Source organism: Nelumbo lutea, chromosome 8 (genome assembly GCF_056320005.1).
Source record: "Nelumbo lutea isolate HS-2025 chromosome 8, American lotus-T2T, whole genome shotgun sequence".
Lineage (NCBI taxonomy): Eukaryota > Viridiplantae > Streptophyta > Magnoliopsida > Proteales > Nelumbonaceae > Nelumbo > Nelumbo lutea.
The window spans coordinates 8786358-8847773 of NC_142691.1; the positions used below are offsets into that span (position 1 = coordinate 8786358).

Below are 61416 nucleotides of genomic sequence, written 5' to 3' on the forward strand. Positions count from 1 at the left end.
CCGAACTAAGCACATTGAAGTAGATAGACATTTTATCAGAGAAAGGGTAACTTCTGGAGAAGTTTGTCTTCCATACATTTCTTTGGATCTGTAGCTTGCTGATGTCCTCACAAAAGGCGTTGCAAAGAATAAGCTGGAGCATGATCTACGCAAGTTGGGGATGTATGACATCTACTCCCAACTTGAGGGGGAGTGTTGAGTGGGCCGACTTGTGTTTAGTTTATTTTCTTTTAAATTAAGATGTTGTTGGGCCTTGGGCCCATTAGTTTTTATTTTTTAAAGAGCTGTAATTACTTAGTTTGAGTTGCCGCCCTACTAAGGGCATCCTTGTAATATCTCATACTTAAGTTAATTATAAATAGAATGAGGGGCTGGCGGCTAGAGTTATGTTAATCTATCATAGTCGACCTTCTTCTCTTTTCTCCCCTTTCCTCTCTTGCTGAAATCCCCAACTTTCTACTCTTCCTTTCACAAGAAGATTGGCTGAAATCAGCACATAAGGTTTTCTACAGCAACCTTTCTCTCCTCCTCCCTCCCATAGGAAATCTCTTTGGATTTTCTGCAATCTATTCCTAATATTAGCTGGTACTTTCAAAAGTGAGAGAAAGCAGATAGGGAAGCTTGAGAGTGTAGCCTTGATGAGAGTTGGTCTACCACCTTTGGAGAGATAGTTCCGCTTCCAGGTACCCATCCGCCTCTCACATTTATCAATGCAGTGTCCCAAAAAACTTGCAGATCGCGGATTCCCCCAAAGGGAAGGCCCAGGTATGAGAGAATAAGAGATTACACCCTACATCCCAAAGCATCCTTCAAATCTGCCATCAATTGTTGGGGGGTATTGATGCCTATGATGCTACTTTTCTCTAAATTTGTCTTCAGCCCTGTTACTCCTTCAAAACACTTCAAGATCCTCTCCAAATTTAAGAGAAAATCTTTCTTTGCTTCAATAAAGAAAATGGTACCATCTGCATATTGAAGATGAGAAATTTGGATGTTCTTATGCCCCACTGAAAAGCCTTTTATATGCTCAAAATCTATATAGCCTTTTATTCATGAAAACATCCAGAATGTCTGCTACCAAAGTAAAAAGGAGAGGGGAGAGCAGGCAGCCTTGCCTTAAACATGTAGAGACCTTGAAGTAATCAACTAAAGAATCATTAACCAGGATTGAGAACCAAGCTGAACTGATGCAAGCTCTCATCCACTTGATCCAAACTTCCCCAAAACCTTTAAGCTCCAAAATTCTCCAAAGGCAATTCCAGTCTACCTTGTCATAGGCTTTCTAAAGATCTATTTTGCAAATTACCCCACATAACCTTCTCTTTCTTCTATCTTCCATCACTGCATTCTCAACCAGAACCCCATCCCCAATTTGTCTCCCTTAAACAAAGGCACTCTAAGTAGGAGCTACCACTTCATTCAAAACTTTCTTGAGTCTGTTTGCCTAAGGGGGTTGGGAGAGCTGAAGCCTGTAGGGGAGAAGAAGGGGGACTGGGGGTTGTCCCACCTCGAGAAGGGATGCCAAGAAGGACCTCCAGCCTTGCCCCTTAACACCCTCTGGAATGCAGATGCCCCTAATTTTGTTCGATCCTTTACAAGAGGCCACTCGGACATATCTCCCCCAACCATTACCCTTCGATTGGAGGATTGTATGTTGGTTGTTCATGGATATCTTCCTATCATAGGTAACTTTTGACCAGTGATAATAGTAGAGAGAAAGGAGGTCAGTTCTGAGCATTCACAGGCACCTTACCTAAGGTTAATCTAGTCCAGTAGCCTCTTCCTCTTCCCCTTTCTGTGATAGCACAACAACCGTTAGTTTACTGACATTGAGAGATGGGGGCTCTCCTAGCAAAGGAGGCATGTCTGGAGAGAGAAAGCAAACTGAGTAGAAGAAGCAGAGGAGGGGCCTCACTGGAGACTCAGGGTGGTCGTGGCACAACAGTGGCATGAGTGGCAAAGACCTCATTTTTTATTTTATTATTATTAAAAGATAACGGGCCTCTGCTTCCCAGGCTCCTGAATCACCAAATAATAAAATTATGGTATATGACCAATGTCCACAGACTTATATAGCCATATTCAGCATTAAGTTGATTATCACAGAACAGAAACATTCTAATTAACAACAAAATAATTAATTTACTTGCTTAACTTTGAAAGTTAGGCTCTCATTATTTAGGCCCACTATTAACAGTTTACACAATCTTCAAGAAGACAAATCATTCTAATGGATATTTAAGAGTTCACTTGCAAAAAAGAGTCACTTTAGATGCATCACTACCATCAAGTAACACAATGTCAATATGGGGATCCACATGATTAATTATAGTGGCAGGGATACTGATAACATGATTTGGAGAGGTTTCAAATAGTTTTAACTAGAGGTTCCAACACAAACAAGAATACTTAGACTTGGAGTTGGGTCATTCCAATCTGCTCAACCATAGTTAAAAAGGAATTTCAATGATACCCGACTTAGAATAGATGGTAGAGATGAATAGGCAAGAAGATCACATAAGTTAAACATGCATCACGGCTTATAAGAAAATAAATGTGGAACTAACATGGTGATGCAACTCTTTATCAGCAAAAACCAAGCCTCCACTATAATTCAAGTATTTCTCCATGTCTTTCTTGTCAAATGCATGGATTTCCTTCAAAGAAGTTAGTGGAGTACAGGAGTTACAGATATACCCATCATATGTTAAGTTGCATAGGATTCAAACTGCTAAAAGAAGTGCCGGATTATAAGAGTTTGTCAAAATATCAAAATTAGATAAATTAATTGCATAGCCAAAGTTTGACCATACCTAGTCCCTGATAAGCTGGTTGTTGAGTTGAAATAAATATCACTGAAAGAAATGACACCAGATCGAATCTTCAGAACATGTGAATACAACCCAAAACAATGTATTAAAAGAAGCATCATTGCATCGTGTACTTAATGCTGAGCTCAATACTATGTGCAAACCTAACCAACCTCGTATTTGTTGATGAATAACTATATGAATGAAAGAATGAAAAGGAAGCATTGAGTGAAGAACTATATATGGGACATCTTTCTTAAACCTTTTTCTGGTCAACAAATTTCTAAAATTATATAGTTTAAGTCTAGACTGAATACTTATAATGAGTTAATAGACCTGAAAAATTAGTTATCGGTATCTAGGTAGCAGTATGAGAAGAGATCTATGATAAATTAGGCTTTTCCTAAATGATAATGACATGATGTCATGCATGCCAAGCTTCAGAAAGAGAGTGTCTTGTTATAGAGAAACAATCAATAAGAAAGGAATGCATAGCTTTCACACAAAATACTGAGATATTGATTCATCCTGAGTACCTAACCTTTCCTGAATTTTGTGTTTTTCCTTGTTTTTGACTATATGCTAAAATACAGCAATAAAGCTTGCCTAAGAATCCAACAATGTAATAAAAAGCTAATTAACAAGTCATGATTAAAATGACAGTGAGAAGGATAATCCATTATATAAAAGCAAGATTTTTGTGCATACTACATAATGCTCAGATATTGATGCATTTTAAGCTTTTCATTTGACCTTTTTCTGAATCAAATGGGCTTTCTCCTAGCTTTTGACTTACAAAAATATGGCAGTGAAACCTACCTAAGAATCCCACCAAATAACATAGAGCTAAGTGATAATCCATTATTAAAGCAACCATGAGAAGAAAAACCTGGAAAAAAAAACACAAAGCTCATGTTGAGGAAAAAGTACTAAAAAGTGGGGAAATAAAGTAAAAAAATAAAACATAAAGGAAAATGTCTTTCATCCTATGAAGCCTAATGTGATGGATACATCATTAGAATGAATGGAAAGGCACTAAAGTCAAAGGGTATTTATGCTTCAAAATCTTGCAGAAACAGCAGATGAAGTGCCCATACCTTTGCAAATAACAGTGTATCAGCAATGAAAGCCTCCCAAGTTTCCTCTTTGACCATCTGCTGAAATCCAAAACTATGGTAAATGTGTTTTCGAAATTTCGTATACCTTTGGTGGAGTGGAAATGTTAACTTGGATATGATTTGTTATAATAAGTCCTCAAACAAGTTGACGCGTTTGAAGTTTAGAATTTTTTTCCTGTCATTCATGGTATGAGCTGTTAATGCCCGTCTGTTTTTGACCTTTAGTCTTTTAGAGATTATATTCATTTCAAAAATGTTTACCTTACAACTTTTCCATTGTTATTTGTCCATTATATAATAGATGGAAGATAAATGTTTTATAAGTTCCATCTTGATATTACACTTATCAGGCAAGTCGAGATATCTCAATTTCGTCATAGTTTAATTAACCACAATTGAATCGGCACCTTCCAGTTGTAGCTTAAAGCTAACAAAGCATGAAGTTATGTAATGCAGGAAAAGCTTTAAAAGTGATTTCTCATTTCTTCTTTTTAGGAAAAGAAAAAGGGAATTTAGTAATGATAATGGTCCAAGACTTTCAAGCGGTACTTGAAAAGAAAAAATTAATTGCGTAGCCATAAAAGAATCCGAATTCATTTAACCTGACAAATGCAAATTCTGTAAATGTATCACCAATTAACGCATTAGTATTAAAATTTCCCAAAAAAAAAGTTCAGTTAGAAACAGCACCTTGATGGCAATCAACACTGAAAATGCCAGAATTACTTGAATTTCCTACACAAGTAAACATTTCTACGCGTCATGAGAGGAGCAAAGGCTAAAATAAAGATTAAGAAAGCAAATTAACATAAGAAGATAAAGGAAATGTTCCTCCAGTTACTATAAAATAGATGAAAAGATAATAGGATCAAGGGTGCAAAACAGTTACTCGACGAAAGAGACGATCGGTAATGTCTGGTGAGAGCATTTGAGAGGCAGAGGCGCGAACAACAAAATAGGAGAAGAAAAGGAGGAAATGAGAGAGGTAGAACGTCTCTGAGACCAACATATTGAGCCATGGAAGCGGATGCTTCTTCTCCATTTCTTCTCGTTTACCCTAGTTTTCGCTTTTAGGGTTTTCTTTTCAGGGTTTAACAATAATGATGCAAGGCCGCTGCTCCTCCATTTTCTTTTTCCACCTCTAACTCTCTGTCTCTGAAGTCCGAGCAGTCATCGTTTTTCTTTTCTTTTTTTTTTCCCTTCTTTTTCCGTTTTCCCATTTCCAAATACACAGGTGAAAATTGAAAATATGTTCTAGCTTCGCGGCGCGCCGGCGCGAGTCCCTTTGGTCAGCTATAAGTAATAAACTGGTGAATGACCCGGGGTAAAAATGTGTGTATAATTTTAGTTTGAAGTTTATATTCAGTTATCAAAAATTAAATTAAAAAAAAAGTAATATGGGTCTTGTATCTTTGTAAATTGTAATTGTCAATTTATTTGACTTATTTTATTTGAAATCTACTATTAATTTATGTTTTTTAATTTGATTTAAGATATTAAATGAGATTTTATTAGTAAACAATAACTCACTTTATTTGATATTTACTATTTATCTAATAAATCTATTTTGAGTTTTTTTTTAAGTTAAATTAGGTTGCTTCCTAAAAGTTAAATCAAGTTTGTAATTAATAAAGTATTTTCTTTATTAATAACAATTGTAATTCTAACTATTAATGAGTATCGACAATGATTGTAAACTTTAAACTAAATTAAGTAATAATATATTCGTATCATGTATGTACTTAATTTGTGATATTAAGTAAATAATTTGTTATAATTAATTTTTTGGTTAATTAATGAAATAATAATTGCTTTTATAATAATAGCATTAATTATAATTACTTATAATAATAATGTAAATAATTAACACTAATTATATATTTATAAAATAATTAATATAAATATAAAATGATTATATCCAAATTAATAATTAACATTATTAAAATACTTATTAATTGCCATTAATTAATTAACACTCTGAAATAATAATTATCATTATTATAAATAAGGAATTAATTACCAGTAAGTAATTATAATCAGTAATTAATTTTTATCAAAAATCATTAGTATTAGTAATAATTAATTATAATTATTGATAATAATAATAATAATAATAATAATATAATTAATTATTTCATATAACTATATGATTTATAATTTCTAATAATAATTCTAATATAAATAATTAGCATTAAATATTTATTTTCAAAATAATTAATGTGAGTTAATATAAATATAAATGATTATTTCTGAATTATTAATTACCATTATGAAAATCGCTATTAATTATCGTTCCAAATTAATAATGAGTAATATTATCAGTAATAAATTATCAATAATTATTTAATATCTATAATTAAGTATTAGCAATAATTATTATAAAAATTATTATCAGTGAGTATTCTTGTGTTACACACGCTAAGATCATTTATTCTCTTGGCTATTAACTTAATTTCTATACTTTCCTCTTTGTCAACAAAAGCTCGAAAAATTTTGAAAATATAATAATTTTTTGTGATTTGTTGCTTTATTTTTTGTCCATTGACTAATGAACACATCACCGCTTATGAGCCCAGGGTCCACTGTCCCCGACATCACCTGATCGCCTGAGATAAAGCTCCCATTGATTTAGTGTTACAAGGATGCAAAACCTACTCTTCTTTTAGTGGCTGACATTTACCCACCATTCTCCTTTGACCTAGAGTTGGAATCGGAATCAAAATATTTTAAAATTGAAATCAGAATGGTCCATTCCCATAGTCTGTTTGGTTCAAATGAAAATCAAAATTGAAATTAAAATTATAATAACTGGAATGGAATCTCTTTCCCAAAAAAGTGAAAGAAAATGGACATTTCCTCAAATGGGGGAATGCCATTCCACCAGGAATAAAGATGGGATTTCAATTCCAATTCTACACAACCAAACAATTAAAGCCCGGTTCCAAACCCCTATTCCTGAATAAATTTAGAGTTTTCCTAAATAAAAATCAGCAACACTAGTTCTCTACATAGTTGTGAATCTAATACCATAGCTATATATGACAAGGAATCAGTGTACAAATTCTTCTGGCATGCTATGGATTTCTGGGCTATTTATCCTTTTAATTAAGGCATTAGAAAACCAGCTAAGACATTAGAAAAGAGTTGTTGATGTGATATTGTACTATCAACCTGGAAGTGTAAGCAGTGATTAATACCCAAAAGAAAAAGGTTTTGGACTGTGCTAGTGAGAGGTAGAATGAATAATATGGGTATTTGGTTCATATCAATATATCAAATGTTATTTTCAAACAAATTTTTCATGAAACACGTTTGAACAAGTTGATAGGAAGAAACCCTATTATCAATTTCTTCATACAGCGTCAATCATCTGGGACGTCTGAAATATCATTTTTCACACCTCAGAAGTGCAAACAAACGATACTAAAGTAAATTAGAGCTAAAGTCTTACGAGTTACAACTGGACTGGAAGTTCGAAACCTTAGGGAAGATATATAAGCAATTTACCGTTTTATTAATATGTAATCCCTCGTCTCTCTCTCTCTCTTAGATCTGGTGTATTTTCTTTTTTTTCCCCTCCCTACTTTATTTCATTTCCCATAAGGTTGTGCTAGGGATTGGTGTAAAACTCCACTCTTGGTTCGTATTTTCATATGTTTGTTTTCAGTATAAGTTTTAAGAAAATTGATGTAAACCTGATGCACGGTTGAGTTTTACATCGATGATCACATTTTAAAAAGTTCCAACGGTTCACTCATTTTAAACTCATCGGTGTTGAAATCCATCAATGACGGTGTACACCGAAAACAAACACAACCCAATAGTTTGGTCACTATATTTCTCATCTTGCTTATATAGTTAAAATGAATTTTAAAATTAAACATTAAATCTTTTTTTAGAATGGTAAATGAAAGAATTAGATCAATACTAAACACTAGTCTTGTGGATCACCTCCAAGATGATGTTTGGCACCACAAGACACATAACCCAAGGATAATTTGTTTATTGTTGTCTATTCCAGTTAGGCTCCACATCTATACTACTTTAAAAAGCACAAATAGCCACAAAAATATTTCTAAAATTTCCTCAAGACAAAATTTACACTTCCATATTTAAATTTATTGATAAAATAAGAGGGCAAATAGCGTAATCGATTATTGATACTAAATAAGTTGAAAAGAGATAATATTAAGATATTTAATGCCTTGAACTCCCTCTCGCTAAATTCAATATTTAAGTTGTTAACTTGCATTTACCTTCATTGAATCATATATTTAAGGCAGTTTTGTTTCTTCTCATCATTAAATTCTATTAATTAAATCCATACATAATAAATTAATAATTCCAATAATAATAAAAAGCTTATACTTTTATAATATACCTAAAAATAATGTTTTCATTTAGGTGGTGGTATGAAATTAAACCATTTTGAGTCAAATGGGTCAATCCATGTTGCCACAATTAAATAATAAAATTCAAAAATAGATAAAAAGCAAAAAGATATAGAAATCAAAAAAGGGAGACACCTTTAACATAATATATTCAACATATTAAACAACAATAAGTATGATAAATAATAAATGCTTTAATTACTGATAGAAATTGAATATAAAATTTAAAACCAATTAGAAATAAAACTAATTTTCCTATTCTCTCTAATTAAATATCATACTTAAGGTATATTCTTTCATTAAATCATATATTTAGGATATACTTTTCTCATCATTACTAAGGCTCAGTAGTACAAATACAAATATGTAGAGTACAAAACCTTATATTTTGTATTATTTTGCATGTATTTTTAGTGTACATATTTGTATTTATACTCCTTCCAAACTAAGCCTAATTAAATCCCCAACATTAATTTTAATAGCATAAAAATAAATATTTTGAAAAGTAATTTGAAAACAAAATCATTTTCTTCGCTCATGTTGGTGGATAAGCAATTTAACCATTTGTGTCAAATAGGCTAACCAATAATTCTATAATTAAATAATAAATTAAAAATAAATAAAATATGAAAATATAAAAAAGAAAAAAGAGTTGGGCATATGTCTAATATTATATATTCATTATACAAAAAAAAAACAAGTATTATGTGTAATAAGTAATTTTATTAATGATGAAAATGGAATGTCAAGTCTAAAATCAACGTAGAAACAAAATGATGTTATAATCAAATAAGAAAATTTTTAGAAATAAAAATACAAAGAATCACAAAAATAAAGAAAAAAATTAGCAAAAAAAAACTGGGGCACTTATTTGTTATTATATATTTATAAAAAGTAAAAATATTGTGTACATTTTTAATATTATACATTAATTATATTCTATTTTTCTTTTTAGGCAGTGAGTTAGTGGTTTGGGTCAAATGGATTAATTGATGTTATGATAGTTAAATAATAAATTTTTAAAAATAAAAAAAGTGCAAGTAATGAAAAGAATAGATAAAAAATAATATCTTAATTATGTCAAACAAAAATTAAGTGTGATAAGTAAAAATTATTTATATAATGTAGATAAAATGTATAATTTAAAATTGATTCAAAAGCCAAGCTATTTTCTTATCTAGATGGCGGGTCAATGATCTAACTTTTCAAAGATACTCATGATCATGATATCATAATTGAATAAAAATATTTAAAAAAGACAAAACACAAAGAATGAAAAAGTATAATTTTGCTAAAAACACTTAGGAACATTTCTAATGTTTTATATTCATCATCTTAAATAAAAATATTTGTTAAGATAAAAATTCATGTTTCCATAATTAAACAATAAAATGAAAAATATAGAAATTAAAAAAAATGGGAACATTTTGAACATCATTTATTTAACATATTATACAATAATAAATATTATAAATAAGAAATGTTTTTATTAATGATGGAAATTGAATGTAAAATTTAAAACCAATTGAAAATAAAACTATTTTCCTATTTTCTCACATTAAATTTCATATATAAGATATATTCTCTCATTAAATCATATATTTAAGATATACTTTGTATCATTAAATTCTACTAATTAAATTCATAACATTAATTTTAATAGTATAAAAATAAATAATTAAAAAAAAAACATTTTCTTTCTTTCGGGTGGTGGGTAAGCAATTTAACCATTTGGGGTCAAATGGACTAATAAATAATGTTATAATTAAATAATAAAATAAATAAAATATAGAATACAAAAAGTAACATGAACTGAACATATCTAATACTGTTTATTCATTATACTAAACGAAAAGTGGAATCCTAAATATAGAATATAAAAAGTAACAAGAAATGTAAGAAGTATTTTTATTAATGATAAAAGTGGAATCCTAAATTTACAATCAACCTAGAGATGAAATGATGTCATATTCAAATAATAAAATTTTTAAAAATAGAAAATACAAAGAATCACAAAACGTAGAGAAAAATTGGGCACATATCTAATGTTATATATTTATAAAAAATAAAATATTGGATACATCTTTAATATTATACATTCAGTATGCTTCTTTTGGTAAAATAACAAACATAATTATTAAACATAAGAAATAATTTTATCAATGATGGAAATGTAATACAAAATTTAATGTCAATCTAGAAATCAAACTATTTTCTTTTTTTGGTGGTGGGTTATTGTTTTTGGACCAGTCAATGATATGATAGTTAAATAATAAATCTCTAAAAGATAAAAAGTAAAAGTAATCAAAATAATATATAAAAATTATTTATTAATTATGTCAAACACAAATTGTGTGATAAGTAAAAATTGTTTATATAATGTAGATGAAATATATAATTTAAAATTGATCCGAAAGCAAACCTATTTTCTTATCTATATGGTGGGCAATGATCCAACATTTCAAAAAAAAAAAATCATGATGATATAATTGAATAATAAATATTTAAAAAAGGATTAAGCACAAAAAATGAAAAGTACAAAATTTTGTTGAAAACATTCGAGGATATTTCTAATGATATATAGTCATCATATTAAATAAAAATAATTGTTAAAATAAAAATTAGTTTTATTGATGAAAGAAATGGAATATAATAATAATAATAATAATAATAATAATAATAATAATAATAATAATAATAATAGTAATTGTTATTGTAATTTAAAATATCTACATGCCATGCACGTGCATATTACTACAAGCATTTAAATTTATTTTTAATAATATTGTTACTTTTATTAATTTTCAATTTCTACCAGTAAAGGTCAAATAACTTATATGAAAAAAAAATCTCACGTAAACACATATGCTTAATTACTAGTAATATAAAAAACTGAAAACACTTCCTTGTAGTAAAAATCACAAAAAAAAATTGTTTTCAGAATAACCAATACACAAGTACAAATTTTGCCTAAAATAATTCGACCACACAAAAAACAATATTAGGTAAGGTTAAAATGCCTATGCCAAGTGCAAGGTACAATAGTACATACAAATTGGTTGTAAGAAAACGGCCACGGATCACGGTACCAAATAATGCCTCATTCCTTTACAATGGTTTTCTTTTGATACAAGGCATCATGTGTAGGGCCTCTCTATGGTTAGTGGCCTAGTGGGGACGAGGTGACATAGACAATTCGCACAAGTACAGGTAGATATCCCAACCATCCACGTAAGTGAGGATTTGTAACGAGTCCGGATGAACGTGCCAATTAAAAGTGAATAAGCCTGTGTTCCATACGAGACCGGATCACACCTGGTGCCTCACACGCACTTCATATCATGCATCGGAAACATCTCCTGTACTTATTAGTTATTATTCATGGGAGATGTTTCCAATGCACGGTGGATGTGCCTGTGAGGCACCCATTTGTGAGGAGCAGATCTCGTCACGTTCCATACACATTATGTTTTGGTCCCATGTGAATGGAACACTGGCGTGTTCTCTTTTTCACTCAATGACTTTTGATTGGCTTTGTAATCTGTTGTACATGGACTGTTCATGGCCGGTTGGGCCACGCTGGGCTTTCACTCTTTATTAACAGATTTTTTAAGGCTTGAGCCTGAGCTTGGTTTGACCATCGGGCCTACAACTTAGGCCCGAGCCTGGTCCTCATAAAAAGCCATAAGCCTAAAGCTCAACTTGCTGTCGTTATTATCGTTGAACAGAGAGAGAGAGAGAGGAAAGGGGAACACTGGGCTTGAATAAGGTTTTGAAACTTGGGAGTTTGGGGTTTAGAAATTATAAAGAAAAAAATAAAAAAATGTATATATATAATATAAATTAGTCGGCTTGGGCCGGTCTTTTTTGACAAATCCCAAGTCCGACCCAAAACACAATCGGGCTTGGTGTTTTGGGCCTAAGGTCAGGCCAGTGGGCTCAACTACATGTCCAAGCCCGATCGGGGTGTGGGTCGGGCTGTCGAGCTACCTGGCCCATGAACAGGTCTAGTTGTACATGCTTTTGTTTGAAGTTTTCTCATTTCATTTGCTTCTATAAAGGCATTCTCACCCTTATCAGCTCAAGATTTAGCAATACAATTTAGTGTCTTGGAACCGTTGTTGATCCATACAGTTAGACTGTTTGGTTAGAGACCCATTAACCCGAAGGGTTGAATTGTTGATCCATTCAATATGAACAACGATTTTTTTGTCTTTTATTTTAATTATTATTATTATTTTTTAATTTGAAATAGGTCATCTCATTAGAATCGAACAGTCAAACATTGACCCAAAAACCAGTGACCAAAGTGGTTCTAGTTTCAGGTCTGTTTTTAAAACATTGTTACATTATTATTTTTTTTCCTCTTCATGCATTATAATTAAATCTTTGGCCACATGAATATACATAAAACCATCTTTACAGAGAAATATGTTTCTTCTCGATAATGTGCAAGCCACCCATTTCGAAAAGACACAAAGAAGAGGATGGCATAACATTTAATCTTTGTTTAAAAAGAATATGGTGTGATGCGCATATATACCAACATCCACATCCATCACGACTTGGCCTGGCCCGGGCCGCATATGTGAACCCCCCCACACAACACCCACCCACACACACCGTAACAAAGTAATAAAGACAAAAAACTTGCAACTTGCTCGGATTTCTAGTTCAAGGCTTATTGGGCTTTTAAATTTTTTGGGCCTAAGCCCAAACCTACCTTGAGTCCAACCTGACTTTATCTCAACCCGGGCCCGAACCCAATTCAAATTATCAAATTTTAATACAGGCTGAGATTAGACTGAATAATTCAGGCTTGGCCTCGGGCTCAGATTTTAAACCCAATTATTAGGGTTTGGCCTGGGTTAAGCTAAAACCCGGGCCAGTTTGACTTGCACCCAACTGGGAGCCCGCAATAGTATAGTCTTCAAGGAGATAAGCCAAGTCCCATGCGGGTGCTCCTGTGGTATTTCTTCTTCTTTGAAAAGGGATGGGGTTGTTTTCTATGTTTACTGTGATGCAGTCATGGATCAACGCACCCACAAAGCTAACCTCGCCTCAGGCATTTAGATCTCCTGCCCACAAAATCTCTGCTCATGTCTATCCACATAACATCGCAATCACACATGAAGAATATTTCATCCTCTTATATAATATTATGTATAGGAAATGCTCCCAATACACGGATGTAGTGTTTTATTGGTAGACGTGAACAGAATTCTTGTGAGCAGGAGGTCAGTATGCTTCAATGGTCAATGCGGTGGGGTGTGAAGACTAGTATGTTTCAGTTCTAGATGCCGAACTTTGGGCTATCCACTTGGGGCTCTTAGAGGCAAGTCACCATGAGCTTGGCCAAGTCCGAGTAGTAATCGATGCCCAACAGGCAGATAGGCTTTTGACTCTGAGGAAATTGATCTCCTCGCTTTCACCCATTTCTTCAAGCTCGGGATGATACCAAACGTGGCGGTGTACTATGGACCATGTTGGTGGGCAGAACAATGCTCTGGCCAATTCAATCGCATGCAGATTCGAAGCCATTCAGGCCCTGTTCGCTTTTTGGTAAGTTACTTACCCGTGTAAGTCTTTTTATGGGAAACACTTACCCTAGTAAGTCCATTTATCCATGTTCTTTTATTTCTCATTTAAATAAGGCAATGACCATTTTAACCATAAAAATCCATTATTAAAAATGGCAATTTTGTCTCATTCAAGTGTTGGCAACTTCCCCCTAAGTTTGAAAGTTATTTACCCTCCTAGGAGATGGGAAAATAAACATTCCCTGGTCCCGACATAAACCTAAAAAAAGAACATGGGATTCTTGGTCAATGAAACCAAAATCCCATTGACCCACTTTCCCCTCTCTCAAAATCCAAAAAAAAAGAATGCCCCCTTAGTAGTTTTTGCTACTTCAGACACTCACCATCCTTGAATAAACTGCTTTCTTTCAGTCTTCCCATGGTTCTGTGTATCCTCCATGAGATGCCTTTGTTTCATGCAGTTCTTTGATTAGTTCACCCAAAAACAATTGAATGATAAATTTGGAATGAAATTCCAAGAGAAAGGTGTAGAGCCAATATGGTAGGTTTGGATTTGATATGTAGAACTACGTCCAATCCACTGGGAGGATTATCTAAAGAGGTGTCAATTGGACGAATTTGGCCCAACCTGACCTAGTCCAATGTGAGTTCACTTATAAATGAACTGGACCCAATCCAGTCCAAATCCAATCCAATCCATTAAAATGTAAATGGATTGGATTGGATCTGATCCAAACCGAATGAAATATCAAAAATTATATAAAAGCACTTTTAGCATTGAAAAAACACTTTGATAAAAATATTTTCATAAAAGTGCCTTTACAAAAGCACTTTATTGAAAGTACTTCGGAAAAGTGCTTGTACTTTGTAGAAGTGCTTTTGTAAAAGTACTATAAAAGTACTTTTCATAAAAGTGCTTTTATAGAGGAGTTTTTATAAACGCACTTTTGAAAAGTACTTTTTGAAACATACTTCCAGACTTTTATAAAAGTACTTTTGTAAAAGTGCTTTCGTAAAAGTACTTTTATAAAAGTACTTCCGTAGAAGTATTTTTTATAAAAGTATTTTTGTAAAAGTGCTTTCGTAAAAGTCCTTTCATAAAAGTGATTTTCTAAAAGTGTTTCCATAAAAGTACTTTAAAAATACTTCCGTAAAAGTTTTATTGTAAAAATGATTTCATAAAAGTGTTTTCGTGTAAAAGTACTTTTATAAAAGTGCTTTCGTAAAAGTACTTCTATAAAACTACTTCTTCAAAAATGATTTCACAAAAGTACTTTTATAAAAATATTTTTATAAAAGTACTTTCACAAAAGTATTTTTTATAAAAATACTAAAAAGTACTTTTATAAAAATATTTTTATAAAATTATTTTCATAAAACTACTTCCATAAATGCAAAAGAACTTTCACCTTTTCCAAGATATCCAAACTTTCACCTTTTCCACTAAAACGCAAGATATAAATTTTAGTAATTAAAAAAAAAACTAATATAACTTGAGTTCAAAGGGTGGAGGAGCTCCGAGCTGGAGGCATGCATTCAGCAGAACTCAGAAGGTCAAAAGGACCTTATACTTTCAGCAAAGAAAGCTACTATACCGTAGAAGTAAGTTTTGTTCTTCCCTTTTATTATGCGTGCACGGGTTACAGTAAGTTCTCTAACTTTTATTTGACTTTTTTATGATAAATCAGTAATAATAACCTAATAGAAAAGTCCTAAAATAGCAAAATTACGATATTGCCATTATTTTTTGGAAATACGAACTACATCCAAAACAAGAAAAACTACGTCTAGTGATTGTTCGTTAATGGATTAAAATGGTGAACCGGCTTGTGAAATTGGTCAAACCACACAACCAGCTAGCTAAATGGGTCAGGATCTCCTACACTTTAATAGACTCTCTTTCTGCACTTCTGGTCAGTCTGTGACAGAAGCTTTTAACTTTTAAGAATCTGCATCTTCTCCTTACACCAATTTCACAGCATGTTTCTTGTACATCGAAAATATCTCCCGTATTTGTATGTTATTATTTAGCGAGATATTAATAATACATGGTGGATATAACTGTAAGGAATAAATCCCAATTCGCCTTTTAAATGTTTATTAATACATGTGTTGAGACCCGATAGACTTGATTATTAACCAAAAGTGGTTTAAATCTGGGCTTTTGTCTGAATTAATAACGGTTCGAGATTACCTGACTCAGACTCAAGCCATTGGCAACCCTAGTTGGCCATGAAAGGGGCGGGGGGGAGCACATTTTGGTAGTCATTGAGTTTTATTACCATCAACCAGAAAACTTGATTATCAATATAAGATGTGGTTTAATGCGATTGCAGGACTTACCATGCTCGGTCTCTTTATTTGGTTAAATGGTTTAACAAATTCGTATTTATGTTCTCATGACATTTTTAAAAGAGGCCATTATATTGCTTGTGCAATGATAAATCTCACGCTAACAAATATGAGAATATTGGATAGTCTTTGAGCAGCCAATTTATGTGAAAAAAATGCTAAAATTTTAATTTTTTTTTCTCTTCAAGTGCCAAAGGTTAGGTCCATGTGTCGAAAGGCTCAAATTTGCTGTTCGTCATATTATGTATAAAATGCTATTTAATTTATTACGAACAGTAGACCCCCCAAGTGTACCTTAGGCTGTGTTTGGTAAGAGTATAAATATAAATATATACAGTGCAAATACATACAAAATAGTTAAAAATACAAGATTTTACACTATATATATATAGATATATATATATATATATATATATATATATATATATATATTTTTGCATTTGTACTACTACCAAACTGAGCCTTAGGGGTGCAACTTTGGCGGGTCTAATCCAAGCCCACATTGATCTAACCTAAAAATTTATATGGTCTGGGATTGGATTTTCAATCTTTTGGCTGGGTCTGGTAATAAAAATTCAAGTTTTTTATTTTTCAGACTGGGCCAGGGCTTAGCCCTTAGGTAGCCCAAATATAGGCCAGCCCTAGCCTGATCTTGTTCCATAACAAGCCTAGCCAAATTATACACATTTGTCATTTGTACATATATATATGGATGTGTATTTACATAGATGCATAGATCTATCTATCTATACATACATACATACATCTCTCTCTCTCGATACATACATACATACATACATATACATACATATATATATATATATATATATATATATATATATATATATATATATATATATATATATAGAGAGAGAGAGAGAGAGAGAGAGAGAGAGAGAGAGAGAGAGAGCAATACGGTCCACACCACCATGCCTCTCCTTGCTCCAAACCCCTCTTCCTAATTCCACATAATTACCCATTAAACCAATAAGCAAATAATATAGGCTTAACTATTTCTAACAACCATAAAGAAAGAGCGATTTGCTTTTCTAACGTTTAGCTAATTCCTATTTATCTCCTAAATTATCTCTAACACCTATTTATCACTAAAATTATCTCTAATTTAGTGCAGAGATTATCTCCTAAACTAGCTCTAATTCTTCTTTATCCTCTCCCCATTTTTATCTACATCTATCTAAAGAAAGTGCCAATTAAAAAATTTCAGAATTATTTAAGTATTATAATGAAATTATATACTAACTTTAAAATATTTATTCAAAACACAAAAATTAATTATAATAGATTTAATAGTATTCATATTATTAATAATTCTATATTTTTACAAAATTCATCATGAAATTATGTAGTAACAATACAAATTATAATTTTACAAATTATTCAATTTAAATGTTATTCAAATAATAAAAAAATAACATTAAAAAATAAAAATTATTTAAATATTTCAACAACTAAATCTTAAATAACAAAACATTAAAAATAGATAAATAATTATATAACAAAATGTTTAATATTACATAGTAACTTTAAAATAAATAAAATTCAAATAATGAAAAAATTTAAACATTTTACATATTATTCAAATATTTAAATTATGAAATATTTAATAATTCTTACAAAATTTATAATGAATTAGTACTAATTATAATTTTATAGATTATTAAATTGAATAAATAATTAATATTTTAAAATTTTAAATAAATATATTATTTAAATAGCTAATTTCACTTATATCAAATAATAATTCTAGAAAATAATTTTCAAAAAAATAATATTTATTAGTAATAATTTTACGATAATATTTTATATTCATTATGTATATTTATGTGTATTAAAATTAATATTGATTATATTTTTTGATAAATATTGATGGTGCATGATTTGAAGCCCCCTACTAGAGGACAACTCGGATGTCAAGTTGACTAGGTCGCCTAACTGAGCTGCAAGAAGACTGCCAGAGTACCTGGGGTTCTTTACCCAAGGTCTACACTTATTCTCAAGTTAGCGATGAGTGTAGTGAGAGCTGGAAAGCAAGAAAGCAAGAAAGCAAGATAGTTATAAGAGCTAAATCGCACGTACCTTCTCTGGTTGAAGGGGGCGCCTTTATATAGGTGCAAGATAGTTATAAGAGCTAAATCGCACGTACCTTCTCTGGTTAAAGGGGGCGCCTTTATATAGGTGCAAGTAGTCGTGAGTTTCACATAATGCATCCAAAATCTCCAAGAGGACGTGGCTTATTTGCCTGGCACACAAGGAGGTGGTTTCTCGCTCGGAGACGGTCTCCATGAAAAGTGATAGTGCTTATTTGGTTACCATCGAAGCGGGTAGTGCGGGAGCCAGCTCCAATGGTGAGGCGACATGATCCCAGATGATTTAGAGACGATAAGGCGCACATAGGAGAGGTCGATTGCCACGTCAGGCAAGTTGCCAATTGAACCTCAACCAAGCCGATGAGACCTCGGTGGGAGGTTGCCCCTTATGCTGAGGTGCCTATAAATCAACCTTGTCGAGGTGGCATCGGTATGCTCTCACGGTGTGCGTGATGTGTGTATGCATCATTGGTGGTTGCGAGGTGGACCCTATCATCTGGTCTAGGGTAGGTCATTGCCTACATGGTGCCGAGGTGTTAAGCAGCGGTTCGGAAGTACCATATGGCTTGATGTCACTAGAGGTCTAAATTCCCCTTCATCAAATATATTTTCAATAATTATTTATAAATCTATTTTTGTTTTGTTATTTAACAGAAAATTGTCAATAATTATTGGAGATTAAACAACTATTATTTAACTTTTGAATTTTAATTTATTGTGTTTTAATTATAAATTTATTTTTCGTAAATATGTATTTTTTTTATAATTTATTGGTTAATATTTATTAGAGACATAAATATTATGTGAGATTATAATGTTTATTGACTAATTTAATATTTTTGTGTTTATTGTATTTTTGTAATTATTATATTTTCATTATAAATTCATTTTCAATAATTATGTATTTTTGCTATAAATTTTCAATTATGTTGGAGATTAAACAATTAATTTAGCTAAAATTAGAAGTGTTCAAGGATTGGTTCAGTTTGGTTGCAAGTTGTTTTGCCTACCATATCGATTTAGTCAAGTCGGGAGTTTGTCATCCAAAACTGAGTGGCCATTAGTGAAAATTTGCCAACTCGAGTTGTATTGGTTTGGGTCTATTTTCGGTTTGGTTTGTTTGTTCAAAATATTTAAGCTTGAAAATTGAATTTAAATTTAATAAATTATAGTGGTATTATTAAAAAATAAATGAAAAAATAATTTAATTTATGATATAAAATATTTTAGACTAAGAAATATGGTTGGGTCCATTCAGATTTGGTTGGTTTACAAATGGCCAAACCGAAAATAACCTAACTTGGTCGGGTTAGAAAGTTATTGAACCAAAGCTGATCGAAAATACTAGAAAATCGACCAACTCGGGTGGAGTTCTATCGAATTGGTTACTAAAAATTTAAACTAGAAAACAATTATATACTCTTATGTATTTCTATTGTTTAACTTTTGCTTAGCAAAGCCCATGCATCGCACGGGTCCCACTAGTATTTACATATATACATACATACTTGTACGTATATATAATTTTAGAGTAGGTTGATTGACCAATCCCAAACCTAGCCTGGGCCAAGCCCAACCCAAGTTCATCAAATTACAATGTAGGCAGGCTTGGATTAAGAAGATTGGACTTGATCTTAAACTCTGTCTGGGCTTGGGCCTGGGTTGACTGTAAACTTGGCCCCAACTCACTTGACTTGCACCCCTAGTGTCCCAAGGTCCTTTAGTTATTAGGTGGTATCATATTCTTGTTTATCTTGAAAAAACAAAATAACTGTAGGCATTAGATTTTGGGCTATAGCTATGTTGCCAATTTAATATATCCTTAGCGTCGGTGTTTGGTATTATAGTTGTTTCATTAGCATGTCAAAGCTATGCAGGTGTTTTGTTTTCCTTTTCACTTTTTCTTTGCTTGGTTGAACATTTTCAACTAGTTTCAAGGCCCCGTTTGGCATCACTCTAGAGAATCTCATTCTCAAAATCCTTTTTGAAAATGATGGATTCTAAGAATTTTCATCCTGAGAATCACTATAGTCCTGATTGGCACAATCATCCGATTCTTATTTTCATAAATAGAATCATGTTTGGCAGCAACCAATTTCTTTGAATCAATTCATTGATAGACAAAATGATGCAAACTTTAATAAATATAAGTTCAAAGGAAGTTACCCTACACTCTATTACGTTTACATCATTGTCAAATACATATAAGAAAAAAAGGAGAGAGGTTCACGTGTTCACACATTTCATTTTAAAATTAAAACGATGCATATGATTAATAAAAAAATGCCCAACAAGTCATAATCATGCAACATCCGCACGCAGTGATTACAAAAATCCGATTCCTCCTTAGAGGCTGGTTTGTTGCACTTCATCGTGTACGATGACTTATTCTTTAGGCATATAATCATTTCGATGTGCCTACATGTGAAATATGCTATAATCAATACATATCTCACTAATAAATACCATTGGTTCAACGTAAGCATAACAATACTACTCTAGATGGGCATTTGTAAAACTAACGACCATAGTTTCTTTCAGCCTTGGCCATCAATTACAACATTCTTCCTCTCCCACATGAACAAACTGGTCCTTGTATTTTTCTTTACTTGTCTTCAAAAGAACATATGTATACATGAACATGGGCATATGGTTTGCAAAAAAAAAGTATATATGTATAAGTTTTAAAATACAACAAATAGAAAATTCAAACAAGAGTTTTTAACTTCATGATGGACTTAACACTAAACCCAAAAACATTTTATATTTGTTGATACCCATAATCTAGTGCTAACTGGTTAGCAATATTACTTCTAACTACAGTCATATCTTCCAACTCATCATTTTGTCCATTGCCTCCACCATCATTATTATCCTTGTCACTATCATCATCTACTTCAACATTTTCATCTCCAAATGTATCAAACAAATCGTCAGAGTGATTGTTATTCATGATTTCGCTTCTTATAAAGTTATGTATAGTACAACTTGTGATCACAATCCGGTGTTGTGTATTGATAGAAAATGATAGCATTTGTTTCAAAATTGGGAATCTCGCCTCCAAAACTCCAAAACATCGTTCAATTACATTACGGAGGAATGTACTTGATTAAATTTCTCTTGTGCATCCCTTGGTCGCCTTGTTTGCTTGAAATCAGATAGATGGTATAGTTCGCCGTATACAGGTGACAAGAATCCTAGAAAATTAGCATGTCTAGAATCTATCAAGTAGTATTTACCTGTATTCCAATAAACACCATTAACACTTACCAATTTAACACACATTATATTATATAAAATTGTATGGAACTTACTAGGAGGTGAGTAGGGAAGCCAACCCCTAGCCTATTTAATGCCTTAGAGAATACCCTAGAATCATTAAAAGATCCTTCCCACCTAGCATAAACAAACGTGAAGTGCATGTCAAAACTACATTTACACATCACATTTTGAGTGGTTGCAATTTTCCTACCATGATATGGTATTTGCTTGTCTGCAGAAATAGAGACACTGATATGGGTGCCATCAAGGGCACTGACACAATCCTAAAAATATATATATATATATATATATATATATATATATATATATATATATATATATATATATATATAAACACCAGAGTTTAGTGCACCTTAATGACAATAGAAATACTTTTGAATATATGTGCAATGACAATACAAATACCTTGAAATATGGGTTATAATATGGGTTTGAGGCAATCTCCACAGGAATGTCCCATGTAGGTGGTGGGCAAATGATATCTGCCCTAAGACAACAATTGCCTTTAAAACTGTCATGAAGTGTCAATGGATCATCTCCCTAGAATGTTGCCAAAACCATTCTATTTGATTGGTTGTGACACATTATAGTTAAAAAAAAAAAAAAAAAAACCTACTTGCTCCTCCACACTCTCAAACTTAAAATCTTTTAATAATCCTCTCACTCTAAGAGTCCTACACAAATTTTTAAACACATGTGTACCCATTCGGAAAACATCTTGGCACCTCCCATGGTGTCCTTAAAGAACCTCACACAAGTATCTTGATCCCCTATCTATGTTTGTGCGTTTTGGTTCTTTTACCATATATTTCAAGTAATATTCATGTAACATTCCAAGAGCCATGAAATCAAAACAAATACCATCCCAGTCATCATCATTGTTAGCATTATCATTAGCATTATGTGGATTCATATTAACAACCATCCCCTCATCTCATTAGGTAGTTTGATGAATATCTCTCTCCATCTACAGTCTTGCATTAGGGATGCTAATTTCCTTAACTTCTTCCTGTTCATGCCTTGCATAGTAGTTATGATTTCCACACATTTGCTGATTGAGAAAGGATCTGAAGCCGATGAAGCACCAGTTGTGATGGATGATGACCTCATTCTAGAGTTTTCGATAATTGCTCTGCAAGCCTCCACAAACAACTTACTACTAGAATTCTTTCGCTTACGATCCTTCGAAGTACCTGCCTTCATACTATGAGCACCAGCCATTTCTTCTGTCTTTGTTCAAAGCATTAGTAGACCTAGGAAGGCTTGCATCCATCACCTCTGCAGGTGTTAGTGGCATACTATCAAGGCCAACAACTCCATCAAATGAACTCTCTCCATTAACAATCACATCTGCAACTTCATCATCCTGAAAGTTGGAAAAGGCCGCATCACCAGTTGCAGTGGTATCTCCATATATATCTCTTAGTTCGGGCCATAGTGAACACCCATTATGTCGAAAATTCCTGGCACCTGGATTCTCTTGGGATCCACAATCACAATAACCTTAATTACAAACAATTATAGTTTGTATATAAATAATTTTGAATGGTTACTACTATGTATACAATTAAATCTACCCTTATATACGCTTCCCACACCTCATCTTCTGCTGTAACAATCCTCATAACCAAATCCAGTTTGGGTCAATAATGCTTTAAAATCCCTATATACTGTGCTTTACTTGTTGAACTTGCTCTGCCATCAACTCAATGAAAGTCTTTTCATCTATAATTGTCCATTTTGCCATCTTTATGTGCCTGGCCTCCCTACTCTCAATTGTAGCCACTTGCTTACCCTTTGAGAAGATGCCATCTATTTCTACTACAATATTGATAAGAAAATATCCATGGTATACATTGTTAAACAAAATGTTCTCAATGTTAAAATTGAAACTTGAAGCTTGTCTAAAGGCAACTGATTTGATGGGAAACAAAGGAGAAAAATATATTTCAGAATATCTTTACTCCCCCCCCCCCAAGGCATCTTTGGTTGTGTTCATTACTGTGTAAAAGCTTTTGTTAAATAATTATGTTCTAACAATATTTATATCATGTATGTTAAGCTGGACCTCTAATAACCTTGCAGCTGCTATTGAGGTACCCCAAGAAACCAAGAAGGTACAATGACAAGTAGTTTGCTACCTAGTAATTTTGAATCCTAATTCTGAATAAGTTTAAAAGGATATTGGACCTACTTATTAGCACTCATAATTCCAAAACATGGAAGTAGGACTGCTATCTAGTAATTTTGAATCCTAATCTTGTTTTCTTCTTATGATTGAGCCGTTTAGGATATGGGATTGAAGAATAAAAAGAAGACATAGAATTCATCATAGTATGGTTGAGAATTGAGATCATTCAGTCAGTTGGGTTATATGATTCCAAACTTTCATTTACCCATCCAGGTTGACATGAATTATGTGTGTGTGTGTGTGAGAGAGAGAGAGAGAGATTAATAACTAGTTGAATAAATGTTGAAGAAGTAATTAATACCCACCCATTAGGTCATCAGTCATGGCAATTGGGTAGATGGTAACTGAGATGATCCCCTCCCCTCCCTGTCTGACCAAGAGATTCAGCAGGCCCATCTGGTTCTAACTTCTAAAAGGTTTATTGAAGCTGCATTTTACCAAATCATTCAAAATCCTTATTTTTTCACCAATACAATCCAAAAACTTTATACAAAATATATTCCTAGTAATATGCATCGATCATCAATTTGTAAGTATAAACAATAGGAAGAGTCCCCTTAAGTTTCATTTCTTCATAGAGCTAAAGTCCTTCCTTATTAGATCCTTTTCTGGAGAACCATTACATGCTTGTATAAACATCAAGAAACAACTTCTCAGAATCGTTATTCACCTCTTCTATATTATTTTTTATTTTTTGTCAGCAACATACAATACAAATTTATATTAATATAGAGGGAGAAATTTCCTGCATTCCAAAACTATTGGAATGAGAGATGGGTAAAAAAAGCCTTAGGCTGACATGTTCTTTGCCAGATTTTCATACAAGTTAAGATAGATTACTGGATCTGGTACCCCAAAAAAGAAAAAAAGAAAAAAGAAAAGAAAAGAACAAATTACAGGACACAATACAAGGACTTGAACTAAAAAAGTTTTTAACTGCTACATACAACATCACCATCCATGAGCAACAATCAATTCTTTATGATCAAGAGATAACGAAATAGAGAGAATCAAGCAATCAATTTATCATTTTGTAGATGCATCTATAACAAGCCCATGCACCAACAATAAAATTTATTAGGATCAAGAGTTCCATACATGTGAATTGGGAGAGTGATGATAGTGCTGGAGATGACCAGTGGAGAAAGAACGCCTAAAAGGATTCTCAGACTGAGAAGAAAAGAAAAAAAACAATGGAGATAGTCGTTGCAACTTGCAATAAGATGTCGTATGAGGAAGATGATGTGGAGAAAACAAATATGGTTGAAATATTATTTGAGATAGAGTATGAGGAAGATGATGCAGAGAAAACAAATCTGGTTGAAATATTACTTGAGATAGAGTATGAGGAAGATGATGTCGACGGCGCTAGAGAGGGATGAAGAGAGCCATTGCAACTTGCAAGAAGATGCAAGGCAAAATGTGAAGAGAACAAGGGTTTTAGGCCAAAGATGTTTTGCAATTACCATTATACCCTCACTATCACGTGTGACTCTAGTAACATGTGTTCATTTTTTAAGGGCATCACAAAAATGAATTCGAACGAGAATTCTCATTCAGAGAATCTGATTTTTTTCACTCTAATGAATCAAATTGGCAAAGGGGTTTTTTCATCCCATTTCGAAGAAGTGATGCCAAACGGGGCCTAATTGTCTTGGGTTATGTGAGAACTACTATGGAGAAAACATCGTTTCGACATTTCATGCAATAATGGGAATAATATTCTTCATCTTTTTGCCTGTGTGACACCTAATTAACACCAAATGTCAATATAAAATGTGCATAAAACCTTAAACAACTTTACTGAATTCCAAGCCGTGGCCATTGCAAGAGAAAACAACATTGGTACAATTTACCAATCATAACCTAAGTCTAAGGTATTCAAACTACAAAACGATCAAATTTAAATGCCTAAATGGGGATTTTTGTGCACATAGAGGAGATAAAGCGTAAAGTTGTTTTAAGTTCTGTCCTATGATTTAAGGACCTCTTTAATCCTCACTTGTGTGATTTCAGCAGTAGGACCTCCCACTTAGAAAAGGTTTGGTGACAAGCGAGTGTGACTACCACGAAAGCAAATGGCCCATTGTTTGGCAAATCATCGAAAAAAAAAGAAAAGAAAAGAAAAAAAGAAAAAAAAGTACCTTGTTTAGGATACCTGATATGTCACAACTCACAAGCCACCACTCACAAATGAAATGCACGTGACGTGCTTGAGACGCACGTGACATGGAGGCACGTGCAATCACGTTAACGTAAGCATTGAAGGTTAGAGCACGTGCGGGAAGCAACAAGAATAACAGTGCTACTCTAATGATACTCGCCACGTGGCATTGACCACAGTCACTATTGGCTTTTGACACGAGAGTAGCACTCACATGGCCGCTGACACCTCCTCCAGCTCTATCACGTGCTATGGAGGCCCCACAAGACCAAAATAAATTATTAAAATATTATGAAAAGAACAAAAACCTCTGATAAAAATAAAACTCCACGCCAAGCAACGACCCCGGTGCCCTCTCTTTTTCAGTCTTTCCTTTTAATTCAAGCATAAAAGTAAAAAAAAGTAAAAGAAAAAAAAAAATAGAAAACCATCCCAAAGGACTGAAGGGCCTAAACCGGTAGATAACGTTGTACGCGTCTTATCACGTTCCCCAACGTCGATTCACCTCGGGATTGGTAGAGTTCAGACTGGGCCCCATATGGAACAGCTCTCACTTGCCACGTGGAAAGGACGCCGATGTCCAACCATAGACCCGCTCTCTCTCCTACGTGGCGAGGAGAAGGTGAAAAGCGAAGACCGAACTGGCAGGGCTTATGATAGAATTACACATGGTTGGCTAAGAGACGTCGATGTGATCTAGTTGAGCTGTAACCGTCGTGCTTAAACGTGGGTTAAGAATTTAATAAAGGGCAAAATAAGGGTAGAAAATTAATATAAAAAAGGAAAATTTCAGAGAGGCAAAAAAGAAAAGAGAAAAAAATAACGCAATTCCCGAGGAAAAAATAAAGCAGAGGAATCCGGCTGTAAACTTGGACGCTATTGCACGAGTCACAGCGACAAACCTGCTAGATCGGTTCCTAAGGAGTGAATTGAACACTTAATTTATTCTAATTTTAATTAATTCTACTTGATTTAGTCACGAATTTATTCCTGTGAAATTACATATCTACCCTCACGCCAATGCACTACCGATGCAGAAACCGTCTACCCACTTAACGTATTTTATGAGTGTCGGAATTGCCCTTGCATGGGAAATAGACTAAAAAGGCCAACGACTTCCCTGTAAATATTACGATTTTAGGAGAGTTAACCGGGGCAATAAGGACATTCAGGAATGAGCCTTGTCTTGAAGAGAACTGTCACAAAAGAATGCTGGAAAGGTTTCATGTTTTCCGGTTACTACATGGATGCAAGAAACAGTTAACTTGTTGTGGCAAAGGAGGGTATTAGCGTAATTATCAGGAAAGCAAGGATGGGTTGAAAAACTTTGGCACCTGAAATTTATTTAATTTTCAAGGCAGGTAAAGATGTTTTAATTGTTTTTTTTAACATTTTTTTTTTCTGGTTGCTTCTTTTTACTCGTCAAAATCCTCCATTTAGCTGTCTGCCTGTCAGCTTCAAACACAAATAAACCCTACTCTCCCATCTCTCCCCCACTCTCTCTGTCGCTCTCCTCTTTCCTTCTCTTACGCTCACTCCTACCGGAAAGCGGAAACAAGCCCTAAATTTGCCCTAAACGACATCAATGGAAGCACCGGAATTCTTCCATGGCGGCTACTACCGTCCGGGAAATCCTCAATTCACGCCTGAAAAACGTCATTCTGATCCTAAGCCCGGTGACCATTTCATTATCGACGACCTCCTAGACTTCTCCAATGAAGACGCCGTCATCACGGACGGGACGTTCGACATTACGGGAAATTCAACTGACTCGTCGACCGTCACTGTCCTTGATAGCTGCAATTCCTCATTTTCAGGTTCTGTCCCGCATTTTTCCGGCGACTTTGGTTGCAGGAGTTTTCCTGATGCTCAATTCTCCGGAGACCTCTGTGTGCCGGTAATTTTGAATTTGAAATGCCAAGCCGTATTTTCTCTTTTCTTTTTCCTGGTACTCTGGTACTGATTCCTTGATCGCCATTTTCTCGTAGGATAAACATTTTCAGAAAACTATTTAAAAGGTCGATAGAAAGAAACCTGTGCAAATTGGCATGGTTTCAACTCAATTTTTTTTTTCTTCTCCTGAGAATTCTATGAATGAAAATTAAGGAAGATTTTTGTCCGATAATGTGTTAAGAATTTTAATGAGCTTTCACGATGTTTTTCAAGTTTTAATGGCTGCAGTTAAGTTTGTTTGTTTTACGACAAACCGATGCTTTAACAATTTAAAAACGCGTCTCCATTCAAAATTTTCGAGAATTAGAAGCATTTGGTTGGATTTAGTCTTAATATTTTGAAATTGCTTTACAGTACGACGACTTAGCTGAGCTCGAATGGCTCTCGAATTTCGTGGAGGAATCGTTCTCGAGCGAGGACTTGCAGAAGCTGCAACTGATTTCAGGGATGAAAGCGCGCACCGACGAGGTGTCTGAAACTCGAGAATTCCAGCCAGAGAACAACAGAAACAATCCAATGTTTCGGCCGGAGATTTCAGTTCCCGGGAAAGCAAGAAGCAAGCGTTCTCGAGCTGCTCCCTGCGACTGGTCTTCGCGACTGCTCGTACTGTCACCGACGACATCCTCATCGGAATCTGACGTCGCATCAAACTCCAGCAAGAAAACTACTAAGGGGGCACCAAAGAAGAGGGAAAGTTTGGATAATGCAAGTGGCAATGGGGAGGGCAGGAAGTGCCTGCATTGTGCCACCGACAAGACTCCGCAGTGGCGGACGGGGCCCATGGGCCCAAAGACGCTTTGCAATGCATGCGGGGTCCGCTACAAGTCCGGGCGACTCGTACCGGAGTACCGACCCGCAGCGAGCCCCACATTTGTGCTCACGAAACACTCGAATTCCCACAGAAAAGTCATGGAGCTTCGACGGCAGAAGGAGTTGCAGAGGGCTCAGCAGCAACAATTCTTGCACGCTAACCCAGTTTTCGACGTATCCAGCGGGGAGGATTACTTGATCCATCATCATGCCGAGCCCGATTTCAGGCAGTTAGTCTGATTGCGAGCACGGTTTAGTCAACTTACTCGTGTGGAGCTCCGACGGTTTTAGCAGACGAGATTCTCTAGAGAATTTCCGTAATTTTCTAATTTTCCTCGTTGTAAGAGTTCTGATTTTCTTCCTAACTTTTAAACTTCGTAGGCTCTTTTTTTTCTACCGCAAATTTACTAAGAAAAAAAAAAGAAATTGGAGGGAGAAGGAAGATCATTCAAATATGCTGCTGGACTGTAATTTCTTGGTTCTCTTTCATTTTTTGGCCCATTTCGGCCGATTTCGACAAATTCCGCAACATTATTTTTCCATTTTAAAGAATTGTTTTTTATTTTTTTAGCGTTTTTTATTAGTTCTTCTTTACTTGGAGAAACTTATACTTGTTATACTTATTGGTAGTATAAGAAAGAAAATCATAGGGAAATTAAATATGGCCTTTTATAAAGTCTCTTACTCCTCTATAACTATTCCTATTCAGGGCAGATTCAGAAGAAACGTCCAATCAGAAACCTGTTTGTTTAGGAGTGTAGCCTCTCTTTGCACCTTCCTTGGTTAAAATTGGTGTTTAGTAAACTGTAAGCTCATGGGCTCTTTCTCAGCACAGCTTGCCCACTTGAAGAAAGCATATTGTACGTCTTGGACCCGAAACCAGCTTGATTGGAATATGACCCAGATGGATTTTTCCGGAATACCACTGGTGTTGAAACTTCAAGTCCGTTCTACAGGGGGGACCACTGTTTGGACGATCCAGATTGAGATGCATGTGGAGTAGTAGTAGTATGATGAAAAGGACCCGTCGCTTCCCTTATTGCTGTTGTTGTAATAATAATGGTGATAGCTTGAAGGAATATGTACACATTGGCACGTAACCAAAGAAGGGCGAAAAAAGGCGAAGGGGTTGGACTGGAGTAGCGTGAATCGTGAAATTCAGCGACGAGACGACCTGCCGTATCCAGTGAAGACTTCTATAAATAGAAACTGAGTCTGTGAGTGGGGGTAATGGCATTTACCGGTTATACATCGTTTTCTGTTACGGCTATACCTTTATTGAAATCCGGTAAACGTATCTTTTGCACGGAAATGGGTAGAAGACGGGGCCCCACACGTGGGTGGGAGGGGGTGAGGGGTGCCATGCATATGTTATTAAGCCGGGCACATGGGGGGTACGTAGTCCAAATCCGATACGACTGTCTGCGTGATCCTAGACATCGCTAATCCATAGGGCCCTCTTCCCATTCTTTAATTTCCCATGCCTCGGTGATTGATTGATTGACTCGATTACCCAATATTCTTTACTGAAAGCCTACATCTCCATTTAATTCTTTTATTTTATTTGTTTTTATTGTTTATTGTTTACTTGTATAATTTCGTCAGATGAAAGCGAATACTGCGGTGATCGATCACATGCTCCTCCACCAGCATTTACATGAAATGCCGTTCGGTTTTTAACTTATTATAATTTTGCGAACTGATGGAGGGGAAGGAGGAATGACGTCTCTCATAGTCTCATGTCTCATTCTTGAAGGAAAACTGGTGATGCTGTCAGGGCAAAGTAAAGTGTAATAAAACTCTACTTTCCAACGGCAATGACAGTAATGATATGACCTCTAGGGTCTTATCCTATCTGCAGAGTGCAGACAGTAGCATGCAAATTGCATTCCTGATGCCAAAATTTACGTACCTAACTACATATGATATAACGACGTCGAAGCAACAACATTCTCCAACCTCTACAGCCTCTAACCCACTTGTCATTCTCTCCGTCATCTCACCTGCCTCTCCTTAACCCTTTCCTCATTTAGTGTAGGTTGGAGGACGCCATCTTTCAACGAGGGCTCCCCAAGCTTTCCTTTTTCCTTTTGGGTTAAAAACTCTACGCCAATAAATGAGTTTTAAGCTTTAAAAAAAACTTTTTTATGTAAGATTTTTGAGTTTCAAAAAAATAATTTTTAGATCACACTAAAAATTTAAAATTACATTCCCCTTTTAATCTATTAATAACCTCTTATAAACCACATCCTGTTCATAGATTTGATATTATTCATGGTCAGGATTCATCCCACCTGTACGGTGAAAGTGGAGCTAAGATTTTTAAAGGTCGACTGAACAGTAAAAACCCCTTTTTCAGACTGTATTTTGAACCCCAAACAGGAATTGGATCCAGCAATTTTTGTGCATTTTTTTGATCCAACGGACCATCTCAACCATCGTATCATAGGCAAACTGAAAAGTGTATCAGAACTAATTCCGTGAAAGCATGTCGAAGTCGAATGCAGTCTTGTTATCTAATTGGGCTAGTTATCCAACGGTTCCACCTGGTTTTCTATTTTATCTAACAAGAAACATTTTACCCGCCCCATATTTGCATGAATCTTAAAAGAAAACGTAGGTACTGGAGAAGCAATATCCGATTGAGATGTCAAACAACAACCAACAGACTCACATGCACCATGCTATTTTAATATATTCTGAATTTATGATCATTAGTGTTATTTTAAAAGAGGAAAATGGTCACATTGACCGAGGCTCCTTTCAAACTCCAGAGGGATTGGCCGATAAACCACATCCACACCCGACCTGTTCAAAAATCAAAACCCACTTTGCACGTGCATTTCACGTGGTCGACCACTCCTATAATTATATCCCAAAAGGACGGATTCCATTGGGGATGCGAGCACGAGCAGTTCTTCTGAGTGGCTTAGCGTGCACCTACGGATGATAGCATATCCGTTCATGTGCATGGGCATGTATGCTTATCCACCCATCCATATCCACGGGATACTCACACCGGTCTACAAGTCAAAAACCCAGTACACCATAGCCCACTCGGTATCCAATGATCATGCTCAGAAATGTAAGTAAAAAAGCATTGTTCAACATCCATTTATCAGGAGTTCAGAAATTTAGCTCTTCCACAGTAAATGACACCGCTCAGAAAAGACTGATAACAGAGGAGAGGAAAGAGACTCGTTGATGTCAAAATAAATAAAAAACCAGAAAAATCAACTTCATGTGCTGGAACTGGAAGCTCTGTTTCCACATTAGAGAATTGTCAAAGAACTTAATGCCAAATCAAATCCGATGCCAAGGCTCCTGCTCTCTCTTCGCTCCTTCTCTTCGTTATATAATTTCTTTCTCTACAATTACCACTGGCTTCTTACCGACCCCAATCTCTTATCCCGGCACAATGAGTTGTAATCCTAACAAGCATTCAGAAGGAAAAAGAGGGGGATATTGGTACAAGTTGCATTTACATAGCTAAATCCTTGTAGAAACAATGAAGGTAAAAGAGAACGAAGAGATATTAACAGTATGAATAGATAAGAAAACCTCCATGCCTATCAGATTCCATTAAGTTAAGAAGAGTAGCATCTTTCAAATCTCACATTGACAAAGAGAGGTTTGGCTGTTAGCTAAGATGACCAAATCAGAAAATCCTCAGCACGTTTGTACTGAAAAAACAACACTCAGCAATGGTATAAAAATTATTTTCTGAGAAGAGCATTAGGGGCACACTAAGACTATGAATAAGTAGGCGATAGTTTATTAGCAAAACCATTAAAAAAGTGCAAAAGGTCTCAATTATTTGTGCTTCAACTACTCCACCTGTGCCAACTAGGCACATGGCCTCACAAAAACCCACAGCAGCAATCACTAGAGATGCGCCACAACTTCTGCCCGACTACTCAGGCACAAAGGGCAAATCCCCTTGTTCTTTGTGTCACAAATTCTACAGCTACCCCTCCCTTGTAAAACCACAAACCAAAAATTGGTGCATGCCCTGGCAAAGTAAGAAGACAACTAAGGCAACGTTTGATAAGCTTCTACTTTTGAGCTTTAGGCTGTGGTAAACAAATATGTGACAAAAAATGTTTTAAGTGTTTGGCAAGTGTTTCTATTAAAAACAATCTAAAGTACAAAACACTTTTAAGCCCAAAAAACAGTGCCTGAAATTGGGGCATTAAAAGCACAAATGCTGAAGCTTATCTAAGCACGACAACCTAAAGCAGAAGGGATTCCTAGAGCCGAAGGTGTGAGGAAAGGTGCATGCCTGAATGAAGTGAGCTGCCACTTTTGAAAAAAAAAATCAAGTGAAAAACTAAATACAAAAGAATATGCAAATATTGAGAGACAAAATATTTAATAAAACATATTATCTAAACTGGTTAGAGCATCATGTTATCAATACAAGGATTTATTCTTGTGCATTCAAGTCCTACATGGGTTAAACTGCCAAAACACTAAATATCACAGGATCAACCTACAATATAGAAAATTATCTGTTAGAATGTTAGAGTGATGCTCGGCTGATAAGAGTTCTTATTAGCCCATTCTTATGTTTAACTTATCTTGTAACTGGGCCTGTGTTAATGGGCCTAATCCTGTTTAATGATTTAAGTCATCTAGGTGTCCCATCACTAATCAGGGGCATCCCAGTAATTTCTTGTACCTTGTACTATATTCATCTATAAATAAAGGACTGGTCAACTGGATAGTACAGTTCGACATTCTCTTCAGTTCTGTGGTTCTCTTCTCTTCCTTGCTACTTCGAGTATAGCTCTTCAGATTACATGGTATCAGAGCATTAGCTCCTTCCTGGTTTCAGCAGGCGCACTCTTTTCTCTTGTTGTCTTTTCATCTTCTCTCTTCCTTTTCTGAGTTGTTGTAGTGAAGACCTAGGAGTGTAAGAGAGTAAAGCAAGTTCGAACCTAGGGTTTCTCTTGGTTGTAGGACTCAAGGGAAGTAAGACCCAGAAGTAGATGTCCTACTAGATTATCTCCAGCAAATAGTAGCTATTGGGCTACTAAGAGAGGTCTGTATAGGACAGACCTAGTTGAGGACTGATTTCAGCAGTCGTAGCACTAGCCGAAAGGGGGAGAGCTTCCTCTACAGTTGCAGCTTCGTGCCCCAGCAAGACTTGGGTAGAACTGTGGTAACTTCAGTTACAGATTCTCTTCAGGTCAGTTATCAGTCCTACTTTGTGAACTTCAGTTACTGCACTGCACAGTTACTTCAGGTTGCAGAACAAGCCCTAACTGAAGTAACTTCAGTTACTAGCACTGTGAACTGGTTTAGTTACTTCGACCAATCCTAAACAGCACTGCACAGTACCCGAACTGTGAACACTTCTACCAGCACTGTGAACACCCTAATCTGCACAGCTCTTGGACTGAAGTCAGGATGTCCTCACTATCCGGTGAAGTTTCCTCTAGAGATAACAGACCTGTTACAAGGTCCTCAAACCTGGAAAACCCTAATCTGCACAGCTTGCAGATTACAAGTGTGTTGCTAGATGAGTATAACTTCAGAGAGTGGTCTGTCTCAGCAATGCTGTTCATTACCTCTCGTGAGCTCACAGGCTATTTGGATGGAGACAAGAAACAACCAGAAATTGGCAGTCCTGAATACACCGTGTGGCGCAAGGAAAATGCCACAGTCATGTCTTGGTTGCTGGCCTCTATGACTCCTAGGGTGGCCAAAACTGTTCATCACTTCCCCACAGCTGTTAAAATTTGGGAGAAAATATCTAAGACATATGGCCAGAAAAAGAACAATGCTAGAATCTACAGGCTGAACCAAGACATTGCAGCCCTAAGGCAAGGAGACATGTCCGTGGCAACCTACTTTGCAACACTGGAAGGCCTCTGGGAAGAGCTTGACCACCATTTGATTTTGGATTGGGAAAATGCTAATGATAAGGGGAGGCATGATAAGCAGATTGAGGAGGGCAGAGCCTTCAAGTTTCTGGCGGGTCTTGACCCTGTATATGAAGGTAAAAGGTCACAGATTCTAGGGAGAGATGAATTACCTGAGCTTCACCATGTCTACTACCTGGTGAGGAATGAAGAAGTAAGGAGAAAGGAGATGCAAGTTGACTCCCAGACACAGTCAACAGAACTACCTGGAGAACATTCAGCCTTAGTCTCCACTAAGGGGAATAGATTTTCAGACAAGAAGTCCCTCAAGTGTACACATTGTGGTGGTGAGAAACACACAAAGGAGAAATGTTGGGTCATGTACCCTCATCTGAAGCCAGCTGCTCTGAGAAATGACAAAAGGCAACATAAGGGCCACACAGCAAGTGGGAATCTTGCCACCAACAACAGTAGTGACAACTCACAGAGTATTCAGACAGTGTCATCTTCCACCGCAAGGCAGGCTGCCGACTCCTCTGAACCAAGTACTTTGGGCTTCACAGCTAGTGAGGTAGAGGTTCTCAGTCGGGCATTAGCCCGTCTGAAGAACAATTCTTTAGCTTCCACCTCTCTTGCCAAATCAGGTACAACCTCTGCATTTAGTGCATCTAGTTCCATTAATTCTACCTCTTGGGTGATTGATTCCGGAGCCACTAACCATATGACACATATGTCCTCCTTATTCTCCACATATCATTTGTTGTCTGGCCAGGATAAGATGAGAGTAGCTGATGGGTCCCTCTCCACCATCTCTGGAAAGGGGGTGGTTGACCTAAGCAAGGATCTCTCTCTTAAATCAGTCCTACATGTTCCTAGTCTTACCTCAAATCTGTTGTCTGTTTCAAAGCTTACAAAAAACTTGAACTGCAGTATAACTTTCTTTCCTTCTCATTGTGTCTTCCAGGACAGATTGACGAGGAGAACGATTGGGAGTGGTCATGAGTATAGGGGCCTCTACTATTTTGATGAAGATGTCAGCTCAGCCTTGCAAGCTTCTACTACTAGTCCGGAAACTGTGGAGTCAATAGCTAGGCTGCACTTGTGGCATGCTAGGCTAGGTCATTTGTCCTTTTCTTCCTTAGCAATGTTGTTTCCCGAATTACGTAAGGGCATTCCGAGTCAGAGTTTAATTTGTGATGTGTGTCAAATGTCAAAACAATGTAGATCAATGTATCCAATTTCTAGTAATGAAATTCAAGCCCCTTTTGATTTGGTTCATTCTGATGTTTGGGGTCCTTCACCCATTGTTTCCATTGATGGCTTCCGTTACTTTATCAGTTTTATTGACCATTATTCTCGGTGCACTTGGAATTATCTGTTGAAAGGACGTGAAGAAGTTCCCCGGATAACTATGATGTTTTGCAAGATGGTTGAAACACAATTTGATAAAAAGATCAAGCAATTCCGTTCAGACAATGCAGTTGAATACTTTGAAAGATCCCTGAACTCATTCATGGAAGATGCAGGCATGTTACATCAATCATCATGTGCTTACACCCCTCAACAAAATGGGGTTGCTGAGCGCAAGAACAGGCATCTATTGGAGACAGCTCGAGCCCTTCTTTTCCAGCACAATGTGCCCAAGCAATATTGGTCTCAAGCTGTTCTCACTGCATCATACCTGATAAATCGGATGCCATCTAAGGTGCTGGGTATGAAGACCCCTTTCTCTGTTCTGTGTCCCACTCTTCCAGAATTTCCTCTTCCCCCGCGGGTTTTTGGTTGTACATGCTTCATACATGTGAAAGATCCAAAGAAGACCAAGCTGGATCCTAAGGCTACAAAGGGAATATTTTTGGGGTACTCTCCTACGCAGAAGGGGTATAAGTGTTATGATCCTGACTCCAAAAAAAATGTCACTAGGGATGTAGTCTTTTTTGAGTCTCAACCCTATTTCCAGTCTTCTCAGAATCCTCTTCAGGGGGAGAGTAGTGGGTTGGAAGAGGATTCTCATTCTCCCTTCTTTTTTGTTCCCATTTCATCACCTTCCACTACTACTAGCTGTAACATTCCGGGTCAACCTAATGAGACTTCCACTGTGCCAGTTGCTTCTCTAGATTCGGCTGATGCTTCTGAAGGTTCCAGTAAACAAGAGAAAGAGATACTTACATACAGTAGAAGGAAGAAGGCCCCTCAACCTCATGCTTGCAACCAGTTGAACTCAAATCAATCTGTCTCTGCAATCCAAGGTAATTCTGATTCACTCAATTCAGATTTGGATCTTCCTATTGCTCTTCGTAAGCCTGTTCGTTCTTGTACCACTCGGCATCCCATAGCCGATTATGTTTCTTACTCACACTTATCCCCTGCCTATCATTCATTTGTGTCTGTTCTTTCCTCTGTATGTGTCCCTTCCAGGTATTCAGAGGCGGCATCTGATCCAAGGTGGAAAGAAGCCATGAATGAGGAGATGAAAGCCCTAATGAAAGCAAGGACATGGGAATTGGTGGACCTGCCAGAAGGGAAAGGCACTGTTGGGTGCAAGTGGGTATTCACAGTAAAGCACAGGGAAGATGGGTCAATTGAGAGGTACAAGGCCAGACTTGTGGCAAAGGGATTTACACAAAAGGAAGGAATTGACTACAAGGAAACCTTTGCCCCATTAGCAAAGCTCAACACAATCAGGGTTCTACTGTCACTAGCAGCAAAATTCTCTTGGGAACTTCATCAGCTGGATGTGAAGAATGCCTTCCTAAATGGTGATCTTCATGAAGAGGTATTCATGGAACCCCCACCTGGATATGATGTTGGAAAGAAGGTATGTAAACTAAGGAAAGCATTATATGGTTTGAAGCAATCTCCCCGGGCATGGTTTGAGAGACTTTGTTTGGCCATGAAGAAAGTAGGGTACACTCAGAGCAGTGTAGATCATACATTGTTTACAAGGAGACAAGATGACAAACTTACAGCACTCATTGTGTATGTGGATGATATGGTGATTACTAGAAATGATGTGAAAGAGATGAAGAGGCTGAAGGAGTTCTTAGCCTCAAAATTTGAGATCAAAGACCTGGGAAATCTGAGATACTTTCTTGGAATTGAAGTTGCTAGATCAAGAGAAGGAATCTACATATGTCAAAGAAAGTATGTGCTAGATCTCCTAGAGGAAACGGGCATGATGGGGTGCAGGCCAGCAGACACTCCAATAGAACCAAGCCATGGATTACAAGAATCAATGGGTGAGGAATACTGTGATAAGGAAAGGTACCAAAAGTTGGTAGGAAAACTGATATACTTATCCCTTACTCAGCCAGACATTGCCTATGCAGTGCATGTTGTCAGTCAATTCATGCACTCACCAAAGACCCCTCATATGAGAGCAGTGGAAAGAATCCTCAGATACTTGAAGACTTTCCCATGGAAAGGAATTCTATTTAGAAAAAACAGCAAACTTGAAATTGAAGCCTACACTGATGCTGATTGGGCTGGGTCCGTTGGAGACAGAAAATCAACCTCAGGTTACTGTACATTCTTGGGAGGAAACCTAGTCACATGGCGTAGTAAGAAGCAGAATGTTGTGGCTAGATCAAGTGCAGAAGCAGAATACCGGGCTATGGCACACGGGGTTGCTGAACTCTTATGGCTCAGGACTCTCCTTAATGAGCTTGGTATCAAGACTGAGGGTCCTCTCAAGCTGTATTGTGATAATAAAACTGCTATCAACATTGCCAACAATCCTGTGCAGCATTACAGGACAAAACATATTGAAATTGATCGACACTTTGTCAGAGAGAGAATTATTTCAAGAGAACTTTGTGTGCCTTATACTCCATCAGAGATGCAGATTGCAGATGTATTAACTAAAGGGTTGGCATCAACGAAGTTCAGGGACATACTTGGCAAGCTAAACATGATTGATATTCATGCTTAGCTTGAGGGGGAGTGTTAGAATGTTAGAGTGATGCTCGGCTGATAAGAGTTCTTATTAGCCCATTCTTATGTTTAACTTATCTTGTAACTGGGCCTGTGTTAATGGGCCTAATCCTGTTTAATGATTTAGTCATCTGGGTGTCCCATCACTAATCAGGGGCATCCCAGTAATTTCTTGTACCTTGTACTATATTCATCTATAAATAAAGGACTGGTCGACTAGATAGTACAGTTCGACATTCTCTTCAGTTCTGTGGTTCTCTTCTCTTCCTTGCTACTTCGAGTATAGCTCTTTAGATTACATTATCTGTCCAACATCAAATTCAAAGTTCATCCATCAAAACATTGCAAGTTTGCAACATGCCGGGTAAGAAGCACCCAGAATTAGGTGAGGGACATACAAAATATGCTTTGCAAGCCCATTTTGGTGACAAGCCAGGTAAGAACCAAATAATATGCATGGCCACCATTGTTGTACAGCCTCCCTCCCCCCCCCACCCACCCCCCTCTCTCTGCCCATGCGCATGTGAAGCTTTTCAGTCTAGACACCCTTTTTTCATATAAATATGTGTAAATCCCCATTCTTAAGTAAATTTCTAAAAACCTTTTGCAGTCAATCCATTAGCCTCTTACTCTGTTTATACATCCAAACAATGGAAGTGGAATCCAAAGACTAGATCCTAAAAATACAACACTAGTGATGCAGCACAATCTGAGCACTCCTAGATGGCTGAAACCTGGCTCCTAGTTGTGATAGACGGCACTTGAAACGGAGAGGAATGTGAAGGATTCCTGGGGAGCTCTCCCGGCGGGAACACTCCAATGGCTAAGTTAGAGCTTTGAAAAAACTCAAAGAAAACACAGAGAGTTAAGAGTGCTGAAAGTGCTAGCTTCAATACCTTTGCTTCGCGAGGGCCGAGGTCCTTTTATACCGGAGCTCAGTCACATCAGGCATAACTGCCACTGCCCTAGCCGTTACTGCCAGGGCTGAGGTGGCAGGTGCAAGCTGCTGCTGCAGGGTACGAACTCGTCAGGCGTGCCATGCTTTTCAGAGATGGCAGGCACGATGCCGCCTGGCGAGAGACGTGGGCGCTGCCACCAGATCCGGCAAGTACGAATGCAAGGCAAATCTTCCCTGTAGGTTTCCGAGCTACTTTGCATCGAACTGCTTGGGGCTGAGTTACCTTGCACCAAGGTGTTGAGGTACGCCGAGGTGCTCACACTGGGGGCGAGCCTTAAGCAAGTATGGACAGGAGTGTCAACGGTGTTGTCCCAAGGTGTTTCTCCCTCAGGACACTTAGCCAAAAGTCAGGGTGCTCCCTTCTTAGGGAGGGAGAGATCGAAACCCCTTAGGAGGAGCTCGGGACTCAAGGGGAGCTCGAGTCCCTTTGCAGGGAGGGAGCTCGGGGCGCTCCACCCTTAAGGCTCAAGGTGAGCTCGGCCTTGCTTCCCGACGAGTTGCCACACCTGCCAAGTCGTTCGACCGGGCTTCGACGAGCTTGTGTGGCCAGGCTGTCGTGTTGAGTTGCCACTTATGCCAAGTCATGTCCATGTGTCCTCGTGATACGAGGTCGAGCCAAATCACCCTACATCAATTGCCCCCCACTTCCCGTGTTCGGGGTTTTGACCCAGCGCAGAGAGTCCATGGTTTGTCGGGTGGATTTGGCTCGGGGCTTAAGCCTTCTTGTCCGCCAGCTCATTGGTTGGACCGGTTCACTGCTCGGCTCAACCAGGCGCAGATCGGATCACGTACGGTCTACGCGCAGACGTCACCCAACTTATGGACTTTGCGGACATCAAAAAATGCACTAAACTGATTTCACCTCGAGGGTCGCACAACCGGTTTTCATGAGGACCATCGGATCGCTTTGATCTCAACTGTTGGTGCCTGCGTACAGTGGCTATAAATAGCAGGGGTCCTGGCCATTTTTCCTTCACCACAAATCCTCAGCCTTAGTCTTGAGCTCGCGTCCAAAGCCTCCATCTTGAGTCAGTTCTCCCTAGTTCGGTCATCTTCCTTTGGTGAGTCACCCTAGCTTCTTTTCCTTCCAATTTTATTATGTCTAGTTTTGATAGCCAATTAGATGAGCCCGAGGTGGGTACCTCGGCTCAGGGTGATCCCACTAGAGTCCAATCTCCCAAGGCGCGGAAGGCCTCGGGTAACTTGGCGTCTACCTCTCACCGAGATCGGATGCCGGACAGATTCGGCCCCTCCACCATGACCCTAGAGAGGCTTCGCTACCTCATCCGGCAGTACAACCTGCCCAGGGAATACACCTACAGTCTACCTGCGAGTAACTTCCCATGGGAACACGGCCCTTATGAGATCGTGATCTTCTAGGAGCAGCTTATAGTCGGGCTCCGTCTTCCTTTCCACCCACTTATTGTGGAGGTCCTGAATCACTTCAACGTTACAATAGACCAGCTCCACCCGAACTTGGTCCGTAACGTCGTTGGGACCATCTCCCTTCGTTACAAGTACATCCTCCCCCTGAACCTGGACATATTTTGTTCCATCCTCACCATAAAGAAAAGCGCTTCATGCGTTCTCCCCGAGCACAGGAGGGCCTACTACTTGTCCCCTCGCTCGGGCTTCAAGTTGTTGCACAAGCTTCCGAGCAAAATTCCGGCTTGGAAGCAGGACTATTTCGTAGTCCGAAACCCTGCGGGGTGGCCCTTCCCTACTCAATGGAGGGCGGCTATCCAAGACCCCGGCATCATCCTTGATAAGAAGACAAGGGAGACACTCCAGTCGTGGGCTGAGCTCGGGTTTAGTTACAAGGATTATATCGTCGAGAGCAAGCTCATCCAGGCCAGCTTGAGCCCGGGTAGGTAGTCTTAGTACCTTAGTCACTTGGCTTGCACCTTCTTCCTCCTTTTATTTTTGAGTTTACTAATGTCGAGCTTTGTTGCAGGTCCCATGGAAGCGGAGAAACTCAAGGGGGATAAGCTCTTCAACCACATGAAGGGGAGGAATAAGCGGGCTGCTAAGAGAGCTCGCGTTAAGACCCCGTCGGCCCCCGCTCCCGAGCCCAAGCTTCCGCTGGCTCCCTCTTCTGAGCCCGAGCTCCCTGATGCTCCTCCGATCATCGACTTGGAGGAGTTCGTACCACCTTGGAAGCCCAAGACCTCGGCTGAGCCTGCTATGAAGGCAGCAACTGAGCCTAAGGTCGTCACCGGGGCTGCCGATGCAATAGCTGAGGTCTCTGTCGAGCCCATCCACACAGCTGAGACGGCGGTTTTCAGCTTGAGGAGCCCAAACGGGCCCAAAGTATCTTGGTCACCCAGTGTAGCCTTCGGAAGAGCAAGGAAGTTGTTTATGCCAAGTCTCAATCTGGGCCAATCTCACCCCTGCTCAACTCGAAGTCCGAGCTACTACCCACACCATGGTCGTAAGTTGTCCCTTCTCTCTCTTCTACCCTCTTTTCATATATACATACATTTCTTCAGTGCTAACCAACTTTCTTGGTCAAGCGAACTCTGTCGTGCATGCCCTGACTCTTCAATCCGAGAGGAACCTGAAGCGGGCTCTAAACGGCGAGAAGTCATCCCGCGCAGTCCATGCTGATCTGAGGGCAGCTCGCGGCCTGATTCACCGGCTGGAGAGTGACGTCGTGGCCCAGAAGAACGTCATCGTGGCACTGATGGCAGAGGAGTTGGCACGTGAGAGGGATGTGCTGAGGGGCGAGATGGACGCCCTCAAAGCAGAGTTGGCACGTGAGAAGGCCATGCTGAGGGGCAAGCTGGACGCCCTCAGAGCAAAGGCAGAAGGCCTTAAGGAGGACAAGAAGGCCCTTCTGCACGAGGTGGAGTTCCTCAAGGCTGACATCGAGGAGAAGACCGAGATCTTTACTCAAGCCATAGAGGAGACAAAGATCAAGGTTGTCACGGAGTACATCCAATTGGACAAGTTTGATGTTGTTCTGGGGGAGGCCTATCGTAAGGGATTCAAGCTCAGCAGGTGGCTGATAAGGCATACATACCCCGAGCTTGACACGAGCGCCATCACCACCTCACGGATCACATATGTGATAGCCTGTCAAGCTACAGAAGATCCGGATTCCAAAGAGGATGGTGATGAAGAGGCAGATGTCACCGACCGGGCAAAAGCTTCTGAGGAGGTCCCGCGCGGAGATGACGAGCCCCCAAAGTAATTGTTTTTTGTACTTTGAGCCTGCAAGCTCAGTTTTAGTTTCTTTTTCTTTTTTCTTCCTTTTGTCAAGCTCATTGTACAAAACTAATTTGTTAATGAAATCAACTTTTTTCTTTGCCAAGTGTTGTTGCCCGCCAAAGTATCTGTTTTATCCGAGCTATCGCAGTTAAGCATACGAAGTAGGGTTTCTCAACCGTTGCCACCCCGAGTTGTCTCCTAGAACCTCGCGGGGGTGGATTTTATGACATACACCGAAGTAATTGACATAGTAAAGCATATGCCCGAACTATCTTCTGGTTGTACGCCGAGGTGAGTTAAGCATCGTGGAATCTACCGATCTACTTGCGTTCTTTACATATTATGCACTGTGGTACGGAGCTCCTTGGTTAGCTCGGTATTTTAGCCCCTTGGCCGGGGGGAGTGGCTTCAGCCACCCTTAGAGTTCGCTCGTGTCATAGGGGCGACTAGGTTATTAGGCCGAAGTCTGTTAGTTCGGCATTTTGGCCCTTAGGCTCTAGGAGTGACTCGTGGTCTGCTCTTGGAGTTCGCCCATGTCATAGAAGTGACTGGGTCTTATTGCGTCGAGGTCTTTGTTAGCTCGGCATTGGGAGTGACTCATTTATAGATAATGTTGCCTCAGGTTGACAATATTCCATGCCCGAAGTACTTGTTTCCCTTCCAGGGTTTCGAGCTTGTATGTTCCTTCCCCGAGCACTCACTTCACTCGGTAAGGTCCTTCCCAGTTCGGACCGAGCTTACCAACACCAGGCTTGGGCACCATAACCTTTCGGAGAACCAAGTCGCTGACGCGGAGCGCCCACTTCCAAGCGAGGGCCATGCCTCCCAAGTGTCTACCGCATAGGCCCTCATGAGTATCGCGAAAGACGAGCTCGGCTTCAGAGGGCCGCAGACAGCACATATAGGGGAGCGTGTAGGATTTTCGGTACAGTCGTTCGTCTATCATGACGTATTTGGCTGCCTGATGCTCTACCCTCCTGGCGGCATTACAATTTGCGGAGAGGGTCCCGTATAGCAAGAAACTCACGAGCGAATCAATCCAGCTCGGCTCTGCTTGAATGACGGGAGCGACCTCCTCTGCCCCCTTGAGAATGCTAGGCCGAGGCAAGTTCTCTATATACACAGTTCTCATGGTGTTGTCACTAGTGTTGGCTAACCGGGATAGGGCATCGGCCTCAGCGTTCTCTGATCTTGGGATTTTTCAGATGAAGTGTGACTGGAAGTTGAGCAAGGCCTCTCTTACTTTGGCTAAGTAAGCTATCATGGTTGGTTCGCAAGCTTCGTACTCACCCGTAACTTGGTTGACCACGAGTTGGGAATCACTGCAGACGACAATGTGCTTGGCTTTCACTTCCTTTGCCAGATCCAGCCTAACTAGTAGCGCCTCGAACTCTACTTCGTTGTTGGATGTCGCGAACTCAAAGCGTAGTGCATACTTCAATTTCATACCGCTTGGCCCGTACAGAACGATCCCAACTCCACTGCCCAGCTGGTTTGACGAGCCATCTACGTGAAGGATCCAGGGTTGCTCGTCCCAGTTCGCGTTGAGCCTAACTAGGAGAGGCGCCACACTGGTTGCTACTTCACGACACTCGAGCTCAACCAGTCTGGGAACCCCGGGCTCGCCTGCACTTGGAGCCTCGTGTTCTACCGACCTGGGGACTTCGGAGCTAAAGGTGCATTCTGCGACAAAATCTGCTAAGGCTTGGGCCTTGATAGCAGTTCGCGGCTTGTACTAGAGTTCGTACTCGCTAAGCTCGATGGCCAACTTTGTCAACCTTCCTGAGACCTCGGGCTTGAGCAAGACTTGCCTCAGAAGTTTGTTGGTAAGGACAACGATGGTGTGAGCTTGGAAGTACGGGCAAAGCTTCCGAGCTGCTATGACCAGTGCATAGGCTAACTTTTCTATCTCTGGGTACCTTGTCTCTGCTCCCTGCAACACTTTACTAACATAATAAACGGGTTGTTGGACCCGATCTACTTCTCTTATTAGTACCGAGCTGACCACCTCGTCACCTGCTGAGATGTATAGCTCTAAAAGATCACCTTCTTCAGGTCAGGTTAAGACCGGGATGCTGGCGAGGTGCTTTTTGAGCTTGTCGAACGCAAGCTGGCACTCTTCGATCCATTCAAAGCCTTTGCCTTTTATGGCCTTAAAGAAGGACAAGCAACGATCTGCTGACTTGGACATGAAACGGCTCAGAGTGGCTAACCGGCCATTCAACTTCTGAACCTCCTTCAACTTCCGAGATGGTCTCATTTCTAGGATGGCTTTAATTTTGCCCGGGTTAGCCTCAATGTCGCACCGGCTAACGATGTACCCTAGGAATTTACCCGAGGGGACACCGAAAACACTTGTTCGAATTTAACTTCATATTAAATCTATGCAGAATTTCAAAAGTTGAATGTAAATCTTCTATTAAATCATGTGAAAATTGAGTTTTGACGACCATGTCGTCTACATAACACTATTTTTTTTGCCAATTAATGGCTCAAACAATCTATTTACAAGTTTTTGAAAAGTGGCACCAGCGTTTTTCAACCCAAAGGGCATGACCTTGTAACATAGGTCGAGCTCGGTTATGAAGGCAGTTTTCTCTTCATCAGCCGGGTCCATCCTGATCTGATTGTAACCCGAATAGGCGTCCAGGAAGCTCAGCAACTCATGCCCCAAGGTCGCGTCCACTAGACGGTCGATCTTGGGAAGTAGGAAGTAGTCCTTTGGACAAGCTCGGTTCAAGTCGGTGTAGTCGACGCACATGCACCATTTACCGTTAGCCTTTTTCACCAGAACGGGGTTGGCCACCCAACTCGGGTAATGGACTTCCCTAATAAAATCGACTGCAAGGAACTTCCCGACCTCCTCGACGACTACCCTCCATCGCTCTGGGGCTAAGTTGCGTTCTTCTGTCTAATAGGCCTAATTATAGGATCAGTATTAAGCTTATGAGTTATGATGCTAGGGTCTATGTCGGGCATTTCTACCGCATACCATGTAAAAACATCTAAATTTTCAAGTAAGAAACTTACCAGTTGAGACCGCAGAGGCTCCTCAATAGAAGCGTCGATCTGAAGTACCCGAGCTAGGTCCTCTACCGAAGCCGGGATGGAGATGGTCTATTCGGTGGGTGCGGCTCGCTCCGCGGGTCGCTCCACTGATCGCCTCGCGTCACCCCGACTCCGAAGTCTGTAGGGAACTTCATCGCTAGGTAGTAGGTGGAGACTACTGCTCATAAGGCATGGGTGATGGGCCGACCTACTATTGCGTTGTACGGGGAGGGAGTCGCGACCACCAGGAACTCATGGTTAAGCCTTACCACGCTAGGCCAGGTGCCGACCTCCATAGGCACAGTGACTCTCCCTAAAGGCCTGACCTCCTCTCCGTTGAACCCCACTAATGGAGTGTTTGCAGGCTTCAGGTCGCCTTCCTCGAGCTGAAGTTGACCGAAGGCTACTTTGAAGAGGATATCCGTCGAGCTACCCGAGTCGACGAGGACACACCTGACCTCGAAGTTGTTGATTTTTATCTTTATGACAAACGCGTCATCATGGGGATAATGGACCCCTCGCGCGTCGTCCTCTGTGAAGAAGATTGGTTCCTCCATCCTTGGCCGCTTCGGGGGATTCTATTCTTCCCTGGCGACCTCGCGAGCTGATGACCGAGCTGTAGCTGAGGTGCAGCCCGCGACAATTGATCCTCCAACAATTACATGGATAGTCCATCGAACTGGTCTCTCATAGGGAGGCTGCCTCTGCGGCTGCTCCGCTTGTCTGCTAGAATGGGAGCATCCTTACTCTGCTCCCCCTGCCAACCTGTTTTATTATTATTATTATTATTGTTTTGTACAAAATTTCTTAGATATCCGCGACGGATGAGTTCCTCTATCTCATCGCAGAGGATTTTACAATTCTCAGTACTATGACCGTGATCTCTATGAAAACTACAATACAAATTTTTATTTCTAACATTAGGGTCGGCCTTCAGCCAAGAAGTGGCCAGTTCACATACAGGGCATCCTTGATCGCCATAAGAATCTCGGCCCGCTTTGCATTGAGGGGTGTGTAGTCCCTTTCTGCTGCTAGAGCTCGGAAAGGCTAATTTGACTTTGCCCCCCGAGTTTGGTCTTACTTCTTCTTGCTGTCACCCTGAGTTGGGGGCTCTGGTTCCCTCTTTCTTTTCTCAAGGGCCTACTCGCCCTTCTGGTGGATCTCTTCCTCTGTCCCTATGAACCGATCTGCGAGTTTGAGGAACTCGGTCACGGTCTTCGGCTGATTGACAACCACGTGCCACTTGAATTCTTTGTGGGTGATGCCTCGCTTGGCCGCAGTGAGCCGAACTGCGGGGATCCAGGTAAGGTATTTGTCTTCAGATGGACTCCCCTTCCTTCTGAACTATGCCAAGGAGGCTCTCTTGAGTTTTTGGGCATCTCTTGCTAGTGACAAAGTGAGAGGTAAAGACTTGTATGAACTGCGCCCAACTCCTTATTGAACCTAGTGCGAAGTTTCGATGCTAGGTGCGGGCTACTCCTTTGAAAGTGGTGGAGAATGCCACGCACATGCAAGATTCACTAGCTCTTGCCAGGTGCATCTAGGACTGAAAGGCGTTCACATGATCATTGGGGTTAAAGGATCCATCGTACTTGTCCAGCGGGGGAATTTGAAGTCCCTTGGCATGGGGACGGCAAGGAGCTCTGGTGGCAGGGGGAAGGAACTGAAAGAAGTGGAGTAGCTTTTACCTCGCTCGAGCTTACCTCTACCTTACCTCTGAGTTCGGGTAGGTCGCAGGTGGCAGTTTGGCGAGCTCGACGAAGCCTTCGCTGCTTCTTAGCCGACTCGGCGTTGGTGTTGCTGGCCTCGGTATTACTGAGCTCGATGGACCCAGGGAAAGGCTCGGATTGCTGTCAATAGCTGCGAACAGAGGGACCTTATCCTAGGTCATCGGCCAGCACTTCGAACCGATTTTCGACAAGTGGTGGTTTGAACTACGAACGCTAAGGTGATACGGGCTTAACTAGCTGGGAAGCTCCCGACCTAATTGCAGGCCACGAGGCGGGGGTAGGTGGTCTCTCCTTTCTTCCAAGGGACGATACCGAGGTCTCTCCTCAGCGGGAAGGAAGTTCGCTTCGGCGGTGAGGCTTGGTTGGCTGTGCAGCTGGATGCCGAGGAGGGAGTGAAGGAAACTGTTGTTGATACTGATATTGGGAAACCTGGTGCAGCACTTGCTGCTGGTGAAACCGGAGTTGCTGGAACTGTTGCATCTAAGCATGCATGGCTCGCATGCACTGCATCAGATCCTCAAGCTGACCTTGGCTGGCCACAACAGGGGGAATGGTGGGTTTAGCGAAGGTTGTTCCGACTGTAGAGGGGAGTGGAACAGTCACAGGTGCCACTGTCTAGGGCACGTTCAGACTGGGGACTCCGTCCGCGGAGAGGGGGACGATAAACTGTCTGATGCAGACAGTGGAAAACTGGGGTTGTTCCTCAGAGATGTTTCGGCGTCTGGCATTGCTGGAGGAAGCCATGGGTTTCGGTGATGCTGATGAGTTCTTTGGGGAAAGTTGCACAGAATTTAGAGGAATGCCTTTTGAAGCGATTCCCACAGACGGTGCCAAATGATGCAGCACAATCTGGGCACTCCTAGCTGGTTGAAACCTGGCTCCTAGCTATGACAGACGACACCTGAAACAGAGAGGAACGTGAAAGATTCCCGGGGAGCTCTCCCGACGGGAACACTCCGATGGCTAAGTTAGAGCTCTGAGAAAACTCAAAGAAAACACAAAGAGTTAAGAGTGCTAAAAGTGTTAGCTTCAATACCTTTGCTTCACGAGGGTCGGGGTCCTTTTATACCAAAGCTTAGTCACATCAGGCGTAACTGCCACTGCCCTAGCCGTTACTGCCAGGGATGAGGTGGCGGGTGCAGGCTGCTACTGCAGGGTACGGACTCGTCAAGCGTGCCATGCTTTTCAGAGATGGCAGGCACGACGCTGCCTGGCGAGAGACGTGGCCACTGCCACTAGATCTGGCAGGTACGGATGTCAGGCAAATCTTTCCTGTAGGTTGCCGAGCTACTTTGCACTGAACCGCCTGGGCTGAGTTACCTTGCACCGAGGTGCCGAGGTACGCCGAGGTGCTCACACTAGGGGCGAATCTTAAGCAAGTATGAACAGGAGTGTCGACGGTGCTGTCCCAAAGTGTTTCTCCCTCAGAACACTTAGCCAAAAGTCGGGGTGCTCCCTTCTTAGGGAGGGAGAGCTCGAAACCCCTTAGGAAGAGCTCAGGACTTAAGGGGAGCTTGGGTCCCCTTGCACGGAGGGAGCTCGAGGCACTCCATCCTTAGGGCTCAGGGTGAGTTTGGCCTTGCTTCCCAGCGAGTTGCCACACCTGTTGAGTCGTTCAACCGGGCTTCGGCGAGCTTGTTATGCCAAGTTGTGGCCAGGTTGTCGTGCTGAGTTGCCACTTATGCCAGGTCATGTCCATGTGTCCCTGTGCTACGAGGTCGGGCTAAATCACCCTACATCAACTAGCATCCAAACAACAGAAACACATAATCAACGGATTCGCATTTTATGGGTCTTAGAATCAGCAGAAAAGGATTCCCCTGGTGAAATTCCATTTCCACTTACATAGGATAGTCCAACACATCCTAAATACATACCAACTGAAATTGAGAGAAAAATACTAAGATTTCACCACAGATCTTTCTGTTTAATTTATTGAATGTCCTTGCCTACCAAGATAAAATAGATAGATGGTCCATGTTTTAGACAAAATGAAAACACTTTTTACTTTATTAGTTAATTTCTGTAGAAGAATGAGATAAATTTTGAAGTGAAGGCCATTATTTGGGAGGGGTGAACTGGGTAAGGTCCTAAACTTTGGCATTTTTTAGTACAAAGTGGTCACCCTCAGATTGGGGCCCGCATTCTGACACATGTCAGCCTGAGATTTTGCCATTACACGAAGTAATGGCCCTTGAGAAAATAACATGCATGTGTTCCAGCAGTATCTTTATCATCTTTTTTCTATTGCTCGTACCCATGCACAACCAGAACACCATGGAGTAGTAATATCTTGCATTTTCAGGTTTTAGTTCAACAATTTGTTAAATCTTGAGAAGTTCAACAATTTGTTAAATACATAAAGTCATTTCACCAAAGGAGCTCAAGATTCAATCCTCAAAATAAGAAAGCAGGGTAGTCCTGTCTCTTGTTCCCTGTTCATTGGGATATGTTTCATGCTTCACAATTGTGTCTCAAAAACGATACCCATGGTTACACGTCGTAGAACAACAATAAAAAAAAAAACAATAGACTGATGTTTGATTCAAAGATAAATAGCTAAAAGACAGGAAGCAATCCTGTTCCTGTCCAAGAGTCCATTCCTTGGATAAGGAAGTAGGAGACCAGAAAAATGAAAGAACATAATTGTGCAGGTTAGACCTGCTAATGAATCAAATTAATTCAGTAATTCTTAAAGAATTATGCCAGCATATGCTACCACATTCGAAGAGATTGACTTAGAGAGAACAATGTCTTCTAAGTCATCTTTCATCTTCTCAAATCTTAATCTTCTTTGTAGTAAAAGTAAAATTTATTAAAAAGAAAAAGAAAGTACAAGAAAGGCAACCAGTAGTCACCCAAGAGAATAAGAAAACAAACTTCACTCCACCTCACACAATCTAAACCCAAAACCAACCAAGACTTAAAACAAAACATATCTACCCCTAGTCCCCTATATTAGGATGTCCATGCCTCTGTACATGCTTATATATTTTTATTCTTGCATTTGTCTTTCTTGACAAGCAGGAAGTTACCTATATATGACCACAAAAAAGATGATATGAAAATGATAAATCAACTTCCTCACAAAATTTTGATTTTTCAGTTTGAAAGACATCCAAATTAAGAATCAACTTCACTAGTTTTGCTGAAAGCCAATACTTGTATCCACCTTAAAAGCAAGAGATTAGGCTGACTTCCAAGTCCATGTAACAATTTTTTTAGTCCTTGAATATCCACTCAATCACCATTATCATCCACCAATTGCATAATTTCTCTCACTAACCAACATGACCAAGGCCATATGTTTCCTCTAAGCTCATTTAGTGCTTATATTGATCTTGATAGAAACTGAGGCAAATATCACCCATTTTTACACCACAGACAACTTCTAGGATGACAAATAGAAGTACTTCTTAAGTGTTTCTTCATTTGACTCTCTTACTCTCACAAAGTAAACTCTACAGTCTACAAATTATCAATATAGTCCAAGACAAACCTCAGACATCAAAAATATGTAAGTGCCGCCAAAGGTAGCACTTCCTAATGCTCGTTTATTAGAACAGTAACCATAAAGCTGTATTTGGTTAGAAAGAAAAGGTAGTGAAAGGAAGGGAAACTTGTACCGCTAGCTTCAAACCAAACACAGCCTAAGGGGATCATCACTAGAAGTAGAACCTGTATCAAAGGGGCCTTTTGGTAACAGCTGAAAATGGTTGAACTGAATAATTTACTGTTTTTTCTTTTAGCAAATAAATTAATTAAATGATAAAATATTTGAGAGAATATTTGTCAACCTAACTTCAGCTTTAGCCATTAAAGAGCTGACAGCCTCCTTAATAACTTATTCACTAAAACACAAAGTAGAAGCCATTCAGTTCAGCAATTTCAGCTGTTATCAAACAACCCCTAACACTACAACTTTTTAAGGTAGTCAATTCCTAGATTATGCAGAATCCAAAGGAGAAGCCACACCTTATCTAGCACAAGCACAAATGTGGATTTTGTGTTGGATTCTTGCAATCCTGCCCCACCTAAGGCATCCTACTAGCAAAAGAAAGTATCCCTATTCCTCTGCTTTAAGAATAAGAAATTTCCAGAAAGAAAGGACAAAGGATAAATTATCCAACAGACAGGACCTTAAAATATGGATAGCTCAAGCATAATGAATCATTTACAAGATTCTTTTATTGGGCATCAAAGAGGTGCGAAGAAAAGCATAGTGCTAAAACTTAGGATGCATAGGATAGAAGCCTCATGAATTTCAGTTTCCCCCTAGAAGAATGGATCAAAGGAAGCAAAAGTATAGGAAAGTTGAAACAAATGGAGGAGTTCTTTAAAATTCACCTTTCCATTTATTTCCAAATGGAAACTAGAGGCGTTTAGTCATCTATTTTGATGAAAAAGTGATAAAATTAACCAATTTCAATCCTAACAAAAAAAAATACCTGAAATAATTCATAGAGAAAAACTACACTCCATGCAATATCTACAAAGTACAAACATTTTAGAACCGATTAGATTAACTCTCAATGTGAAACAAAATCCCTAGAAGATTAAAAGAACTTCAAAAGGACTTAGAAACCTATGAGGCATTAAATCCCAAAGTTCAAGTTTTAGCTTAGACCCAAGGAAAAAATAGAAACTCCTGATCACATAACAACTACTAATACAAAAACCTAATTCTCAATTTATCTATATTACATCTTTAAGGCACCACAAGGTGTGAAGCACCTTGAGGCTGTGAGCATAAAAGGTTGAGCATTGCTTTGAAACATAATCCCTGATTTCCTTTTATAATAATGCTCTAAACAGCCATAAGAAAACTGCCAATATGCCCAAAACCTCAATTGGACTAAATATACCTCATTAAACTAATTAAGCTTTGGACTTGTATATTGGGATTTCTGTGAAAATGAATAACAATGTCATCATAAATATGTTGTCAAACTACATACTCAAGAACCTCCGAGCCATCGTTCTGTTCAACTTTCAGGAAAAAGATGACTGAGGCTACAAAACTTAGATGATACACATATATCAAAGGATACCAGCAGCCCCATTCAACCTTTAATCCATCAAAATCAACTCTTGTGTAGACATAAATTCTGGTTAGTGTATACAAGCCAATCCACCTACGTAACTCAATTTCTAAGGTAATGAAATACGAATGAAATAGTAATAGTGAAATAATAAACAAAAATCAAAAATAATGAAAAGAAACACGAGGACATTCAGTGAAGACCAAAGATATCAGATTAAGAAAAAACAAGAGTTTGCATAAAATATGGAATAAGAAAAATAAAAGTAACCAAGTGAAACATCAAACAACGCTTGGAGAGAAAGTTTCTTATACATACAAATACCAAAGATAGGGATCAAACTCCTGGGTTTGCAGTACAAAGCATACCCTGAGACAACGACCTCGAACTCCTCGAGTCAATGCCGAGGCAAGAAGTCAGACGCGCCGAAGAAACAGCACTGTAGAGGGGAAGGAGAGATTGAATGCAACCCATCTCAGAATGCAACCTGAAAAAATAAAAAGGGAAAATTCCCGTTCAGTATCCTGTATTTTGCCTTGATTGACACTTTGGTCCCGGTCAATCCCCACAAGATTGACGAAAATTCAAATGAAAGTTTGAGAAAAATTAAGGAATTGCCTCAGAGTAGTAGGAGATGGGCGGGGAATGCGCATCGAATTAATAGGCTTGCTGGTAGGTTTGCCGATGGCCGATTTCATAAAGCTGAGAGCAGGTTTTGAGATAGATCGATAACGATATGCCATGACTATGGACTGTAGATATAAATATATCTTGAAGATCAAGGAACAACGTCGAAAGGGTTTTAGAGGTTTGCGTTTGCTTATAAGAATCCATCTTTTTGGCTTTGGCTTCCGCTACCAAAATTTCCCGAGCCCGCCAAGTGAGAGAGAATTAATGCTAAAAAAATCCATTCCTTTGTAGCGTACCACTTACAAAATGCATCTTCTACCACACAACTGTAATATTGTCTGTGGGCACGTTAGATATGTATGGCCTACGTTCAACTTGTAAATGCACCCGCATGCGTAATTATACCTGTTCACGGGCCGGGTTCAGACCGGGTTTTGCCTCTACATTAACAACAGAATATCTTCAGGCCCTAGTCTGAGTCCGGCCCAACCATCGGCCCTAGGTCTTGAGCCCGAGCCCAGGCCTCATATAAAGTTCGATGCTCGGGCCTAAACCCAAAATCAGTTAGAAATTTGGAAAAAAAAAAAGATTTTTTCCTTTTTAATTCAATTAAAAGTTGATTTATTTATACCTCAAAACCTAAAAAAATAATAAAAAGTCTTATTATTACTTGAAAAAAAAAGAAGAAAAATGTATTATATATATGTACATGCATTTTTATTATATAAAATATATTTTTATTAATATGATACATTATCAAGTCGAGCTCAGGCTCGGGCCGGGCTTTTTTGAGAAATCCCGAGCCCAACCCAAAAAAAAGGTCGGGCCCGATATTTTAGGTTCGAGCCCAAACCCGCAAACCTAAAATCTTGCCCAAGCCTAACTTATATCAGACCGTGCTGGGCCAGCCCGTCGGGCTACCCAACCCATGAATAGGTCTATGCGTAATTATAAGGATAAAATACAAAAACTTCCCCTGGAGTTTCTGATAATCATAAAAATCTTCCCTATAGTTTCACTTTAGCACAAACCTCCTCTATATTTTCAAAAAAAATCAACAAATACCTTCCTTCCATAAATGACCAAGACAGATATCGTGTAAAATTACATTTTTACCCTTAGACGTCATTCATATAACCTATTTGAAAAAATACCGTATTTGATCATTTATCTCTCGTCCCGTCTTTTCCATCCCTTTTGATGCCTCCTCTACCCCATCTCCCTCTACTACCCTCGCTACTATCTCATCACTTCTCTAGTTCTCTCCTTCTCTCATGTCTTGACCCTCTTGATTTAACTCCAAAGTTTAAATCCCATACTTCCAATTCTACATCAGCCAAAGGGAAACAGAAAAAAAAAATGTGGGCTTAGTGGTGAACTATTATCTTTGTCTTCTTCAGAAAAGAAGAAGTTGCAACAGCAGGAGATATGCTGATTAGGAGATGAAGGAAAGGCAACGTTGGCAACCCGAAGAAGACAAACTCCTCCATGCCTACGTTAAACAATATGGACCAAAGGAATGTTACCTCATCTCTCAATGCATGAGCAAACCCCTGGACCGAGACGCCAAATCCTGTCTCTCGAGCGGTGGAAGAGCTATCTCAAACCTGGTATCAAGAAAGGCTCCTTGACCCCAAAAGAACAGAACATCGTCATTTCTCTCAAAGACAAGTACGACAACAAGTAGAAGAAAATCGCCTTCGAAATCCCCTGTTGCACCACCAAGTTCCTTAGCAAGTGGTGGGAAGTCTTCAAGAAGAAACAGCTCAAGCTGTAACAACAACAGCAACAGAAAACCCAATAGCAGCAACGTCTCCTACCCTCGGACAACCCTAACCCATCAACACCCTCGCCAACCCCACCACCCCTAAACGCACTCTACATGGCCAATACGACCACATTCTAGAAACCTTTGCAGAAAAGTACGTTCAAACCAAGCTCCTCAAGCTCCAGTAAGAAAGTACAACCACATTCTGGATGCCTAGTCATCTCCCACTCACCGGACGACAACCGTGGTCTATTTTTTCTAGCAAATTACCTATTTAGGATTGTTCTGAAATAGAGAAAATCTAGATTTCCTTTCGAATAACTAAAAGTTCACCTTCCATTTGCAATCTACATTCTTATTTCTTCTACTATTTTTTCCTTCTACTTATTTCGGTTTCAAGGTTGTTTGTTGATGACTACATTTTCAATGATGTTCTCATGCTTCATCTTGAAACAATGGCATGGAACATCCTTGTAACTGCAAGTCAACAGTCTGGTACAAAAGACAACCACAGTGCAGTACTAGTGGGGCTAGTAGGGCTGTTCACGGGTTGGGTTGGGTCGATTTACTATAATTTTTCCAATCGACTCGACTTGGTTGGGTTACTTGACATAGAAACTGAAATCGATCCAATGTTAAGCAAAATCGACCTGGTCGGTTTGAGTCGAGTTGGGTCGGTTTCAGTTCTAAGTTCATCCCTGTGATAAAATCTTGCTAATTTTAAAAACAGTCATAAATTGAACATCATTTCAGCCATCTCCTATGATAAAATTTAAATAAAAAGTTAATCACAAAAGTTGTTCATTAATCACCATTCACTAATCCAAAGTTTCTTGCAACCATTCAAAAACTAAGTGGCCTAATGGGCTTTGTAACTTTATGTTTGAACTAGGAACTAAGTCGGTTCAATTCGGGTCAGTTTCGGTTTTCTTGTGTGAAAACCGAAACCGACCCGAATCATCGGTTTAAGAATTTGCACAACCCAAAACTGACCCGTGCTGATGAAAACCCGGTCGACTTGGATTGGGTCGGTTCGGTTGGTCGGTTTGGTCGGGTTGGACCTTCTTATGAACAGCCCTAAGGGCTAGGATGATTGTTTTAGAGGTACCAATGGCTCCAAGAAGGTAAATGACCTTCATATATTAGATCTTAGAACAGAAGAATGCACCCAACCCAAATGTGAAGAGACCCCACCTTCCCCTCGTGAGAGTCATACTACTATAGTCATTGGTGATGGCAGGCTTGTGATATTTGGAAGTAGTGGAGAAGGGGAAACTAAGTTCGTCCTTCCTGGGTTCATTCCTCTTCGGTTCTATTCAAATAGAAAAATGCGAAGTTGGGATAAGAAGAGAGGGCAAAGAGTATATAATATATAGACATGGTATTTTAGTAAAAAAAGTTGTAAATTAAGTCATAAAAGGGTAAAATAGGTATTTTGAAAAAAAGACGATCGGCTAAACGTTTTCCGTCATGGTCATTGACGGAAGGGAGATATTTGTTGATTTTTTCAAAAAATCGAGGGGAGATTTTTGTTGAAGTGAAACTATAAGGGAGGTTTTTAAGATTGCCAGAAACTTCATTGGAGGTTTTTGCATTTTACCCTAACTATAAATACAAACTGCTAATAGATAAATAAATAACTAGCAAAAGCATAAATATACCTGTTTAGAGCAAGGTTTAGCTAAATGCTTTAGTTGTTCAACGGGCTATGGAACCAATGATAGGGTTCGACACCAGTATTTAAATATATGGGGCCCACATTTTTTTATTTATAATGGGGCTTACTGGCATGAAACCTCATCATTGATTCCACAACTTGCTGAAGGGCTAAAGCATTCAATTAATCCGATTCACCTACTTATGGGCTAGGTAGTCAGATTTGGACTAGGGTTTTTAGATAAGCCAAATCGTAATCCTATAAATGGTGTGTGTGTATATATATATTAATAACAACTAACAGGGTATTGAGTATTAGGTAATAAGTTGTATTAGTATTTAAGTAACTTATGTAAACCATTCAGCCCTAACCTTTTTCTTATTTCTCTTTCCATTTTCCATCTTTTGTATTTTATTTGAATACTGTGTGTGTTTTGTCTTTTGTATTTTACCAGAGATTTCTTTTGTTTGAATTTGGGTGTATAATTGTATCGGCAGTAATATTTTTTTTAGGCTCCATTTGAAAGAAGTTATGTAGAGCACAAAACCTTATGTTTTGCATTATTTTGTATTTGTATTTGTATGTATTATATGCAAAATATATGATAGTAACAAATTTAAAAATATAGAATTAAATGATGAAAACAAGTTAAGATATTGCATAATCTACATTGGGTTTCGAGCTTTCTATTTAAGGGTTTAATTCGAATTGGCCCAAATTACATTTTACATTGCTTTGGTTCGAGCTTCAGGTTGAAGCAAACTACCAAGCTAAGCCTGTCCAAGTTGCACCTTTATTTTTATCTTAGGGTCGGGCTCAAGCTCAAAAATAGGCTTGATAGTCAGCCCGGGCTGGGTCTAAACATTTTCTATTAATAAGCGGTAAAACCCGCCCCATGAATACGTATCCAATGCAAATCATGTAAGCAAGTCAGATCAGTTCATGTATCTAGGTCCAACCTTAGGTTGTTAAAATTCGAAGTTGAATTTGAATCACATATTAACCATGAAATTTAAATCGGACTCCCATCAAAATCAAATATTCAATGTTAATAAATGAAATTAAGAATGGCCAGAGCGTTATAAATTTTTAATAAAATAAATATAATGTAAAATATGGCTCTTTGGAAAAACGTCCAACATTAAAATAAAGTAAAAACTATACTATACTCCACCTTGAAATTCTAAATTCTACTGAAGATCTACAACAATTTAAATTTTTAAATACCCCCCCACCTATAACACTAATACCCTCTCGTATATTGGCATCAATTCCGAATTGGCACCTACCCCAACTGTATGGTGGAGTTAAGATTTATTGGGGTGGATTGAACAATAAAAACCCTAAAATAAAATATATACACACATGAATCTTATACAAATGTAAGCATTTTTTCTACATAAAATTAAATTTTTTATTTACCAAAAAAAGATGTAAGCATAAATTTAAAGGTTTAGGTATTATCTTTTTTTTTTAATCAAAGTTTAAGTATTATCATATTATGGACCAGGAATTATTTGATCCAATTAGATGCACACTCATCAAATTGGATTTGCTCAAATGGATACTATTTACAGACCTCGTGTCATTTATTCTAAGAATTATATTTATTCTAAAAATTATATTTATCCAATAGACCAATTATGCTGCATTGTGAAATTTTTGTAACACGTTATATTAAAATTTCAACCAAATAATTGAAATACAACATATAGTTTACTTACTTTTTATTGATTCGCATTTTATAAGGTATATTTTTATATTGATTCTTGTTTTATAAGATATATTTTTATGTTTTAAAAGACATACTTAAACATTACTTACCTTAACAATGTTAAAAATGTCACTACAATGTGACACTTTATCAATGCTTTATTCATGTTTGAGTTATGTTGTGACACATTCATATGGTGCTTAAGCCGTTAGGATGAGATCTATGTATAGGATTTTACTCTATAATAGCTTCATATGGAGAGTCCGGAAGCCATTTTTGGAGAATAACCCAAAAGGCCGCAGTATGCTTTTTCATCTAGTCATGAAGTCGACTTTCTAGTGTGTAAACTAGTGGATTTGGCATTTGTAATTGATGGAGTGCAATCCGGTCAGTCTTAGCTATCAGCGGATTCGTCTCTGAGCTGGAGCATCGGGGAGCCTGAAACGGGAAAGATGAGAGAACTCTGGGGGGAACCCAGTGTGATAACTCCGAAGCTCAAGTCAGTAATCTCTCAAAGGCAAAGTGTAGACCAAATAGCGCAAAGTTCACATACCTTATTTGTTGGGGGTAGGGGGCTTTTATAATCACTTCGCGCACTCGCTTCGAGGCCTTTGTCAAGTCGGGTATGATTATCCTTGCGTCTGTCAACTCGGGCGTCATCCTTTCTGCTGGGACAGAACCGTCACTGCCTAACCGTCTCTCTGGAGATGGCAGTGTCAGGAGGCGGTGGCAGATGGCCGTTTAGAGTGCGGCCGTCAAGCATCAGATCCCAAGTCAGTCAGGTGCGACGCCCTCGGGTACGGACTTCCTCGGTGTTAGGCATAGCGGTTTACTTGGTTTTGGTGCCTGAGGGCGATGTGGAGTGGTGAGCGAGGCGAAGTCTTGAGTTCGGAGGTATGTATAGGGCAGGTCAGCTCGGCGAGGGGTATCCCGAACTATTACAAGGCAGGCCAGTTCGGCGAAGTATGTCCCGAACTGTTACAAGGCAGGCCAGTTCAGCGAAGTATGTCCCGAACTGTTATATGCAGGCTAATTCGGATTACTTTTCTGGTTTGGGGCCAAGAGTGAGTTTGGACCCTCAGTAGGGAGTTCTGACTGCTGGTTTCTCCCCTTGGTGCTCGTGCCTTAGGCTTGCTTTTGTGTCGAGCTGTTGCCTTTGCCACGTGTCGCATAACTATGAGGTCGGGCCAGATCTTCTTTCATCAATTGCCCCCCACTCCTCGCGCCAAGGGTCTTGCCCTGGTGCGGGGAGTTTTGCGAGGTGGTAGGTGGATTTGTCCCGTTCTTCGAATCTTTACTGCGCGAGTTGCTTTTGCCAGGGTTCTTCGGTTTTCTGGAGTGTTTGAGAAGGCGAGAGACGTGCCTACTACTCATAAATGTTGACGGACGTGGCAATGCGCGTTTATTTTAAACTTCAAAAATTCGTGCCACTAAGACGTGACAGCGGGTCATTTAAATTTGAAAAAAGCGTGCCACTGCCATTCTGGAGGGATGTGCGCTGACGGTTGTCAGTTGCAGGGAGACGTGCGGCGTGCTGTCATTTTCAGAAAGACGTGCGCCGGCGCGACGTCAGTTTCAAAAAGACGTGCGTTGACGTTTCGCTCTTTTCGGAAAGACGTGCGCCGGCGCGACGTCGGTTTCAAAAAGACGTGCGTTGACGTTTCGCTCTTTTCGAAAAGACGTGCGCCAATCACGTCTCGATCTCAAGGGACGTGTGGTCAGCGCAAATGCGGGCTGTCAGATTGTCTTTGATCTGCACTGTCGGTTCTTGGTTACTGTAGCTATAAATAGTGGGGGACCCCAGTCGATTTGTCACTTCTGCTATTTGCCTCTTGAGCTCGCGCCAAACTTTTCAGCTCGCGTCTAGGCTGATTACTTAGCCTTCAAGGTTTTTGGCTTGTTCTCGTCTCTAGAGCCTTCAAAACTTTCCGGTGAGTACCTTCCTGAATCCACCTCTTTTCCTCGATGTCTAGCTTCAATAGCTCAGACGACTCTTCAGATAGGACTGATGTAGGTTCTACAAACCGTGTCGTATCCCCCGACTGCCTTAGTGATCCTGAGGTGGAACTTGATGACTATGAACCCGTAGGCCGAGCCGCTTCGGGCAGTTTGGCGTCTACCTTTCGCCGAGTTCGGATGCTAGACAGGTTTGGTCCCTCAACCATGACGTCCGAGGGGCTCCAATCTATACTTATGTCTTACAATCTGCCTGGGGGGTATACATATTTCATTCCTTCGGGTAGCTTTCATTGGGAACACGGTCTTGATGAGAACATGATTTTTCGAGAGCAGCTCGCAACGGGGTTGCGACTGCCTTTCCACCCTCTTCTCGTCGAAGTTATAAACCATTTCAGTGTTACCATTGGCCAGTTTCATCCAAACTCTATTAGGAACCTAGTGGGGACTGTCTCCCTTTTTTGCGAGCAGAATTTCCCTTTAGACTTGGAGATATTCTCCTCCATCTTGATGCTCAAGAGACAAGCGGGTTCTCTTCCTGGGGGAAGATGGGCGTATTACCTTTCTCCTTGCCTAGGCTTTAAGCTTTTGCACGATCTTCCTAATAAGGTTCCAGCGTGGAAGCGGAACTACTTCGGTGTGCGAAGTGCACAAGGATGACCCTTTCAAACCGGGTGGGGTGAGGCCGCTCCTGATTCTGGTCTCACTCTCGACAAAGAGACGGTGAAGGGCCTTCGGCAATGGGCACAGCAAGTTTTAAAGTGCCATCAGTACTTGACGGAGGCCAAGCTTATTGCGGTCGGCCTGAGTTCGGGTAGGTTTCTGGTTCTGCGGTTTATTGTTTGCTTTGTTCCTTCATTTTTTCTGATGTCGAACTCGTTTCTGCAGGTGTGATGGATGCGAAGAGAACTCCTGGGGGATGCCTGTTCCAAGGCATGAAGAGGAGGAAACGGGTCGCCAAGTGAACTCGTACCAAGCTGCCCCCGGATGAGGAGCCTCAAGTTCTAGGCCACACGCCGGAGGATCTGCCCAGGGAGCCCGAGGTGACTCCACCGATGCATGAAGCGACTGGGGTGCCTTCGTGGGCGAGGTTCCTGACCCACCCGCGAGCTGCGAGGCGGAGGTGATCTTTCTTTGCTTACGGCCTGGGGATGAGGCCTGACTATTAGGGGGGTTCTGTGGTT

At 39.2% G+C, this 61416-nt stretch overlaps 3 protein-coding genes and 1 long non-coding RNA gene across 6 annotated transcripts in view; 1 reads left to right on the plus strand and 3 right to left on the minus strand.

Moving 5' to 3' along the window:
- The window catches only part of LOC148842548 (Thioredoxin superfamily protein), a 21742-nt gene extending 16541 nt beyond the window's left edge, over positions 1–5201 (minus strand). The window contains exons 1-5 of one of the 2 annotated variants that reach the window (XM_088958660.1): positions 4818–5201; positions 4619–4663; positions 3908–3964; positions 3630–3699; positions 2814–2855 (exon numbers count right to left, since the gene is read on the minus strand). In XM_088958660.1, the coding sequence (XP_088814786.1) occupies positions 2814–2855; positions 3630–3699; positions 3908–3964; positions 4619–4663; positions 4818–4970 (367 nt within the window). In that variant the 5' untranslated portion in view covers positions 4971–5201. Of the gene's footprint in view, positions 1–2813; positions 2856–3629; positions 3700–3907; positions 3968–4618; positions 4664–4817 lie in introns of both variants that reach the window. The other variant, XM_088958659.1, reaches the window with a different exon arrangement.
- A 15231-nt stretch (positions 5202–20432) lies between these two features.
- On the minus strand, positions 20433–25204 carry LOC148842549 (uncharacterized). Of its 2 annotated transcripts, XR_016102890.1 has the most exons (3): positions 25125–25190; positions 24891–24962; positions 20433–20737 (listed from the first exon to the last, which is right to left on the minus strand). It is a non-coding gene; the product is annotated as an uncharacterized LOC148842549 (long non-coding RNA). The 2 variants fall into 2 exon arrangements; XR_016102889.1 differs by having other exon boundaries at positions 24891–25204.
- A 2131-nt stretch (positions 25205–27335) lies between these two features.
- Positions 27336–29287, plus strand: LOC148842550 (GATA transcription factor 12-like). Its single transcript, XM_088956721.1, has 2 exons — positions 27336–27853; positions 28264–29287. Exons 1-2 carry the CDS (start codon positions 27542–27544, stop codon positions 28957–28959), a joined length of 1008 nt encoding a protein of 335 aa, XP_088812847.1. The 5' UTR covers positions 27336–27541; the 3' UTR covers positions 28960–29287.
- Positions 29288–31805: 2518 nt separating this feature from the next.
- On the minus strand, positions 31806–53381 carry LOC148842551 (protein NONRESPONDING TO OXYLIPINS 2, mitochondrial). Its single transcript, XM_088958249.1, has 3 exons — positions 53126–53381; positions 52826–52994; positions 31806–32150 (listed from the first exon to the last, which is right to left on the minus strand). The coding sequence occupies exons 1-2, from the start codon at positions 53248–53250 to the stop codon at positions 52844–52846; spliced, it is 276 nt and encodes a 91-aa protein (XP_088814375.1). The 5' UTR covers positions 53251–53381; the 3' UTR covers positions 31806–32150; positions 52826–52843.
- Positions 53382–61416: the final 8035 nt, after the last annotated feature.

Excerpts from the sequence above, each read along its gene's own strand:
- LOC148842550 (XM_088956721.1), top strand. The coding sequence starts at position 27,542 with ATGGAAGCACCGGAATTCTTCCATGGCGGCTACTACCGTCCGGGAAAT. Across the intron at positions 27,854-28,263 it reads CCGGAGACCTCTGTGTGCCG|TACGACGACTTAGCTGAGCT; the intron begins GTAATTTTGAAT and ends ATTGCTTTACAG.
- LOC148842551 (XM_088958249.1), bottom strand. The coding sequence starts at position 53,250 with ATGGCATATCGTTATCGATCTATCTCAAAACCTGCTCTCAGCTTTATG. Across the intron at positions 52,995-53,125 it reads CCATCTCCTACTACTCTGAG|GTTGCATTCTGAGATGGGTT; the intron begins GCAATTCCTTAA and ends TTATTTTTTCAG.